Here is a 72,089-nt window from a genome sequence, read left to right as displayed (position 1 = left end):
GCATTCCCATATCTGAGGTTATTGATGTTTCTCCTGGCAATCTTGATTCCAGCTTACAACTCATCCAGCCCAACATTTTTCATGATATGCTCTGTGTATAAGTTAAGTAAGCATGGTGACAATAAACAGCCCTGTTGTACTTCTTCCTCAATCCTGAACCAGTCAATTGCTCCATATAAGGTTCTAACTGTTGCTTCTTGACCGGCATATAGGTTTCTCAGGAGACAGGTAAGATAGTCTGGTATTCCCATTTTTTTAAGAGGTTTCTGCAGTGTGTTATGATCCACCAACAGCTAGTGGAGGTGATGGAATTCCAGTTGAGCTATTTCAAGTCCTAAAAGATGATGCTGTTAAAGTGCTGCACTCAATATGCCAGCAAATTTGGAAAACTCAACAGTGGCCACAGGACTGGAAAAGGTCAGTTTTCATTCCATGTCAAAGAAAGGCAATGCCAAAGAATGTTCAAACTACTTCTAGTAGTTCAACAACTGAACTGAACTGAAGTGAACATAGTCAAAGGCTTAACTGTAGTCAATAAAACAGAGGTAAATATTTTTGTGGATTTCCCTTGCTTTCTCTATGATCCAGCAAATGTTGGCAATTTGATCTTTGGTTCCTCTGCCTTTTCTAAACATAGCTTAGACATTTAGAAGTTCTCAGTTCATGTAATGTTGAAGCTTAGCATACAGGATTTTGAGCATAACCTTACTGGCATGGGAGATGAGTGCAATTGTACAGTAGTTTGAAAATTCTTTAGTATTGCCCTTCTTGGGAATTGGGATGAAGATTGACCTTTTCCAGTCCTGTGGTCACTGGTGGGTTTTTCAAATTTGCTGACATATTGAGTGCAGTATTTTGACAGCATCACCTTTTAGGATTTTAAATAGTTCTGCCACTATATCTGTCACCAAAGCCAACTTTGCAAAGTGTCCTCCATGACTTAAGCTGCCATCCTCACCAAAATCACCCCTGTGATCACCACCAAAGTTTCCAGAACCATTTCAACCTCTTAGCCTGGATGAAGCACTAGTTGTCTCTTGCTTAGGTCTTTTCTTACTTCAGCTGTGGCCATTCATGGTGTGGTAGTGGGTTCCCCTGGTGGCTCAGAGGGTAAAGAATCTAGCCTCTCTTCTTGCCACTGTCTCAGTCAAAATTTCAATCACTTCAATTTTCTCATACTGTTCAAAAGAATCTCATCTGTTGATTTTTCTTTTTATTTCCACTACTAAAATCTTTTGTGCAGCAAAGAAACCAAAAACAAAATAAGATAACCCACGAACTGGAAGAAAATATTTGCAAATGGTGGAAATAACAAGAGATTAAGTTCCAAAATATACAAACTGCACATACAGCTTAACATAAAAAAAAAAAAAAACAACACACAAATAGAAGAATGGGCAAAACATCTAGACATTTCTCCAAAGAAAGCATAGAGATGGCCAACAGGCACGTGAAAAAGCACTCAACATCACTAATTATTGGAGAAATGCAAATCAAAACTCCTAGGAAGTATCAGTTCACATAAGTCAGAAAGGTCATCATCAAAAAAAGTTTACAAATAATAAATACTGGAGACGGTATGGAGAAAAACGAATCCTTCTGCACCGCTGGTGAGAATGTAAATTGGTACAGCCACTATGGAGAACAGTATGAAAGTTCCTTAAAAATCTAAAACTAGAACTACCACTTGCATACTCAGTTGCTTCTGTTGTGTCTGACTCTGCGACCCTATGGACTGTATCCTACCAGGCTCCTCTGTCCATGGGACTCTCTGGGCAAGAATACTGGAGTGGGTTGCTATGCCTTCCTCCAGGGAATCTTACAGACCCAGGAATTGAACCCATATCTCCCGTGTCTCCTGCATTGCAGACAGACTTTACTGCTGAGCCACTGGGGAGCCCCCCAGAACTACCGTATGATCTTGCAATCCCATTACCAGGCATGCATCTGGAGAAAACTCTAATTCGAAAAGGTACATGAACCCTCACACTTACTGTGGCACCATTTACAACAGGCAAGACACAGAAGCAAGCTAAATGTCCACTGACAGACAAATGAATAAAGAAGATGTGGCATATATACACAATGGAATATTAATCAGCCATAAAAAAGAATGAAATACTGCCATTTACAACATGGGTGGATCTAGTGATTATTATACTAAGTGAAGTAAGTCAGATACAGAAAGACAAATATCACATATTGTTTATTATGTGGAATCTAAAAGACAAAAATAATGTGAACTTATTTTCAAAACAGAAACAGACAAATAGACAGAGAAAACAACCTTATGGTTATCAGAGGGGAAGAAGGGGGATAAATTAGGAGTTTGGCTTTAACGTTTAACATATATACACTACTATATATGAAATGTGAAAGTCGCTTAGTCATGTCCACCTCATTGTGACCCCATGGACTATACAGTCCATGGAATTCTCCAGGCCAGAATACTGGAGTGGGTAGCCTTTTCCTTCTCCAGGGCATCTTCCCAACCCAGGAATCAAACCCAGGTCTCAGCACTGCAGGCGGATTCTTTACCAGCTGATTATGAAACAAATAACCAGAAACTGTATAGCACAGGGAATTATACTCAATATTTTGTAATAACCTATAAGGACAAAGAATCTGAAAAACAATTATATATATATAATATACTATATATTCAGTTATATATATATGTTACATATATATATATATCTGAAACTGAATAACTGCTGAATACCTAAAACTAACACAATATTGTAAATCAACTATACTTCAATAAAAATATGATAACCTCTCAGATGATGTTGTTTAGCATTTTTACTGTATAACAAAATCTTTTTCACAGTTAAAATCTAATCACAGTTAATTGGGCTCCATATCTTTGAGAATCTTCTCTTGGTACAGCGCTTGTTGGTTTCATAATTCTTCCACCCACCATGTGTGGCCCTGAATTCATGGCTGCACACACTTCCTCCACAAAGGTGTACAGGACAAGCCCAAAGGATCCAGAGTGCTTGGCATTTACATCTCTCATTACCAGCAGTCCATGAGATCAGAATGGCTTCTCAGACTTTCCTCAGTTGTTTCAAAATTCAAGCCTTGAGTGAAGAGTTCTACAGCTTCTCTGGCTCTTTGGGAGATTCTGACATAGGAGGGCCATTTGGAGGGAGACTTTAAAATGCCTACGTGGCAATGTTCATAGGCAGAGAAGATAACTGCTTCATTTTAAATTCAATTTTTAAAAAATTTAATTAAAAAAATTGAGACCTAGTTTATTTGAACTTTGGAAAGGTTAAGAGGCTCCAAGAATTTGTAATGCATAGTTTCTCCCATCCATTGTTTCCCCTGTCTCAGAATGCAATGTTTCCCATTCTTCTGATATGATGAACTCTTCTGGGATCCAAAGTCACTACAAATGGTGACTGCAGCCATGAAATTAAAAGACGCTTGCTCCTTGGAAGAAAAGTTATGACCAACTTAGACAGCATATTAAAAAGCAGAGACATTACTTTGCCAACAAAGGTCCATCTAGTCAAAGCTATGGTTTTTCCAGTGGTCATGTATGGATGTGAGAGTTGGACTATAAAGAAAGCTGAGTGCAGAAGAATTGATGCTTTTGAACTGTGGTGTTGGAGAAGACTCTTGAGAGTCTCTTGGAATGCAAGGAGATCCAACCAGTCCATCCTAAAGGAGATCAGTTCTGGGTGTTCATTGGAAGGACTGATGTTGAAGCTGAAACTCCAATACTTTGGCCATTGGATGTGAAGAACTGACTAATTTGAAAAGACCCTGATGCTGGGAAAGATTGAAGGCGGGAGGAGAAGGGGACGACAGAGGATGAGATGGTTGGATGGCATCACCAACTCAATGGACATGAGTTTGAGTAAACTCTGGAAGTTGGTAATGGACAGGGACACCTGGCATGCTACAAGCCATCGAGTCGCAAAGAGTCAGACATGATTGAGTGACTGAACTGAACTGAGGCTTTGGGGACTTCCCAGGTGGTGCTAGTGGTAAAGAATCCACCTGTCAATGCAGGTAGATATAATAGACGTGGGTTTGATCCCTGGATTGTGATGATCCCTAGAGGAAGGCATAGCAACCCACTCCAGTATTCTTACCTGGAGAATCCCATGGACAGAGAAGCCTGGCAGTCTACAGTCCATAAGGTTGCAAAAAGTTGGACATGACTAAAAGTAATTTACATTAAAATGTGAACTTCCAGATTCACTCCTGGTTGAAGAAAACTTGGAATCTCAAGAGAAAATTTCACTTCCAATATCTGAAATATACATGCAAAGGTAGATGTTAGATAGCCAGCTGGCTAACTAAATAGGTGGCTAAGATAAAGAGATACATAGATTAAAATTTCCTGATGCCTCTTAAGTATACATATTACTTACTCAAACTAAAGAAACATAGATCACAGGGGTCAACAGTGGATATTCCATTTATGAAAGCTTGCTGATATCTTCTCTGAATAATTCACTATCATTTAATAAAAGCTGAAGACTACTGTGTCTGCTGATGCATAATACAGGCATCATAGCTGTGGATATTAAATATTTAAAGGCATATTTGTAATATGTTTTAAATAAAAATGTGATTTTTAAAATTTTCTCAGTAATAGTATATCTGACCACAGAACATAAAATTCATTAAACAGGCTTCTATCTTTATGCACATGCTACGTTACAATTATAACTAGATCAACAAAGAGCATCTTCAATTTTGAACATTCTCTATGATATAACTGCTTTTCTTTTTGGAATACAACTGGATTTTTTTTAAGGGCAGAGTCTCATTGTTACCGTAATACATGGATGAAAATATATTGCTGGTTTCTTTAATTTTTCTAACAGGGTATGACTTTCTAATTGTCTCTTCTTATCATCATCTAAGAATCTCTTATTTATGTTAATAGTGGGAGCTATTGCTGATAAGCTACTTGTAATAAATGAGTCAAACAAAAAGGCACGAATTCTACAGATGGTGGAATAATTCAGTGGGATAATCTGCATAAGGAGATTCATATTTTCATAGAAAACATTTTAATTTAATGCTGAGCTTTGATCACTAGCTTACTGAACATCCTTAATTTTTTTCATCTAGTTCCCACCTTCTTTTTAATTAAAAATTGCACTGTGATTAGTGATTAATCTTTCCAAGTAGCAACATGATTATATTATGCTATGTTATATGGCCCAGATTTTCCATTGTTGTAATTTTATTCAGATATATAGATTTATGTCACCTGCTCTCTTAGTAAAATACTGTTCAATGTAAAGGAAAGCAAACAATTCAATGTTAGCTTGCATTTTATTCATTTGAAAAGAATGCACAGACTTACTGGTCAGGCATGTAATGGGTTAGAAGTCACTACATTCTAACAGTAAGAAAGCAGATTAACAAACTGAAAATATCAATGCTTTTTAGACCTGTCTGAGACCTGAAGTCATAGGACAAACTGCTGCTCCCCGCCCCAAAACTGGAGAAACAGACAAGAGGACACTGAGATTAACAGCTCACTGGGCAGAAATGCGAAAGCTAAACTCAGTCACTGAATATCTGAGAAAAATATTGTGCTTCCAGCTGATGGAGGGGAAAAGAAGCCACTCTGAACGACAAGATAGCCTTCTGTTCATCTTAAGGAGGCCTGCCCTCAGGAGAAACTATTTTAGCAAACCGTTAACTATGGGGGTTGCAGTGCCTAACCTAACTGGAGGAAGGGAAATACCCAATTCCAGTTATTTCAAGCTTTTCATGTGGGTCAAGGGACTGACCCTACTCCGGTCCTCTCTAGCCATTCTCTCCCATCTCAGGGGGCCGGTGGGGAGGGACTGCAAGGCACTGGTGAGGGTCACGGTCCAGGGGCACAGACTCACTCAAAGACAAAGCCCCAGTCATGTGACGACAGAATACTTCCTCCCTCCCTACACCTCCCCATCACACTACCAATGACATATTTACTGCAGTGCCTTTTACCCAGTACATCATGTCCACCTTTCAACACAAAATTACAAAACACAACAAAATGCAGTGACACCATGTGAAGAGACTAAGCAAACATGGGAATCAGATATGACAGGAAGGCTGGAATTATCATACTAAGAATTTTTTAAGCTAGATTAATAAGTTAAGGGCATTAATGGGAAAAGTAGACAACAGGCAAGAACAGATGGATAATGAAAGTAAAGAGGTGGAAATTCTAATAAAGAATCAACAAGAAATACTAGAAGTCAAAAATGCAGTATCAGAAATGAAGAATGCCTTTGATGGGTTCATTAGCAGATTAGACGTAGCTGAGGGAAGAATCTCCGAGCTTGAATATATGCCAATAGAAACAAGTGAAAATCAAAGAGGAAAAAAAAAGACTGAAACAAATAGGACATAATATCTAGGAATTATGGGACAACCACATGAAAAGGCAAAACATAAATGCAATAGGAATACCAGAAAGAAAAGGAACAGAAGTGCCATCTGAATCAACGATGACTGAGAATTTCCTCAAATTAATGTCAGACACCATATCATAGATTTAGGAAGTTCACAGAACACCAAGTAGGAAAAAAGTCCCATAAAAACCTATATCTGAGCATATCATACTCAAACTTCAGAAAATAAAAAGTAAATAAAAGATCTTGAAAGAAGACAGAGGAATAAAAAACCTCAGAAACCATGCAGGCAAGAAGACAGTGGGGTGAAATATTTAAAGTGTTGAGAGTGAAAATTCACCAAACTAGAATGCTAAACTCTGTGAAATTACTGTTCATAAGTGAAGGAGAAATAAAGACTTGTTGCCAGTAGATCTGTCTTATAAGAAATCTTAAGAGAAGTTCCTCAGAGAGAAGGAAAACGATATAAATCACAAACTCAGGTCAACCAAAAGGAAGGCAAGAGGGAAGGAAAAAGAAAAAGTAAAACAAAAAGTTTCATTTTTCTTCTTATTGATCTAGTAAAGAGCAATTGGTTCAAATAATAGCATAAATAAGAGTATGTGTGTATATATGTAAATATATACACACACATACTCTATGCTTGTATGATTGCTAAGATGCTAAGTTGATTCACTCGTGTCTGACTATTTGTGACCCTATGGACTGTAGGCCACCAGGCTCCTCTGTCCCTGCGATTCTCCAGACAAGAATACTGGATTGGCTTAACATGCCCTGCTCTAGGGGATCTTCTCAACCCAGGGAGCAAACCTGCATCTCTTGAGTCTCCTGCATTGGCAAGCAGATTCTTTACCACTAGCAAAATCTGAGAAGCCCATATATACTCTGCAGGCTTATGTGTCCTTACATACAGGTAGAATAAATGATGGTCATGATACAAGGGATGCCTATCTATGGGTGTGCTCAGCTGTGTGTGACTCTTTGTGACTCTATGAGCTGGAGCCTGCTAGGCTCCTCTGTCCATTAAACTCTCCAGGCAAGAATACTGGAGTGGGTTGCCATTTCCTTCTCCGGGAGATCTTATTGACAGGGATCAAACCCAGTATAATGTTATTATAATGCAGTATAATGAAGAAAAGTGAAAGTCGCTCAGGTATGTCTGACTCTTTGCAACCCCATGGACTATACAATCCATGGAATTCTCCAGGCCAGAATACTGGAGAGGGTAGCCTTTCCCTTCTCCAGGGGATCTTTCTAACCTAGGGATCGAACCCAGGTTTCTCGCATTGCAGGCAAACCAGCTGAGCCACAAGGGAAGCCTTTGATATGGGAAGTCCTTGATAAGGGAAGCCACAAAGGAAGCCCTTGATAATGAAGAAAGAGAGACCTAAAATCAATAATCTAAGTTCTACTATAGGAACCTAGAAAAAAGCAAATTAAATCCAAAGTGTGTAGAGAAAATAAATCACAAAAATCAGAACAGAAATCAATGAAATTGAAAACAGGAAATCAATAGAGAAAATCAATAAAACCAAAAGCTCATTCTTTGAAAAGATCAATTAAATTGATAAGCCTCTCTCCAAGCTAAGAAGAAAGAAGACAAAAATTACTAATATCAAAAATGAAAGCGGGGCCATCACTATAGATCTCATACATATTAAAAAATAATAAAGGGATGCAGTGAATAACTAACCCTATACCTGTAAATTTGATAGCCTAGATGAAATGGACCAAATCCTTGAAAGACAAAATCTGCCAAAACTCACTCAAAAACAAATATATAATCAACATAAGCCTATATTTATTAAAGAAATTGAATCAATAGCAAATAACCTTCCAAAATTGTGAACACCAGGCCTAAATGGGTTCACTGGTAAATTTTACCAAACATTTAAAGAAGAAATTATGTCATTTCTCTACAATCTTTTCCAGAAGATAGAAGCAGAGAGAATACTTCCTAACCTATTCCATGAGGCCAGAATTACTCTAATATCATAACCAGAAAAAGACATTACAAGAAGACTATAGAACAATATCTCTCATGAACAAAGTTCATGCAAAAATCCTCAACAAAACTTTAGCAAATTGAATTAAACAATGTATAAAAAGAAGTATACACCACAACAAAGTCCATAGTGGACTTATCCTAATTATACAAGACTGGTTCTACAGCATTCAAGAATAAGAAAACTCAGTATTGTCCATCTGTCAGTTCTCCCCATCTTGATCTAAAATGTTCAGTGCAAGGTCAATCAAAATCCCAGAAAGTTATTTTTCGGATAAGGACAGGATTTTTATAAAATTACTGGGAAGAAGCAAAAGACCCAGAATAGGCAGTTCAGTATGGGAGAAGAAGAACAAAATCAGAGGACTGACACTACCCATCTTCAAGAAGAATAACGGTCTTAAGATGTACTATAAAGCAGTAGGTCAAGTACTCAGGACAGTAATCAATTCAGTGCTGCCGTGGCAAAAACCAGGCAAAGAGATCTGTCAAATGGGAATTCAAAATGGTACGAATGCTTTAAAGGATGGTGTGGCAGTTTCTTGTGAAATTAAACATATTCTTACCATACCATCCAGCAGTGGTGTTCTTTGGTATTTATCCTAGTGAATTAAAAATTTATGTCCACACAAAAAGCTGCACGATGATGTTCATAGTTTATTCATAGTTGCCAAAACTTGGAAGCAACCAAGATGTCTTTTAGTAGGTGAATGAATAAACAGACTATGATGCATCTGGGCAATGGAATATTATTTAATGCCAAACAGAAATGAGCGATCAAGCCATGAAAAGGCTAGAGGATAGTTAAATGCAGATTATGGAAGGACAAGGTACATAATGTATGATTCCAACTATGTGACATTCTTGACAAGGTAAAACTATGAAGACATTAAAAAATCAGTGGTTGCCAGGGGTTGATGGGGCCCTGTAGGAAGGGATGAATAGGCAGAGCATAGAGGAGTTTTAGGGCAGTAAACTATTATATATGATGTTATTGCCATGATGAATCCATAGCATTATACATATGTCTAGACTAGAATGTACATCAAGAGCGAACCCTACTGTAAACTTTGGACCCTGGAGGCGCACTGATTGTCACAAATGTATTGCTGTGGTCGAGATCAATAGTGGGGTAGTTTATGTACATATGGGAACAGGAAATATATGGTAACTCTCTGTAATTTCCACTAAATTTTGTTGTGAACTTAAAACTTCTTTAAAAAATAAAGTCTATTAAATATTTTTAAAAAACACATCAAAGTTTCTATAGAGCATACATACCTCACTGGTTTGTTTCCATAAAAGAAATATGCAGTGTGCTAAAAATTTGCTTCTTATACATATGTGTATTAATTTACTCAACAATCGCTATTTACTTTGGATGACAATCTTTACACACAATAAATGAAACTCCTCTAACTTAATAGCAACAACATTCACTGAATTCTTCCCCTCACATTGTTTTTCAATGTAGGCTGATGATATAAAATCCAAGGAGAATCCCTAGCCTATAAAATAGATGCTAAGCCGAACAAGGATGACAGAAGTAAAAATCTCAGGTCTCTGCTGCAGTGACAAAAATGCTTAAGGCTCACTCAAATCCTAATACGAAGCAAGACAAATTTCTGAACAGTGTCCTATGGTTCTGATCCGTTTGTTTTGCATGGCCTCCTCTACTTATCTTTGAGGGAATTCCCAACGGCTCAGTGGGTAAAGAATTGACCTGCAAAGCAGGAGACACACGAGACATGGGTTCAATTTCTGGGTCGGGAAGATCCCCTGGAGGAGGGCATGACAACCCACTCCAGTATTCTTACTTGGAAAATCCCATGGACAGAGGAGCCTGGCGGGCTACAGTCCAAAGCATCGCAAGGAGTCAGACATGACTGAGCGACTAAGTGCTGATATAGGTGACTTGTAAGTAAAAGAAACTTACTTCTCACAGTTCTGTATGCTGGGAGGCCAAGATCAGAGGGTCAGCACAGTCAGGTTCTGGGGAGGACCCTCTTTCAGTTTGTAGACTGTTGCCATCTTGCATCCTCACATTGCAGAGCCCCCAGAGGAAGGAATCAAGCCCTCTAGTGTCTTTTTAGGGACACATCTCTCACATGAGAACAACTCATCTAATCCTAATTGCCTTCAAAAGGTCCTACCTTCTAGTATCATTATATCATGGGGTACAGTTTCAACATGTGGATTTGGGGGACATAAACAGCTCATAACAATCAGCAAAATATCACTATCTTGCTTGTTATAGTTATTGTCCAACTGTATACTTAAGATTTGGGAGATCTTATTTCTATTCTGTTTGTTGTCTTTTTTTTTTTTTTTTTGGCATGCAGAACTTAATGAATCAGTGAAAAGCATAAATTATCTCATATTCCTATGTGGGAACTGGGAATTAATAGAGAAATAGATTGAGGAGGATTCGGAAATTAGTTTTCACCATAACAAGAAACAAAGAATACATTAAAGGAAGTGAAATCCTACCACTATACCTAGAAGCAATAAACCCTGACCTGGATCCACAGAGAGCAGCTGCTTATATTTCAAATGAGAAAGCTGTCTTTTGATCTCTGTAGAAGGTATATCTTTTGACCTCAGTAGGATATGTTTCAGCAGGAAGGTTCAGACAGGTAGGTGTTCAGATCTGAATAGCAAGTTATTTATCTTCTGCCAGTTTACAAGATAGAACTATGGTTCTCAAATTTTAATGTGCATTAGAATAATGTGGTGGATTTATTAAAACCAGGTTACTGACCCCCTAGCAGCTCTTGATTCAGTAGGTACAGGGTGGGGCTTGGCTTTCTAGAAAGTTTCCAGGGGATGGTGATGCTGGTGAAGGACCACATATTGAGAACCATGGGTAGAATGTACTTTAAATTTAACATATATATATCCTCACAGTGTACTAATTTGTTATTTGTATACCAACAGATTTCCTCTTTCCCACTCTATATAGGTCGCTCTTTAAGTGTGAATTAGTTTTTGTTTTTTTTAATGGATTTGTCCTATAAGGACAGTAACTCTTGTATAAGAATATATATATATATATATATATATATATATATATATATATATATATATATATACACCAACGGAGGCCTGAATTTGAAGTGAGGAAGTTTGAATCTCAGTTTTTTCACTTTTCTGTCCTTAGTGACTTGAGACAATCAATCACTATCAGAGGCTCACTCTCTTTCTCCATAAAATGAGGATGATACCCATCTCCCAAAGTTGTTATGAGAGTTACATGTGAGGAGGCATGTGAAAGTGTCTTGAAAACAGCAAAGCACTCTGCAAAGTTAACTGTTTGTTATTATTGGTCTTTTATTGATTTGAGATTGACTCCTTATCTCTAAAACTCCTAACATAGAAAAGACTCATCATAGTGGGTGAGTTTTGTCAACTGACCACAGTAAACAGTCCAAGAGTATTTGTAGACGGAGGGATAAACTGAGACAGATTCAGTTCCTTGAAAGATATCTTGCAATATAGAGATAGATTAACTGAGAGAACTCTACTTTTCATTTGCAATGGCAAGCTAAGAAAAATTAATTGAATACAATTGAATAAATATTTATTAAGTACCTACGCTGTATCGAATGCCATGATTAACCATCCCTTCTTCATATTTTAAGTCTTTTAAAATACCAAACACCAAATGAATTAGCCATTTGAGATTCAATTGAATTTTGAAAACAGGCCCAACAAAATGAGAATTTAGCTTACAAAACTCTGCTTTGAATTTGTTCAGTATGAATTATCATACACTGTACTAGCAACATTAAATGTCTAATTCTAACTTGGTGGTCTAAGCAAAGAATGTGTGGGTGTATGTCAGTCACTCAGTCGTGTCTGACTCTTTGCAATCCCATGGACTGTAGCCGGCCAGGCTTCTCTGTCCAGAGAATTCTCCAGGCAAGAATACTGGAGTGGATTGCCGTCCCGTTCTCCAAAGCAAAGAATAAGTGAAACATTAAAATAAAATTGCAGAGCAAAATAAATCTAGCAATACAAATGTATATTAGCTCATTTCTGTATATTTTTAAAATCTATTGTACATGTATGACATATATGGAGTAATGAAAAACATACCTGTTTTATATATACTTATATATACACCAATTTTATTTTTTATATATACATGTATTTGTTGTTGCTGTTCAGTTGCTAAATTGTGTTCAATTCTTTTGTGAAGTTGTGGACTGTAGCCCTCCAGGCTCCTCTGTCCATGGGATTTCCCTGGAAACAGCACTGGAGTGGGTTGCCATTTCCTCCTGCAGGGGATCTTCCTGACCCAGGGATTGAACTTGTGTCTCCAGAATTAGCAGGAGGATTCTTTACCACTGGGCCACCAGAGGAAGCTATATATGTGTATATATATCAGTCAATAGAGGTTATCTTTGAGGGGAAGAATAAAAAGAAAATTTAACATTGTACTTTGTAAATTTATGCATTGTGTATATCTTACAGAAATATGCATATAAACAGGAATTTTTACCGAGAACATTATAAGTAAATAATTTAAATATGTATATTTAAATTATTATGTATTATATATAATAATTTGAACCCCCAGTACACTTACAGGGGGCTCAAGGAAGAAACCTCTGTAAGTATACTGACAGCATATTTTTTTTTTTTTCAATTTCTCCTTTATTTATTTATTTTTTCCCAGTGGGTTTTGTCATACATTGATATGAATCAGCCATGGATTTACATGTGTTCCCCATCCCGATCCCCCCTCCCACCTCCCTCTCCACCCGATTCCTCTGGGTCTTCCCAGTGCACCAGGCCTGAGCACTTGTCTCATGCATCCCACCTGGGCTGGTGATCTGTTTCACCATAGATAATATACACAGCATATTTTATATATATATATATATATATATGAATTCAAGAAATTCAAATTCAAAGCAGAGCTGTGTAGGCTAAAGGCTAAATTCTCATTTTGCTAGACCTGTTTTCAAAATGCAGCTGGGTCTCAAATGGGTAATTCATTTGGTGTTTGGTATTTAAAGTAACTTAAAATATGAAGAAGGGATGGTTAATTGTGGCATTTGATACAGTATTGGTACTTAAAAACTACTTATTCAATTGGGTTCAATATATGTATGTATTATAAGTGTACCAGGATCTCTTGCTTGAGAAGCAGCATTCTCTCACATGATTCCTTATGAAGGAATCATAAGACTCCCGGTCCTGTCTAACACAGAATCCCAATGCAGTTCCATTAACTCACCAGTTCACACAATCAGTTCCTGTGTTCGGTGTCAAAATATACCACCCCCCGAGCCCTGGGCGGCCCTTCGAGCGGTCAGTGGGAGTGATGTCTCTCATCAAGAAAAATTTTCCCTGCAGGTTTCTTTCCTCTCATTTACTTCCCACTGATTCTCAGAGAGGTGATTCCGCAGGAAAAATAAAGTTGCTGCTTAATCAGTTCCCTTGATTTCTTTCTGAAATCTATAAGAAGATAGTGTTGCAATAACACTGTCTTTGGGGTGCCTTTAGAAACTTCCAGCACTTTGCTGACAAGCCTTGTCTGAGCAGACTCCACACTAGGCTCTAGATCTGGGTAAAGAAGTGAAACAGAAAAGGAGGTGGACACTCTGTCTCCATGCCTAGAACATACAACCAGGAGGAAGGAGCGAAACATTTGAGTCTAAGAAGAGAAATCAAAATCGGGTGTAAGGCAGCTTGAAAAGGAGCACAGGAATTAACGAGGGTGAAGAAAAGGAAGAATAATTGGATCCTTTTTTCTTGCAGAAAAGATATATTAAAAGGTTTGAAGGTCAGTGAACATAGCTCTGAAATTTAAATTGTAACATAAAATTGAAAAAAATGCCCAGTGTCTACAGCCATCCTAAGGGATAGGATTTTATCACCCACAGAATACTTAAGTAGAGCCAGCTTCCAGTAGGCTCTCCCCACCTCCCAGCTGACTCAGTTAACGATTATATTCTAGTCACAGTTCCTCTGAATGTCTGTCTCCATTCTAGACCACAAATTGTCCAAAGGCAGAAATCCAGCTCTTTATGTCGGTTTTGCAGTGATGGCTATTATCACCCAGACTTCATAGATATATTGAGTAAATGAATCTGGGTTTTCTTTTTTGAAAATATTCCTGAAGACTACTGAAATGTGTTCAAAGTTCTTTCAGAAAAACCTTACATGCTATTACATCAGACCCTATATTTTTCAGTTGCTATTATTTATAATTCTATATATTCTATTCTCACAATTTCATTCTTTCATTTCTTTTATAAGAAACCCTAATACATCTCTTTTTTTCATTTTTTTCTATGATTTATTTCCAAACTCACCTTCTTATTCTTAAATTGTGCTTCTTAATTGCCAATGCGGTAAAATTTACCAGTCCCTTTACTTTGTTCCTACTTTATTTTAAAACAAACAAACAAAAAAACGAAATTGAAGAAACCTCATCAAGGGAGCAGCTGAGAATGGAACTCTGAAAGAAGATTGCAGCCAACAGGTCTTTTTTTTCTGAGCCAGAGAAAATCACTGTGATTTTGCTTTTCTTTTTGTCACTCCTTTTCTACACATTGACTGTCACTGCAGCAGGTAATAGAAAGGAAGGGGGAAATCATTTTAGGACAAGCCTGGCAGCAAGATTTGGGGCATGGAGGAATTCCAGACCAGCCCATCACCACAGAAGTAACCGGCGGGAGACAAGGAAAGAGCAATTGAGGGCCAGTTCAGGCTAGAAATTAGGCCTAATAAGTAGATGCCATATCGAAGTCCAGTTAATTCAGAATGGAATCTGGGGCAAGAAGACAAAAGCTGTTAGAGTAAATAAATTAATATTATGGAAAATTATGCCACACAGATACAAATTTCCCATCTCAATATCAAACAGCAATTAATCTTTGAGCCTAAATCATACCTCCTTGTGGCATTGTCTCACTTGACAACCCCCAAGTGATGGTAATGTGTGTGTGTGTTGTTTTTTTCCCTGAACTGTTCTAATTTTCAGAAATGCAACTCCTGTCACTTAGCCACCAATTACTATACGTTGCGTTGAGGTTGCTTATCTCAAACCTGTGTTTTTCTCTCGGTATTAGGAATGAAACAGCATCCAGCCATCACCACTAATCTTTCCTACTTTTTTTCTTTAACGAATTGATCCACATGTTTTTGTCTATACTATCCCAGGTCTAACTAAAACATGCAAAAGTATTTAGGAAAGTATGACAGGCATGCCTTACGTCTGCAATGTTCTGAAATATTAACAAATAAATGCCACAATATACTCTTAATTGTCCAATTTTTGCCCTATAGACATATCACCTATGTAATTCAGTCACATTAAAATGTAAGTGAGGCAAGTATAAGAGACTTTTGTGAAATCTAAGAAGGTATGCTCTGACACTCAAAGGATGCAAAATTAAACTGGGATATGAATATGATGTTGCTCTCTTCTGCTGAGTTATAAATTGCTTTTTGAAATGTCTTCACTGATCATCTCATATAATAAATATAAAATTACTGTGATAATAGTTATCATGATATAACCATACAATGATTCCAAAACATTCATATGACTAACACAGTTAGACCATCTCAAATCAAGTTCAAAAGATAAAGCCTCCATTCTCTGGTACCTTGCACACTCTACAAAACTGATAAGAAGTGACACATGTCATTGGTACATGGAAGGTGTTCATAATAAATATGTTGTCGACCAGCCCCAAACACTCTCATATCACTATTTTAATTCCTTCACACTCTTAATACTATCTGAAATTACTGTGCTCTCTTTTGACTGTCTTTTCCTTCCCACTAAACTGTAAGCTCTATATGTGCAAAGGGCATCTCTGTCTTCTTCATTGCCAAATCTCCAACACCCAGAAAAGTAGCAGTTAGTTCAGGTCAGTTCAGTTCAGCTGCTCAGTCGGGTCAGACTCCTTGTGACCCCACAGACTGCAGCACACGAGGCCTCCCTGTCCATGACCAACTCCCGGAGTTTACTCAAACTCATGTCTATTGAGTCGATGATCCATCCAACCATCTCATCCTCTGTCTTCTCCTTCTCCTCTCGTCTTCAATCTTACCCAGCATCAGGGTCTTTTCAAATGAGTCAGCTCTTCGCATCAGGTGGCCAAAGTACTGGAGTTTCAGCTTCAACATCAGTCCTTCCAATAAACATTCAGGGCTGATCTCCTTTAGGATGGACTGGTTGGATCTCCTTGCAGTCCAAGGGACTCTCAAGAGTCTTCTCCAACACCACAGTTCAAAAGCATCAATTCTTTAGCACTCAGCTTTCTTCACAGTCCATCCATCCATGACAACTGGAAAAACCATAGCCTTGACTAGACAGACTTTTGTTGGCAAAGTAATGTCTCTGCTTTTTAATATGCTGTCTGAAAGTGAAAGTGAAGTCGCTCAGTCGTGTCCGACTCTTCACAATCCCATGGACTGTAGCCTACCAGGTTCCTCCGTCAATGGGATTTTCCAGACAAGAATACTGGAGTGGGTTGCCATTTCCTTCTCCAGGAGATCTTCCCAACCCAGGGATTGAACCCGGGTCTCCCACATTGTAGGCAGACGCTTTACCACCTGAGCCAAAATGCTGTATAGGTTGATCATAACTTTTCTTCCAAAGAGTAAACATCTTTTAATTTCATGGCTGCGGTCACCATCTGCAGTGATTTTGGAGCCCAAAACTAAAGTCTGCACTGTTTCCACTGTTTCTTCATCTATTTGCCATGAAGCAATGGGACTGGATGCCATGATCTTAGTTTTCCGAATGTTGAGTTTTAAGCCAACTTTTTCACTCTCCTCTTTCACTTTCATCAAGAGGCTCTTCAGTTCTTCTTCACTCTCTGCCATAAAAGTGGTGTCAGCTGCATATCTGAGGTTATTGATATTTCTCCCAGCAATCTTGATTCTAGCTTGTGCTTCATCCAGCCCAGCGTTTCTCATGATGTACTCTGCATATAAGTTAAATAAGCCTGTATATACGGTACATCATATATACACCTGTATACACGGTGACAATATACAGCCTTGACGTACTCCTTTTCCTATTTGGAACCAGTCTGTTGTTCCATGTCCAGTTCTAACTGTTGCTTCCTGACCTGCATAAACATTTCACAAGAGGCAGGTCAAGTGGTCTTATATTCCCATCTCTTGAAGAATCTTCCACAGTTTATTGTGATCCACACAGTTAAAGGCTTCGGCATAGTCAATAAAGAAAAAATAGATGTTTTTCTGAAATTCTTGCTTTTTTGATGATCCAGCGGATGTTGGCAATTTGACCTCTGGTTCCTCTGCCTTTTCTAAAACTAGCTTGAACATCTGGAAGTGCATGGTTCACATATTGTTGAAGCCTGGCTTGGAGAATTTTGAGCACTACTTTACTAGCGTGTGAGATGAGTGCAATTGTGCGGTAGTTTGAGCATTCTTTGGCATTGCCTTTCTTAGGAACTGGAATGAAAACTGATCTTTTCCAGTCCTGTGGCCACTGCTGAGTTTTCCAAATTGGTTGGCATACTGAGTGCAGCACTTTCACAGCATCATCTTTTAGGATTTGAATTAGCTGAGCTGGAATTCCATCACCTCCACTAGCTTTGTTCATAGTGATGCTTCCTATGGCCCACATGACTTCACATTCCAGGATATCTGGCTCTAAGTGATTGATCACACCATCGTGATTATCTGGGTTATGAAGATCTTTTTTGTACCGTTCTTCAGTGTATTCTTGTAGATGTTCAATAAATGTCTATTAAATTGAAAAAAGTATTGTTGATTCTGACTACACAATATAAAGTTCTATAATACCATAGTCTTAACAGAGCTTGTGAAATTAAAACCTTGGTAGAAGAAATAAGGTAAGCGCCTGATTAACACAGAAAGATACTAAAAGATTTAAAAATAAGTAAGCCATAAACTTGTTTACAAAAACTGGAAATATTTTCCAGAAGAGGATAATACAACTTCTCAAAGATCAACATGAAGATTTCAGCTATTTACCCAGTCTATATAGAATTGTCCTCAGTTTCATGGCTTCTATGGAGAAGGAAATGGCAACACACTTCAGTATTCTTGCCTGGAGAATTGTGTGGACAGAGGAATCCGGTGTGCTACAGTCCATGGGGTCCCAAAGAGTCGGACACACTGAGCGACTAACGCTTTCACATTCACTTTCCAGGTGTGTTATGCCCACCAGCGTTGTTGCTGTTGTTTAGTCGCTCAGTCGTGTCCGACTCTTTGCAATTGCACGGACTGCAGAATGCCAGGCTTCCCTGTCCTTCACCATCTCCCAGAGTTTGCTCAAACTCATGTCCACTGAGTCAGTGATGCCATCCAGTCATCTCATCCTCTGTCGTCCCCTTCTCCTCCTGCCTTCAGTCTTTCCCAGTATCAGGTTCTTTTCTAATGAGTCCACCCTTCGCATCAGGTGGCCAAAGTACTGGAGCTTCAGCTTCAGCATCAGTCCTTCCAATGAATATTCAGGATTGATTTCCTTTAGGATGGACTGGTTGGATCTCCTTGTAGTCCAAGGGACTCTCAAGAGTCTTCTCCAACACCACATCTCGAAAGCATCAATTCTTTGGCACTCAACCTTCTTTATGGTCCAACTCTCACATCCATACATGACTACTGGAAAAACCATAGCTTTGACTAGACAGGCCTTTGTCAGCAAAGTAACGTATATGCTTTTTAATATGCTGTCTAGGTTGGCCATAGCTTTTCTTCCAAGGAGCAAGCTTCTTTTAATTTCATGGCTGTAGTCACCATCTGCAGTGATTTTGGAGCCCAAGAAAATAAATTCTCACTGTTTCCATTGTTTCCCCATATATTTGCCATGAAGGGATGGGACCAGATGCCATGATCTTAGTTTTCTGAATGTTGAGTTTTAAGCCAAGTTTTTCACTCTCCTCTTTCGCTTTCATCAAGAGGCTCTTTAGTTCTTCACTTTCTGCCATAAGGGTGCTGTCATCTGCATATCTGAGGTTACTGATATTTCTCCCAGCAATCTTAATTTCAGCTTGTGCTTCACCCAGCCTAGCATTTTGCATGATGTACTCTGCTTATAAGTTAAATAGCCGGGTGACAATATGCACCCTTGAGGTATTCCTTTCCCAATTTGGAACCAGTCTATTGTCCCATGTCCGTTTCCAACAGTCACTTATTGATCTGCATATAGGTTTCCCAGGAGGCAGGTAAGGTGGCCTGGTGTTCCCATCTTTTTAAGAATTTTCCACAGTTTGTTGTATCCACATAGTCAAAGGCTTTAGCATAGTCAATAAGACAGAAGAAGATATGGTTGTTCAAAATTATCTTTACAATTAGGTTATATAGTTAGCCCTCCACAGGTTTCACATCTTTGGATACAAAGAACTACAGATCAAAAATATTTTTTGAAAAAGAAAGGAAAAAACCCAGAAACTTCTGTAAAGCAAAACTTGAATTTGCCATATGTCAGTAACTATTTCCATAGCATGTACATTGTATTAAGTATTACAAAAGATGATTTAAAGTACAAGAGAGGATGGGCATAGGTTATATGCAAATACTACATTACTTTAATAAGGGACTTGAGCATCTCTTGATTTTGGTATCTGATAGGGTCCTGGAACCAACCTCCAAAAAATACTAAGGAACATAATTCCACTGCTCTCACAATTATCCATAATAGAGTTTTAGCAATCTGCTTTGCCTTTTGAAGTTCATCCTTCTGTGTTATCTCCTTGACTAATACACATCATAGGAGAACCTCACAAAGGACAATATATCACACACTATTCCCTACTGCACATTATGTGTAAGAGTGTAAATCAGGGCAGCCACACTAGAGATCAACAAGGCGCCATCTAGGATAGATGGAGATAATCATGTCCTAAGTCTTCTGGGGCAACCAAGCTGTGCATGAGAAGGCACACAGGAGAAAACTCTTTGCAGCTTCATCAATAAAAGCAAAAAATTAAAAATATGCTCAAGTTTCATTGACTTGAAAATGGATAGATATATTATGATATATTCACACAAAGGAAAATTTCACATCAGTCAAAAATTAATTATAGGTGTATCTGTTCACGTGGATAAATTGCAAAAACACAATTCTGAATGAAAAAAAACAAAGTTAGGTATAATATGCTTCTTCACCAAATGGGGACTTGCTCAAAGGTACATAATCCTACAAATATGTAAAAAAGAAAAAAAAACCACCTCTCAGGTACTGCTATTCACACTAACTTTCTCCTGTGACCCAAGTGACCTTGTTGTTGGCCAAGGGTAGGGGGGTGGGTGGAGGAACTAGATATCATTTTATTGGAGGATTTCTCTTCCTTAAGTAACCTAGAAAGCAAAATATTAACAGAGCGAAAAGGATAGAGAGAGTAAGAAAGAAACAGCAAAAGGTAGAGGGAGGGATTAAGAAAATAAATGTCTCCAACCAGAATCAAGCCCATCACTGAGAAAATGTTAATAATCATTTTCACTAAGAAAAACACAGATGCTTTGAACTTGCAGGTGGTATTAACTAACATCACAGTTAATTGTTCCACCCTGCTCTTTCCTCTGCTTGTTCTGAAGAAGTACTAAAAGATATGAACTAACTCTGAAGAGTTGGTTAACTACCTTTAATGTCTCTGTTAATCCACTAGTTAGATGTGACATTTTATTTGAAAAGGGAAAGAAAGGCTCTTTTTGCAACAAAGGAGTGTTTCTCAAGATTTTCAGTGTTTTAAAATAAATACATAGAATTTGAATAATTTAAGAACTTTGGTGTCAGTCTACAAAAAGCTTAAAAGCACAGGTAAAAATAATTGTGGTTAGCCTGCTCACAGTTTCCTCTTAAGTGGGATTATTAATTATTAAACTACTCTGTACCAAACTAGTTATTTTGAGTTGTTTTGACTCAGTTTTGTAGCCATGTTCTCTGTGGTGATGTTCAGTTCTTTTTAAACTCTACTTTATAATAATCTATCTTTCCTTTCATGAAGTTCAGATTTACCCTAAGGAATTTAGAGGACATTTGCACATACTCAGTTCATTCCGTAATGCAGCAGTCATCCTGTCTCCCGGCTCATTTGCTTATTACAAAGGAACAGATGTAATGGGAAAGGTGATAAGGGTAGGCAGGACAATTGACTCTTTTTAAATTTCATACTTCAAGTGGATGTTAGCACACCTAATTTCTGCATTAAAACAAAGGCATATACTTGTAACATCACCATGACACTTATGCCTGGAAATGACAAGGTAACAAGACAAATGTTTTCTCCAAAAGGAAGTCCTCATTTTAGAAAATGAGAGGACTTTAGAAGTCAATCTTAAAAAAAAAAAAAGAAGAAGTCAATCTTAGTCCAACTCCCACGGAATGAGACTTCTTAGATAGATGATATTCTGGACTGTTTGAACATGTGAAGTATGGCTAGTTTTTCCCTAGTAGAAACACCCGATTCCTTCACTAGAAAAGTCTTATTGCCCTAAAAGTCTTCCTTACATCAAGCTCCAGTCTGTTTCCCTGTAATTCACACCCTTGATTCTCTCTCTGCACTTGGGAACAACCTAGTACAAAACTCCTACTTCCAAGGGCTTGGTGGCCCTCAAAATAATTCATGACAATTTCCTTTTCTTTCTCTAATCTTCCCTACTTTAGGGTATCTATGGTCAACTTCTGTCAACAGTTCCTCCTGGGAGACAATACACAGAACCTCCATTACCCTGACTGCCCACACATCAGACTACAGAACTTCCGTCTAACATTCAGGAGAGCAGTGAAAATTCCGAAACTTTAGAATCAGAGAGAGCTTGCCTGAGATCTCAGCTTCACTGCATTTTTGCTATGTCACTGCGTAGGATGACATTGGCCACTCTAGTCCTCCTTTATTGAACTTCCTTTTCCAATTACCAGTACCTAAACCATCCATCCCCAACTCCAGGAGTTCAGAAGCCGCTTTGTCTGCTAGCCCAGAGTTAGAAGTACCTCAGAATTTACATCCCCTCAGAATGAGCCTCCACAGAGAACTGCTCAGTGAGGGAGTATGAAGACCTGAGTTCCCCAGCCAAAGAGCTGGGTGACCTCCAGGCTAATTTATACTCCAGAACTCCCCAGTACTAACAAGCTAGACACTCTGAGACTTGGCCAAGTTTCTTCCTTACGCTCTTCCTTTTCTTTCCTGCCCTGCGTCCCCCACCTTCTTAATAAACCATTTGCCCCAGAATCCTTATCTCTGGTTATGCTCCAGGGAGAATAGGCTGAAGATGAGAAATTACAGTGATCATTACACCTCACTTTCCATAACTGTAAGTGGGATCAAAATTGCACCTACTTCTAGAATTAATGTAGGGATCAAGTGAGAAATAGCAAATAGCATGACAGTTTCTGGCATGATGTAAATGCTCAGTAAAGGGTAACTATTATTTATCAGATGCTCTGGGCCCAAAATTGAAGGCAAACATTTAAGAAGTTGAAAGTTCAAAATACCAGGGACGTCGTAATTCCACTTAGAAAGCCTAAAGCTAGCTTTCCTTGGGAGGGGACAATGCTGATGCTGCCATGGTATTAGAACCCTCTGCCAAGAGGCTGCAGCACTTGTCCATGGCACCCAGGAACCACTCAGAGACTTGGCCGCATGGCAGCAAGCCAGAAAGCCTGGATTAGCAGCAGTAATATTTTGCTGTCCCCTCTGAAGCAGCTAGAGGAGAGGATGTTCCCAATATGAAACAGACCAAGTCAAAATCTACAATACTTGCCCCAAATATTCATTTCCAACAGCTCTCCTAAAAATTAAATGTGGTATAAACCTACATGCCCCCAAACTAGAGAAAAACAGAGGCTTTCTGGTCTTTGTCTAGCTCATTGGACTGCCTATTTGAGAGGCACAACATCATGCAACCAATTATGAGATGAGATTGATATTCAAGAGTTGCACTCACCCAGCTGCAGAGCTTGGTCAGGCTTATACCACACAGCTGAAGGCAACTGAGCAACGATTTTAATTAATTGGCAATTTTAAGCCTCTCATGCTAAAAGCTACCTTAATGATAAAACAAGAAATGATATGGGAAGGCAATACAGTTTGAAATAGGCAGCCTGAAACAACTGCTAGATTATCAAATCTGAGCTTTTAAGCGTAACCTATCTTTCACTCAGCAGTTATATGTTAAATATTCTCTAGTTATAAAGATCTTATATAAATGGAAATCAACTTAGAATTATGAGTATAATAAGTGCTTTTTGGCTTCTGAAAAAAAATTAACTGGGCACTAACATTGTTTGCTCTTGAGTAAAAGTTAGAACTCTCTTATTTATTTGCATAACTACCATGATTGTTAAAATGGACACAGTGTTTTATGATTTATCAAGTCCCATCAGAGGGTGAGATGGCTGGATGGCATCATCAATGCAATGAACATGAACTTGGACACACTTCAGGAGATGGTGAAGGACAGGGAGGCCTGGCGTGCTGCAGTCCATGAGGTCACAAACAGTCAGACACAACTGGGCAATTGAACACCACCACCAACAACATTATACATTATTATCTCATTTAACCCTCAAAACACAGGTAGAGAAGAATTACTGCTACCATCAACCCAATGTTAAAGGAAAAGGAATTAAGGTTCTAAATGTTTTAAATCCATCAAGGATTTAAAAAAGGGGTGGTGATGTGGACCCATCAACTCAGATCTTCTCATTCCAGATTGCATCGTCTGCTCACCTCACATCAACCTTTCTAACCATTTTGTTGATTTATCTAACCCCAAACAAGACATTCTATTCTACCATGAGCAAAATATCAGGAGAAATAAATTCATTTTGCAATTTCAGTCCAGTTCAATTTCTGCTGCTGCTGCTACTAAGTCGCATCAGTCGTGTCCGACTCTGTGTGATCCCATCGACGGCAGCCCACCAAGCTCCCCCGTCCCTGGGATTCTCCAGGCAAGAACACTGGAGTGGGTTGCCATTTCCTTCTCCAATGCATGAAAGTGAAAAGTGAAAGTGAAGTCGTTCAGTTGTGCCTGACTCTTAGCGATCCCATGGACTGCAGCCTACCAGCCTCCTAAGTCCATGAGATTTTCCAGGCAAGAGTACTGGAGTGGGTTGCCATTGCCTTCTCCATTCAATTCCTACTCAATGGTAAAGAATAACCATCTTTCCTTTAGCCTCCACACAAGTGGAATTCCAATTTTCACCTTACTTCTATCAGACATTAAGGAAATAAGTCATGTCAGCATCATAGTCACATTCTCAATAAGCAAAGCTTCATTTTGGTTTGGTAATATGTTTCCTAAATAAATGAATGAGTTTGCTTGGGAGCATAAGCACTTGCCTACAATACGAGAGACCTGGGTTCAATCTCTAGGTCGGGAAGATCCGCTGGAGAAGGAAATGGCAACCCACTCCAGTACTCTTGCCTGGAAAATCCCATGGATGGAGGAGCCTGGTAGGCCACAGTCCATGGGATCACAGTCGGACACAACTGAGCGACTTTACTCATTCAGGTTATAAAAAAGTTATACATGAACATTGCTTGGGAAATGCTGACAATCTTGCTGAACTTAGAAAAAAGATATACATGAAAATAAGAGCAAGTAAACATGAAACCAAGTAATGCTAAAGACAAGTTTGGTGAGGTTCAATCAACAAAGAGCTACACTGCTAGGGAAGGGTGCAGGGTAACATGTTGATCTCCATCATGTTACCAATCTTGTACTCAGGGCTCCACATGCTTCCATTCATTGTCAGAAGGAGGCTAAACATGCCTGTGAATTTTGATCTCACCCTCCTACTCAGGCACAGCCCTTAATCACAGCCTTTGTTGTAGGGGACCCTGGCTCCTAGATGTCATAGCTCCTGGATGTCCTGGATGAGACAGTTTAAGGTGTCATGACACTGTCTCCAGAGCTCCCCCATAGGCTGAGCCCAAGTGACCCCGATGGGACTTCACTTATCTGGCCCCCTTGTTTGGCCCCTTCTCGTCCTGGCCCCACTTCGCCTCTATCTACCTGCCTTTTTCCTGAACCTTGCTAGCTAAATCGCTTTCACACAAATCTTCTTTTCTGGGTTTACCTTTGAGAAAAATCAGTCTTAGAGAAGTCTGAAACTTCTGTGGGCCTTCAGTATTATGCTTCAGATTTGAGAGGCCTGTTGAAAGCTGCCTCTGAGGGAGAGAGAACATCTTGAGCAAAGGCACAGGGAGGTGGGGGTTTGCACTGTTCACGTAGATGTCACTGGGAGGGAGTGAGGGAGTCACCCTGACAGCTGACTGTGAGTTTTGTATGCTGGAGGCATGATTTGGGGAAAGTAAGACAATAGAGCAGAATCAGATAAGGTACTTTCTGAAGGAAAAACAACAGAAGTTTGAATTTAATGTGATAGAGACTTGGAAGCTATTTTGAGGTCTTAACTAGGAGAAGAACATGTGGAAAGCAGACTTTTCTATTTGTGTTTTTAAAACCATAGTCACAGAACCATCATTTCTGTAGATGCCATTGTGATGGGAAGAAAGAGTCCTCTGGTAAAAAAAAAAAAAAAGTCTGAAAATATTTTATACATCTAGTCCATTGGTGATTACCAAATGACCATAAGCCTATGAAAGATGGGGTCAAGAATTATTTTGGAATTTGTGGACTTTTAAAAAACTTTTTCTAACCTTTTCCAGATTGAAGACTATACTGAATTTTTATCATTTTTTAAAATATTTATTTATTTGGCTGCATTAGGTCTTAGTTGCAGCATGCAGGATCTCTTTCCATCATAGGGGACCTTCAGATGTGGCACCAACTCTGTAGTTGAGGTGCATGGGCTTAGTTGCTCTGGGGCATGTGGGTTATCAGGAACCTAACTTGCATCCCCTGCAATGCAAGGCAGATTCTTAACCACTGGATCACTTAGGAAGTCTCTATACTGACTTTAACGTATAAGCTCTTCAAAGGGTGGCCTGCCTGCTGGTAAGGAAGTCTCTTGTGCTTTATCAAGCATTTCCTAAGCACATTTGCCCCTGGAACACTGTGGGGAAGTGATTTTTATTCATGTAGTATAGAACTGGTTTACCTGTAAACATGAAATCCCATTTGAGGAAATCCCATTTTAGGAAGCTCAGTGAGAAGGATAGAGACTGGATGGAGGACAAGAGCTTTGGTAAAGAAGAGACTGGACCGGTGGCTAGAGAAATGTAAAGGAAAGTGAGAACTGGAGATCATCTAAAAAAGTCATTGTTCTCCATAGCGGCTGTATCAATTTACATTCCCACCAACGGTGTATATGCGAGCTTCTTTAAAAACTGAAAATTGAACAACCATATGACCTAGCAATCCCTCTACTGGGTATATACCCTGAGTAAACCATAATTCAAAAAGACACATGTACCCAGGGTTCATTGCAGCACTATTTACAACAGCCAGGACATGGAAGGAATCTAAATGTCCATCGACAGATGAACAGATAAAAAAGATGTGGTACATATATATACAATGGAATATCACTCAGGCATAAAAAGGAAAGAAATTGGGTCATTTGTAGTGATGTGGACGTAGGGTCTGTCATACAGAGTAAAGTCAGTCAGAAAGAGAAAAGCAAATATCACATATTAACACATATATGTAGAACCTAGAAAAATTTTACACGCATGTGAAGTAGCTTCAAGTGTGCCTTCAGTGTGACTGTCCGAGGCCCTGGGGACTGTAGCCCTCCAGGCTCCTCTGTCCATGGGCTTATCCAGACAAGAATGCTGGGGGTGGGGTGTCATTTCCTACTCCAGGGGATCTTCCCAACCGAGGGATTGAACCCAAGTCTCTTATGTCTCCTGCATTGGCATGCAGGTTCTTTACCACTAGCACCAGGTGGGAAGTCTGAAAAAATGCTACAGATGAACCTATTTGTAGGGCAGGAATAGAGATGCAGATACAGAGAGCAGACTTGTGGACACAATGGGGGAAGGAGAGGGTGGGATACATTGAGAGAGTAACATTGATATATGTACACCACCATGTGTAAATAGATAGCTAGCGGGAAGCTGCTATATAGCACGGGGAGCTCAAGTTGATGCTCTGTCATGACCTAGAGGGGTAGGATGGGGGTATGAGGTGGGAGGGAGACTCAAGAAGGAGGGGCTATGTATACACACACACACACACACACACACACACACACACACACACACACAGACAGATGATTCACTTTGTTGTACCGCAGAAACTAACACTACGTTGTAAATAAATTATATTATAATAAAAATTTTTAGTCATTGTTTATCAGTGGAGAGGTGGAATTAGATGGAAAGACCCCGAATTTTCCAGCCCCAGCATGGTGGAGTGAGTAACATTAAGTGAGAGTTCAGTAGAGCACATTTTCTGACTTCAGTGGCTGATACCTACTGGAAAACAGGAATTTAGACATCTTGAATTGAAAAAAAAATTTAATTAAAATTAAATGATTCAGTCCAACTGGCTATATGATCCAGCATTATTTTAGCAACAGTAGTAGGTAGTTTTATTGAATCTAAACATTAAAACCTGATAAAATAAAATTAAAATTAAATTAGTTTTAAAATATTGTCTATAGTTTTTGTATTAAGCTCACATAACATAAGGATGAAAAGCTTTGATACCATTTTCTGGGTGATATCATTTTCCCATGCTGTGAGCTGAGAAGTGTGAATAAGATTTCCTCTTAATAGCAATGTACACAAGACCAACCACACCAGTTTTTACCAGTCTTTTTGTTTATCATATTTTGTTATTTCAATAAACTTCATTTTCTAAAGAAGTTTCCAAGAGTATTCTCTTAATTTTTATATGTTTCAATTCTTAATTAAGGCATATGCTTAATTCTAAAAGCATAACCAACATCTAAGAAATAAGAGAAAGAATAATTTATATTCAGGATACAGTGGCAAAAGAGAAACAGTGGTTTTCATACACATCTTTGTTACTTCGTGGAAACAAAAGCAAGGGTATTTAAGTAATAAGCCTTTCAAATCCTTGTGGTTCCTGAAATAGAAATGATGAAAACATAAGCTCCACCCTTTTGCTTTTCTAAGATGGTCCTACTGACCATATCTGATGATTTTAACTGAGAAGTCCACCCTAAAATTAATAAGGGAGTAATAAAAACAATTGTTCATTTTTAAAGTCTCATGTCGCTACAGGATGTTATACATAAAACAAGTTCTCATTTTACTTTTAAAATATGACTATACTTTTATTATATATGCAATGTATTTTTCAAAAGATTTATAGGTAAACTTTCTATTATGTTATTACCCAGCCATGGCTTCCTCTATGGATTAAAGAATTAAAATGTTAATGGGAAATTCATGACTCAGGAACTAGAAAGCTTCCTTTTTCCTCTGAATGACTGAGTATATATTTCGTTCTTTTCAATATTGTGACTCAGAAAATTCATTAGATTTACATTAACAAAGTGAGCAGTATATATTAATTTTGCAGTCTAGAAAAAAAGGTAAGAAAACTAACAACTCCCGAGTGTCTCCAATGTCCCAGGTACTTTTCAAGGTGCTTTCATTTAGTCATGTCATAAAACAACTAGAATGTAGATCTCTACATTTGAAAGATGGAAAGCAATAGACTCTCTCTAAAAATAAAACAGAGTAAAATCACTATAAAAAAAATCCTAGTTCAAGGAATACAATCAGTGACAAGTAATGACTGTGTTCCTCACATGAAACTTCAGAATGGATTGAAAATCAAAGTGAAGTCGCTCAGTCCTGACTGACTCTTTGCGACCCCATGGACTGTAGCCCACCAGGCTCCTCCGTCCATGGGATTCTCCAGGCAAGAATACTGGAGTAGGTTGCCATTTCCTTCTCCAGGGGATCTTCCCGACCCAGGGATCGAACCCAAGTCTCCCGCATTGCGGGCAGACGCTTTAACCTCTGAGCCACCAGGAGAAACTGAAAAGAAGTCCCCACAGGATGAGGGACCTCCAGACCTCCTCCTAAGACTAGACCGTTGCCAGTAGATCTGTAAACTTGGAGTTAACTCAAGTCCTTATTTTCCTCCCAGAAACTACTTTATTTTATGCTTGTGTTTCTGAAATCCAAAGGCAAATGAAGGAATTAAGCTAGAAAGTCTCTTAAATACTTGCCTTGGGTTCGCAAACTCCTTTTGCCAACACTTTATGTTAAAGCAGCTTCATTTTAAGAACTGAGTGGGCTTCTCAGGCAGCTCGCAGGTACGATCTCTGGGTTGGAAAGATCCCCGGAAGAAAAGATGGTGAACTGCTCCAGTATTCTTGCCTGGGAAAACTTATGGACAAAGGAGTCTGGCAGGAGACAGCCCACGGGGTTGCAAAGAGTCAGACATGACTGAGCAACAGAGCACATAGCTTCTGGAGCCTGAGAACTGCAACTGCTGAAGCCCCTGCAACCTAGAGCTGGTGCTCTGCAATAAGAGAAACCACACACTGCAACCGGAGAGTAGCCCCTACTCGCCACAGTCGGAGAAAAGCCTGAGCAGAATGAAGACCCAGTACAGACAATACATACATAAGTATAATTCTTAAAAAAAAAAAAAGAATTTTATTAATAAAGGAATTAATACCTATAGAAGAGTTTTCAAGTAGAGAAAATTAGTCAACCATTATAAAAATGTATGGAAATTGGGAGTCAGAATACTTGAATAAAAATATAACAGTTAAAGCAAGTTTAAAAATGAGAATTTAAAAATTTTGTCTAGAATTCTATGAGTCAAAAATCATATGGTTGGGACTTTCCTGGTGGTCCAGTGATTGAGATTTTATCTTCCAGTACAAGAGGTGTAGGTTTGATCCCTGTTTGGAGAGCTAAGATCCCACATGTCTCATGGCCAAAAAGTCAAACAAATAAACAATATTGTAACAAATTCAATCAAGACTTTAAAAATGGTCCACATTAAAAACAAATCTTTAAAACAATCTTAAGACTAAAGAATTAGTTTACACATATTTCTGTTGCTTCCCATCAGATATCAGTATAATAACTAAACAAAAGTCTTTAGGGGAACTTTTTCAGGCAAAATCCCATCACACTACTATGCTTCCAGTCTTGAACACTCATAGTTCTGCTTTGCCTGTTTTTTTTGGCAAATTTGCACTAAAATGGTTAAATTACTTTTAGATTTTACCAGAAAAGATGTCTGCCAAAATGAGTTCAAAATTTCCCATAATGTATGGTTTAGTTTAGCTATTCCATGGACAGAGTAGCCTGGGGTTGCAAACAGTTGGACATGACAGAGTGACTGAGTGAAGGTCAGCTGTCCCAGCTGGGGCTAGTGGTGAAGAACCCACCTGCCAACACAGGAGACATAAGAGATGTGGGTTCAATTCCTAGGTTAGGAAGAGCCCCTGGAAGAGGGCATGGAAACCCAATCCAGTATTCTTGCCTGGAGAATCCCATGGACAGAGGAGCCTGGTGGGCTACAGTCCATGGGGCTGCAGAGAGTTCGACATGCCTGAAGCAACTTAGCATGCATGCACATAGATAGAGCAGGAAGAAAATATTTGTACTTATGTTAGATTTTTTTTCCCTTTCATGATTAGACTTAAATTTCTTTGAACTGCCTCAATCTGTGAATTATTCTTATTCTGTGCAAACATGACCTTATCCTCTATCAAACTGCCTTTTTTGGCCTAATTTTGGTTGCTAAAGTTACCTCTACTTAATTTGATACAATTTTTCAAACAGTAAAAGTTTCTTTATGAAAGAAAATATTTTACAGCAATTTCAGGAAATACATTGAGATTTTTAATGTACACAGCAAAAAAGGCACAACATTCATAATTATTAAATGTTTGTGAAAAAATCATTGAAATAATGATATATTTATTTGAGTGTCACCAATGTCTCACAGTAGATCCTGGAAATCACCTAATATCTATAATCTCATTTAATCCTCATTACAACACCATAAAAAATTTATACTTTGTATTTATTTTTAAGAAAAATATTTTTCTATTAAAATTATACACTCTTCTTAGATTAAAAGAAAATCAGGTGATTCATAATAGTGCAAAGAAAAAAGCAAAATATCTGCAAAAATTTCACATGAGAAAAAAGAAATGTTATTAGTGGTTGCTGAAAAATATTCCAGACATGTCTTTTTGCATATATAAAAACAGAGGGTATTTGCTGTGTATACAACCACATAGATTGATAGATGAATAGACAATATATTTAGAGTGATGATAAATAACAGATAAAAATCCAGCTAATAGGTTGAAAAAAGAATGTGTTTTTCTTTCTTATCTTCCTGTGCATATAGTCAGACAAAGACATCTGTGATAGACGTGGTGAAATTAAAATGTCTAAAGGAACACCAGGAAAAATAAAAGAGTTACTATTCAGTATCCAATATTCAAAACAGGATTTTTAAGAAGACATTAGGCTTGAAAGTCATACATTATGAAAGGGAAGGAGAGCATTTTATACATTTCTTTATTTTCTCTTTAGCATATCAAGAACCAGTCTTTGAAAAGTAACCCATAGAGCTTGTTTATGACTGTTTGTTTATAATTCATTTTTTATTTTTTTAAACTTTTTATTTTATATTGGAGTACAGTTGATTAACAATGTTGTCATACTTTCAGGCATACAGCAAACTGATTCAGTTATACATATACACGTATCTATTCTTTTTTCAAATTATTTTCCCGTTTATGACATTACATACTATTGAGCAGAGTTCCCTGTGCTAGTCAGGAGGTCCTTGTTGGTTATCCATGTTAACTCTCTGATTTCCATACAGAAAGAAGTCCTGGGTGATCATCCTCTAACACAAGTGTAAAGAATGCTTAACTACTTAACAAGTTTGGAATCATAAACAAAATCATAAATTACTGCCACAGTTTTTTTTTCTTGGAAATTGTTCTTATTTTTATTATGTTTCTTTTACCCCATGGTTTTTCCATAACCATGTTGACTTTTACGGTTTCCGTGTTTATATTATGAAGGCAGGTCTTACAACTTACTTTTCTTACTAGTTATCATAGTATCCAATGCTAATAGTAATCCAAATGATAATGTTTGTTCCTTGATTAATAGTGCTTCTGGTCAACTGAGAACTTTCACACTTTTCAAAACTTTTATAAATGTTTTTTCATGAAAAAATTTTACTAATATGATAAATTAAAAAATTAAATTTCTACCTAGTAGAGGAAAAAATCGAGTCATAAATTTGAGTGAATTTCCTCAGGTCAGACCACTAATGGATGGTTAGCCGCTGAGAACAAGGGTCTTCCCTCCTGACTCAATGGTAAAGAATCCACCTGCAATGCAGGAATCCAATGCAATGCAGGAGACCCAGGTTCAATCCCTGGGTCGGGAAGATCTCCTGGAGAAGGAAATGGCAGCCCACTCCAGTATTCTTGCCTGGAGAATTCCACAGACAGAGGAGCCAGGTGAGCTACAGTGCATGGGGTCCCAAGAGTCGGACATGACTTAGAGACTGAAGTATCACCAACCACCAGCACCAGCTGAGCACAAATCACATCAGTTCTCCAAGTTCCCAGCCCAGTTTTACTTTCATTAAACATCCCTTTGAAATTACATCTAGACAAATTTCTTCACTTTAGGATCAATGTAAAAACATATGTCACTTGACAAGAAGATCTATCAGAGTGAGTCTGTTCCTTCCATTGTAAAGGTTAGCTCAGAAGCAAACACATAGAATGACGGTGTCTGATCACATAGCCAAACTAGACTCTGAACCACTTGTTCCTGTTCCTCATTGTTAATTTTTTCTTGGGTAAACTGTGCTCACTCTTTAATTTTCTTCTGGCCAGGCCTTCATGAAATGAAGGACCCTGTGGTCCTTGCCATCCCCCAACCCCATGTCCTCTGCCTGTCTTTTGTCTGTGGAAAACTTTAGTCAAAGAGTAAGTTTAATCAGAGAAGTGAGAACATGCAAAAACCAATGAAAACAGTCAAAGAAGACCAAATAATAATAAGGTACTCATTAAGCATAGTCAAGAACTATATAGATAATATAGTTCTTTCTCACAGGCTATATAGATAATATGCTGAGCCATATTCTGTGAGCCGTCTTATAGATACTGAAACGCCAGGTGGAGAAGTTAACTCCATGATGACCAGACTGTACCCATGGCATCAGATGCCACAGTTCTAAGAACTGGCCTCAAAAAAATGGGAACAAACCAATCCTGGAGCTGAAGATTAACTGTACATAAAACAATCAAGATGACACTGGTCAGACCACCCATCACCAATTTGAAGGTGACTGTCAGAGCTGATTGTGCTGCTTCTGCATGTAGCCAGCCCCCAACTTCTGTTTATAAAAGGTCGTACCCACCGGTTACCAGTGGTGGGGGTGGGGGCGGGAAGTCAGCCTTTGGACAGATGTCTGCCCTCCCTCTGCCCAGCTGCCAGCATCTGAAATAAAGCAAACTTTCCTTTCTACTGACCTGGCCTATTTCATGGCTTTGGGGCAACGAGCAGTGTTACCCACATACTTTTTCGCAACACTCACACTTATATACTGATCTAACCTTGAAATACAAGAACATATTCTGGTTTCTGTGGCTTTGGGATGTCTGTCTCTGCCAAGCTGGACACTGCCATCCTAATTTTGTCCAGTCCAATAACAAAAATTGGACACACACACAAAAAAATTCAGTGTAACTGCATATTTTTTAATGAGTAAGGATGTCCTTTTAAAAACATTCCTTCTGGGCCAAGAATTAAAATGTGAAATAGTTATTATATACTGATGATTGTGTATGTGTGCATCCTCAGTTGTGTCTGACTCTTTACAAACTATAAACTCATAAACAATAGCTCGCCAAGCTCCTCTGTCCATAGAATTTTCTAGGCAAGAACACTGGAGTGGGTTTCCATTTCCTTCTCCAAGGATCTTCCTGACCCAGGGATTGAACGCAGGTCTCCTGCATTACAGGCAGATTCTTTACTGTCTGAGCAACCAGGGAAGCCTCCATACTGAAGATTAGATATGAAGAAATTTAAGGAGTCCATCAGGCCGCATTTTACCAGATATGGACTCACTTCATACTTAAAACAAGGATGTTATTCCTAATGTTTCTGTTCTTTCACTTTATCTCTAAAATTTAAAGAAAAAATTAGGAAATGGAAGATGCTTATATTATTAAATTTAACAATTCAGACTAAAAAGATCAAAAATATGTAAAGTGAAAACGTAGAACTTAAAGTCAAACTTCTAAGAACTTAAGGTCAAATCACTTCAAAATCTGATTTATAGACCTTACTGATGGCTGAAGATTTTTATTCTCGTGTGTAATAGAACTAATCACATTTTAAGAAACAGAACCAGTAGAAAATAATATACAAATACAGAGTCTCAAAGAAAAACTGACACACTTTTTCTCATAACAAAATACTTGAAATATTCCCTGTTGAACAAATGATCATGAAACAGTGGAGGCAACTAAACGGACAAAAAAAGTAAAAGTCCAACAAATAAGAAACGGGGGGTGGGGGGGAACCTGTTACAATGTAGAGTGTGCTCCTTCATTACTGTAGCACATTATCAACTTTAAAGCAGTACTCAGGCTGGTTTTATATAAGCCATTCTTGATCCTGCCTCATGTTTTGTTGTATTTGAAGAAGGCTTTTCTACTTTAAACCTCTAAATATCAGACTGAGGAAGCCTAACTTAAGAGCACTTATTAGAGCATTTCACGCCTATTTTATTACATTTAAACTGCCTTGAAACCATTGGAGTATCTCAGCAAGGTTTCCCCTGAACTTATTACCTTACAAAGGCACATATAGAGGTCTTTCCCAAAAGCTGTATCTTTTTCAAAAGTATCATCTCACATCAGCTTATGAACTAAGATGGCTACTTCAGTTGGTTGGCGACATAAGGGGAAGAGAAGTCTCAAGTATACTGAAAAGTTTTCAACAACTTAGTAACAGTATGATATAGTTTTTTGTAGTGTTTTGTTTTCTCAACCTTTCTGTTTGTTTTCCATTCTCAGGATCTAAAAAAGCTTTAGCCTAATGTCTAAAACTCTCCAGTAGAATTTAGATTTCCTTTTGTGAAACCTGGTGGAAGAAAGAAGAGAGCCTCTTAAAGCATGATAATGGGCTCATCCACTCCAGGTCCTTCTGTTGTGGGAGATGACAGCATTCAGCATCTTCACTCGAATTTTATTCAAACCACTCAAAATAATGGGACATTTTCATTTCTATCGCCACTCTAAAAACTTTAGAGGGCACAGTACCATGTAAGATTTTTGGTTTAATTGACAGAATGAAGCTTGAAGACTTTTTGCTGAGTTTTTATTCTGTTCCGTTGCTCCATAACTTAAGATATCCCGAAGTTAGCTGTTCAGGCACTCTCATAGCAAAAACCATCTTTATAACAAAAGCATCAACACATTTCTACATGTCAGTAAAGTCAAAGCTAGAAGTGATTGTTTATACTGAAGCCCAGGTTTACGTGGAGAAGGAAGCAGAAGCAGATCATTCTGATATTTCTAGTCTTAACTTTGTTTTGAATTACAGTTCAGTGTTTCCAACTGCCTGCTGGTCTCAAAACCCAGTTTTCCTGCAGCCCCCAAACTCAGTAGGTGAAAGATGAGCCGTATAAGTTAAGCAGGGTCCAGCAAGGAGAGCAAAAATCACACTAGGTATTTCCACAGAAAGAATTTAATAAAATGGGCTAAATAGATGGCGAAACAGAGACTGTAAGCAGCTTCTTGTGAAAAACCAAGGGAAGAGGCTTCAGTTGAGTTCACAGAACTTAGCCGTTTATAGGGGAAGCCTGTGGACTCAGACCTGTGAGGAGGGTGCGGTACTAGTATTGGTACCCCAGGAGTAGGTTTGGGGGTGGGCAGAGGAAGGAAAGAGAAAGGGTAAGTATAGAAGGGGCTTCCCTGGTGGCTCAGCAATAAAGAATCTGCCTGCAATGCAGGAGACCCGGATTTAATCCCTGCGTCGGGAAGATCCCCTGGAGAAGGAAATGGCAACTCACTATAGTACTCTTGCGCGGAGAATCCATGAACAGAGGAGCCTGGCGAGGTCGCATAGAGTCGAACATGACTGAAGCGACTAAGCAGCAGAGAAAGGGGAACAGCAGGCTGCTCTCCGCAACTCTGAGGAGTCAAGATGAAGCTGGTTCTTAGAACGTAAAAAAAAAAAAAACAGCTGGAGATTGAAACCAACTGCTACTGCCAGACTGCAGTGATCTCACTGGGGAGACAGACGGTAATGACAAGTACATAGGAAGCCTCAATTCCTATCTCTCCAACTCCTGTCTACCAGTTTCCTTCCAGTTTTCTCACTGGCAAAACCTAGCAGGAAAGCAGCTGGCAAAATAAAAACATTGTTGTCAGAGTTGCAGTCCCAGTCTCACAAAGCAGAGCACATAAAGGTGGACTTTGATCTGGGAGATAATAGCTCTTCTCATCTTATACACAGCTGTCGTCTCTACTCATCCCTCAAGTCTTGGGGAGGAGAGTCTTCCCTGACCTCAGAGGTAGGGCCCTCATTAGTTCTTCCTTCTCTTGTTCTTGTGTGTTTAGATTATCAAGGGCAAAGGATGTAATAATGAGAATCACACACACACACACACACACACACAAAAGGAGAGATGGATAATAAACTTAGGAAAAAGGTGTTCAAATTCAGCATTATTAAGACTCAAATAAACAATAAAGTAAGAAATATTTTTCTATCAGACTGCAAAAAATGGATAAAATAATTCTATATGTGATCAAGGATTTAATAAAAAATTGTTGCTAAAATGCAAACTGGTGGTTTATCATACTATTACAACAGTTTGGTCTCTGAAATTCCAGACAAGAATATAAAGCTGTAAAGCTTCATCATAGTAGATGTGCTTAACAAAGATGCTGCTGAATTAAAGAAAAAGGCAGCTATGGATCCTCCTGAGGTCAGAGGGTGAGTTGAGGAGACATGAGAACTCCAGGCTCTTGGATTTCATTCTAGAAGTCTTGGCACCACACCACTCCAATGAACGTTCCTACTCTTTTTATGTATATAAATCTCTCTGTGAAGATACTTAAATGTTTTATTAGTTTTTAAATATAGAAATGTATAAAGAACAACCCAAAAAACCCTATAATTTTACCATCTAGATAGCTCAGCCAACATTTAAAGATAAATAATATATGTACATATTTAGAAAAATATAAAATTGTTCAGGAAAGTACAAAAAAATGTGAAAAGCTTGCTCTCTCCAATCCAATTTATTTAACAAAATGATTTTTGATTATGATTTTAAAGATATCAAATGTTTTAAAAAGCTTACTCTAGGTATAAAATAGTTGTTCTCATAATTTTTCTGTTCTTGCATGCATGCTCAGTCATGTCCAACTCTTTGTGACCCCATGGACTGTGGGCCGCCAGGCTCCTCTGTGCATGGAATTTTCCAGACAAGAATACTGGAGTGGGTTGCCATTTCCTCCTTCAGGGTAACTTCCCAACTCAGGGATCAAACCTTCATTTTTTTTTTCTTTTCCTTTTTTTAGGGATCAAACCTTCATTTCTTGCATTTCCTGCCTTGGCAGGCAGATTCTTTACCACTGCACTAGCTGAGAAGCCCCTGTTCTGTTCTAGTTCAAGTTTTTTGTTTTCAGGCTACATTACATTCAGTTGTATTCCTGGACACTATAAATCCTCTAAAACCATCATGTTGATATGGAGTCATGATATGGTGACATGATAAAATTGGATAGACCTCCGATAATATATAGTTTAATTTTCTCATTATGGAGATAAAGAGTTTGGAGATGGACAGTTTGTGTCTAGTAACTATCCACTAGCCTAAGTCCAAAGTCAATAACTAATAAAGCCACTAATACAATTCAAATTTTCCATCTTTAGTGAATAACTAAAGTGAATAACCCAAACTCAAGAATCAAATACAAAGTTTAACTAAAAACATATATCTTAAACTTAATGACAGATCATCTATTATTATTTTGCTTCCAGAGAGCACATTTTTTAATAAAATATAATACTTCCTAGTATTTATGCAGTATAATGTTAGAACTAATCAGGCAAAAGAAAAAAAAAACCCACATTTCACCAGATGTTTCGCATGAGTCTGACAACTGTTTTTAAAACACTGCTAACCTTTAAACTTGTATCCTAACATAACTTGTGTTTGTGTACTTCATTACAAATAAAAATGGGAATATTCTCTAAATATTAGACTCAGTGAGAATTTCCTTAGCAATATCCCAACCTCTCATGCCCAAGACTGTTAATGAAAGGAGGTAACAGTTCTTTTATATTAGCAATATTATATCTGCTGCAAACGCTGATGCAGCAGATGCAAACGAGATGCAAACGCGCTGTTCTTCAGATTCCTTTGCCATTGTTAAGGGTATCATTATCCTGACAGAGTGAGAAACTTGAGGGATGGAGCTGAAGGAGGGAAAAAGACAACACAATATTTGAGTAAATTCAAAAAAATACTAAGTAGACAATAAATGCAAAAACTCTCTAAAATGCATCTGTGTTTATGCAAGAAAGGAATTAGAATTAATTACTAAAATAAACACATCCAGTGAAATTAATAAATTCAATCTGTGTTCTCTGGGGTTAATATTTGGTGAAGGAACAGAGGATTTATTAGGCATTTCACGAAAGAAAAAATGCAGATGATCCATTAAAATAGAAGATTAGCTAATAATCAGATTTGCAAAATGGATAGTAATGATAATATCCAATGTGATCAAAACTGGGAAAATGGAGTCTTCCATATATTGTTGCTAGAGGTACAAATTGGTCCAATTTTCTAGAAGGCAATTTGGTTTGTCTATTAACATTTTAAATGTGTATGCCCTTTGATCCATTGAGTCCAATATTAGAATCTATCCCAAGGAATTAATTGAAAAGTGCACCAAAAAATCTAAGTAAAATGATGTTTATGGCATCACTTATAACAACAAACAGCTGGATAATGTCCTAAATGTCTGTCAATACAATATTAGTCATTTATTTAATGAATATACAACCATTAAAAAGAATGAGGGAGACCCATTTGCACAGACGTAGAAAGATGTTAATGATATATAATTAATTAAAAAGAAAGAAAAATAGGAAATAGGCTACCAAAAATATGTTTAGAATGCTGTGTGTGTGTGTACAGATATACACTTAGTTTGACATGGAATACTATTATGTACTATTTTAAGCACTTTTGTGTTCTTAAGTGATTTTACAATGAGCTTCTATTATATTTATAATCAGCAAAGATAAAAGATAATAAAGATATTCTAATTTTGGAAGAACAAAAGGATATGCACATAATTGTTCATTTTTTAAATTGGGTTGTGGATAGTCATTTAGTCAAGTTCCATAAAACACTGATAAATTTTTTCCCTCCTTTTAGTCTATATAATGTTAGCATTAAATTTTGCAAGTTATTGTTGACAGTATGCAATCACAATTAGAATATCCTGACAATATAAACTCCAGAACTCTGATTCAGTGCTAATATTTTGCCTTCATTCACTCATGTATAATACATGCTCCAATGCAATAGGGTAAAATTATTTCCTAGTAACAACAACTAATACTAATGGAAACTTACCACATGCCAGGTAAATAGTCTAAATGCTTTAACTGCATCAACTCTAACCTCATTATAACACTGAATCATAGGTGCTACTGTTATCCTTCTTTTACAAATGAATTATCTGAGGTATCAAAACTTTAAGTAATTGGCCCAATATTGCAGAACTAGTAAGTAGCAGAATCCAGTAAAGAAGCCTGATCTGAGCCCAGCACTAGCACTTTTTTTTTTTTAGAAGACTTAAGATCCCTTGCTTGATTTATGCTTTCAGTAGGGGGAAAAAAGTTACATTTGTAAAGCCATTTTCTGGAAATTATATAAATGAAAAGCCTTCGGAGAATCTTCTCTTTTTTTTTTTTTTTCACTTTTAGCTAAACACCAGCATGAGAGTTAAATGCTGCACATTTTAGAATAAATCAAGCCCTAGAGCAGAAGAGAAATCCTGAAGAAACAAACTTTTCAGCAATGAAGATGAAATGTATATGTGCTACAATGCAATGTGGAGGACCAGAGTAAAAGAGAGAGAGCCTCACACTGGAGTGTGTTGGGGGTGGGGGCGTGCATAGGATTAAGGGAGCTGGGACAGTGTTAAGAAAACAAATGGAGAGGATTTGCTTGACAGGAGGAATGAAGGCTGTAGGAAGGTGGCAATACAGGACACAATTCTTGAAAGACTGATATTATGTATAAGTTTTATTGTTCAATGCTGAATATAAAAACATGCAAACTCATTGTAGAATCTTAGAAAGAACAGAAAATCATAAAAAAAAAAATCACCACATGCAGAAATAATCACATTTTGGGATGCTACCAGCTGGGTACAATTTTAACAGGGCAGTGATCAGAGTGGAGAAAATTTGGGGAGAACAAAAGTAGCAAGGTGGGAAAGACAGGGTTATATTCATGTGTTATTTAAATAACTGGAACAAAAACGAGTGGAAGGTAAATCTGAAACAGTAGAGGATTTAATCATAGAAGACTTTAAATGTGAGAGTGGGGGTGAGCAGTAGGGTGCTGCTGAAGGTTTTAGTGCAAAAGAAGGATATGTTTGAAGCTCGGCTTAGAAAGATTAACCTGGTGGTAGCATGCAGCAAAACTGGAGAAGGCAATGATGGGAGCTGAGAGCACTTAGCAGTTTACTACGGTAATCTGGGGGAAAGTCATGCATGCAACCCTACACTAGAGAAAAACTAACAAACAGAAGAGGGACAAAACAGGAAGGACACATAACTGGAGAGATAGGAAAATCCTGCACATCTTTCTTAAAATTACAATATCTCTGTGTGTAATAATAATTTTTATTATCTTTCATTCTATTTTCCTGGTTTAGAAAGAGTTATAATGCTTTAAGATTGTAGAACATCAATTTTGACAATCCTGTAAGAGCTGATAACTTAATTATTAAATTGTTCCATTTTTGGAACAGAATACACAAGGCAATAGGAATGATTATCTTCACAAGCTAAGAGGCTACATTACAACAAGATCAAGTTTTCACAAAAATGTGGACAAAAGCCCTGATAATTATAATTTTTGCCAAAAATAAAATAAATGGGTAATAAGGATTTATCAAATGTGAATTTTTCATCATTTTAACTGTTGCAAAAACAATAGTTCATACAATATTTATGAACATTATGTGACTATACATTATGTGACTTAGAAATAGTAGACAATTCAGCAAATTATTTATATTTAAATTGAAGGGGCAAATGGTGTTATGATGACAAAAGTTTAGTACCATCCCTTCATGACTGCCTTGATTTTCTTTGCATTTTTAAAGATTGTCTGGTTTTTTTTTTTTCATGACTCATGCTAAATGGTGTTGTAATTCCTGCTGAAGATGAAAGAAACATTTAAAGTTAGAAGAGTTATTTTGCAGGAACTCTGGCTTCTTTTCCCAGATCTGACCTAGGAAATATATGACCTCATACTTCATTTTTCTAATTTCTGATGTAGAAATTGAACTTGAAATTGTAGAAGTTGAAGAAGTCATAGAAATTGAAAAATTGAAGTCCCCATCTGTATGTGTGTTTATATATACAGTCTAGGCATTCCTGAAATGTATACTTAGTATAAACATAAGTGGAAAAAGTTATCCACTAAATTTTGCAGGGTATATTCACAGTGAACACTGCAGGCATGCTTCTAGATCCCCTTACATTCCTTATATCACTGCCTTCTGCTGCCTTAGCCAATGACTGATCAACGAGGGAGGGGAAAGCCCAACTTCCTTGTCTAAGACTGGGGACAGCTCCAAGGCCCAAATTACTTATTAGAGCTCTGCCTAAAGTGACCCTTCATGGCATTTTGCCTGACATGGCACTCTTAGCTTCTTTCTCCTTTCCTGCCTTGCATCCCATAGCTCCTTACCACTTTCTCCCAGGAGCTTAATACACTCTTAGGAGAGACATCAATTTGCCGACAAAAGTCTGTGTAGTAAAAGCTATGGGTTTTCCAATACTCATGTACTGATGTGAGAGCTGGACCATAAAGAAGGCTGAGCACTGAAGAATTGATGCTTTCAAACTGTGGTGTTGGAGAAGACTCTTGAGAGTCCCTTGGACAGCAAGGAGATCAAACTAGTCAATCCTAAAGGAAACCAACCCTGAATATCCATTGGAAAGACTGATGTTGAAACATCAATACTTTGACCACCTAATGCGAAGAGCCAACTCATTGGAAAAGACCTTGATGCTGGGAAAGATTGAGGACCAGAGGGGAAGGGGGTGACAGAGGGTGAGATGGTTAGATGCCATCATTGACTCAGTAGACATGTTTGAGCAAACTCTGGGAGATAGTGAAGGACAGAGAAGCCTGGCATGCTGCCATCCATGGGGTTGTAAAGAGTCAGATACGACTGAACAACTTAGCAACAACATGAATCCACTTCTCAGAGTCTAATACCAGGGAACCCAACCAAAGATGCTCCTAAAGAACACAAGTGAACTAGCATAAAGCTTACTGAAAACACACTTGTCATTTTCTTTTAGAAAACCAGGCCATGGATAGAATAAGAGCAACAAAATGACCACAGAAGTATCTGAAAAACCATAGATTCAGTAAAAGCTTCTAAATGTGCTTTTCCAGAAATATTACCATGTCAAACTTAAAAGGAGAAAACATTCAACATGATTCATCCTTTCCCTAACTAATAGCTGCCATTTACTGAATCCTTACCTATGATGACCATTGTTTTAGCACCTGTACATATCTTATGCCATTTAATCCTCATAACAATTCTATGATGGGGGTGTTTTACTTTTCATAGGGTAAGAATGTGGCTCTAAGATCACACAGCTTATCAAATACCTGAACCAGGATTCAAACCCAGTTGTAATCTGACACTAAATTTCATAATCTATTAATCCTTTGCCTCATTGAATATTTCTTCTGTAACAGCATCCTACAATATCATTGGTGTCTATGTGTGTTGACTTACTATTGACTTTCCTCTGAAAGAGACAGGAAATGATGAGGTAGTATTTATCCAGGGACTTGTTCTTCATCAAAGAACTTACACTGAAGGTTTAAGGAGCAAGATTTATCAAATCTTTTAAGAATGTCAAATCTTGTCTGGTTCTGGTTATGTCATAAAAGTGCCCTTTAAGAGATCATCAACCACTTGCTTGACCAGCTAGTATAAGAAAGAGAGCAATAAACCATTATGCAAGTGCTGAGTCCAGACAGGGCTATTATGCTCAATACCCTCATAGTTACGTTCAAACATCACTACTTAGATGGTTTAGAGATAACTCTGGCAAACCGTTTTTCTGTGGTGGTCATTTCTGACTTCTGAAAGCTGATCAATTTATCAGATTCCTATTAAAACATGCAGTCACAAAGCATATTCAGTTGTAATGTTGTATCTTTTATCTGTAACTGTGAGAAAAATTAAGAATGTCCACCCCAACTATGGCACAAGGAGTTGGAATCATTTTGCTCTTTGTGGTTAGAAACAACAATATATAATTCATACCGATCTTTGACTCTGAAAGCAGCATAACTCAGCTGGATGGCATTGTATGTGTCTGGCCTTACAAAATAAAAATCCCATCTTCGCATCCTGGAAACTCTTCTTTTAACCCTATGGAAGTAGATGCCTTTCATCCGTAGTTCTACATCTGGTGTACCATCCTGAGGATTTTCTGTTACAACTCAAAAATTACTTGGGTGAAGAGACTCAATTTAAGAATAAACGCTAATAAAGTCGAGTGAAAGCATGAATTATTAAAGACTATAAAGTAGAATTTTATTTCTGTAGCAGTTGATTACTTCAGAATCAGAAGTAATTCATTCCCGATTGTCTCTGTAAACATGGAAAGTAATTGGATGTCATCACGGGTTGAATTATGTCCCCCCAAAATATGTTGAGGTCCTAGCCTGTACTTGTAATTGTAACCTTATTTGGAAACAGGGTCTTTGTAAATGACTGAATTATCCATGATATACCTATTTAGAAAGTCTGCAATTCCCATTGCTGTGCTGTGCTGAGCTAAGTCGCTCAGTCATGTCCAACTCCTTGTGACTCCATGGACTGCAGCCCACCAGGCTCCTCTGTCGATGGGATTCTCCAAGCAAGAATACTTGAGTGGGTTGCCATTTCCCAACCCAGGGATGGAACCCACATATCTTACATTTTCTGCATTGGCAGGTGGGTTCTTTACCACTAGTGCAACATAGGAAGCCCCACAATTATCATTATTATTGTTTACTAAGTCCTTAGGCCAGCATTCAAGGCCCTCTATATTTCTGACTCTATGTACTACTTTCAACTTCATTTTCTAATAATATCATATATTATTTATCCATAGTCTAGTCAAGTTGAATCCTCAGAGTTTATTATACACAATGAGAAAAACCCCAACTTGCTGATTCTGTTTCTACCTTTTGGCATGTCAAAAGTGTCCTCTATTCTTTTCATTTATCTTGGACCCATCTTTACTTAGGGAGCAATTAACTTCCCAGAATTCCCATAAGAATTTTCCAGAATGCACAATGTGGGTAATGGTCTGCTACTTTGAAATGTTATACCATTTATGGTGGTGGTTTAGTCGCTAAGTTGTGTATGACTCTTGAGACCCCATGGATTGTAGCCCGCCAGCCTCCTCTGTCCATGGGATTTTCCAGGCAAGAGTACTGGAGTGGGTTGCCATTTCCTTCTCCAGGGGATCTTCCGGACCCCGGAATCAAATCGAGGTCTCTTGAATTGCAGGTGAATTCTTTACCAACTGAGCTATGAAGGAAGCTCTTTATGGCTTTATATTATTTGATTCTCAATCTATCTAAATGTAAGACTTGGAGAAAGAAGATGTACCCAAAAAAGTCCTCATACTCTCTCCAAAAAGTCTGGAAAGAACAAAAGGTTTGGACAATTTGTAGGTAAAGACTTATAAAACCTGCTTAATATATCAGAACACAATTCATCTGATCCATGATATAGGATAAACAGTGCTAAAAATGTAATTTGATGAATTAATTTTTGAAAAAATCTTTAATTCAAACCTTTCTATCACTTGTTCAAGAGTTTTCTAGAGCACATATAGAGTAATATATATCAGAGAGAAAAGTAAGGACCTTGTACTCCTAGTCAAGATTTTCTACCCTTTCAATAACTCAGGTATAGCTTGTCAACCGGAAGAAACAACTAATGTTCTTGTACAAATATGGCACATGTAAGCAGGTAAGTGCTTAATGGGTACCATATTTTCCTGCCCTGCCTGCTTTCTAAATATATAGATCAGCATAAGAGAAAATGTCCAAGAATACATTAAGCTTGAAGAGTGCTTCACATATCCAAATCTACTTTTTTTCTTGGTTCTCAGTGCATTTTCCAGTCTAAGTTGACTTTATCTCCTCGGCACTGGAAAATTCAGTAGCTGAGTGTCCCATTTAAAATATGGACTAAAGCTTTGTTGCTGACAACAGTAACAGCGTATTTCTATAAACCAAGTCTCATTCTCTACAAATGAAGGAATTGACAGCACATTAATCTTTGTAAAGATGCCAATTTATTTCCTTGTGGGGGAAATAGTGTCCCACTTCTGCAGACTATCCTATTCCACTGGTGAGAATCAAATCTCGCTCTTTATATGCAGGGTTTGTAAACCTGGGTTGACAAAGCTGCCAGGAGAAATGAGGGAGTTCCAGTCATCGAGATTGAGAGAATATTAGCTGATTAAACATTCAGCTCATTCTCTTAACTGCTTTCCTCAATTCCTATGTTCATTACTAAGCTTTTGAGATGATCATTGAATTCTCACCAAACTCATTAAACACACCTTATGATTTTTTTCTCACTTTATGCACTGTATACACTTAAGAGAAAATTCACAAATCTAGCACAACATTTTAATATAATTCATACGGTTTTGCTTGGGTCTGTGATAAGCAAATGTTATTCTGTGTGTATCCTTAGGTTCATCTTTTTGAAACTGTTTTATTTCAGAGTTAATTTTTAAAATGCAAAATTAGTTTAACTTTTACACTTTTATCCTGTGCTTTTCACTAATGATATTTATGGAGGAATGAAAGGAATTTTTTTTTTTAGTATTTCATTAATGTTTTATTTTTTTTCATGTACTTTTATTAGTTGGAGGCTAATTACTTTACAATATTGTAGTGGTTTTTGCCATACGTTGACATGAATCAGCCATAGATTTTTTTAAAAAGCTAGCTACGCCAAAAAGCATGAAGACTGAGCAAGCCATAATCTTCCTGATAATAGATAACCTATAATCAATAGAAATGTTACACGAAACTGTTTCCATTTCTCTACATTTATAGATGGTTCGAGACAATGTCTTTTTCATTGTTAATTTTAAGTTGCAAACAAGCAGATGAGAAAAGGCGGGGAGACCATTACTGTCTGAGAGAATTCATGTGTTTCATGTAGGGGTGAAATAAGAACTACATCTTGAGGTTTCTTGGAAAGAAGCCACTTATCTTCCCCAGGGGTCTAGTGGGGTTTCCTAAGCTTTTTCCTGGCAATAGTCAACTGTTGTTTATGGGACCATGCCAAGACGCCACGGGGTTGAGGAACTTTCATTTGGACGAATGGCCTGTCTGGCTCTCTCCTTGGTGCTGGCTTTTTCCAAAGCAGTTGCTTCTCCAAGGCTTTGTTTTAGTAAGTCAGGCTGGAAAAAGGCCACTCTGCATGGTCCTTAATGGATTAACATCCCCAAATTATTTCTTGGCTTTGTTACCTCGCCCTGACCCACCTCAATACAGAGCTTTCCTAAATTGCTGCAGCCTTGCAGCATCTAAATCCTATCTTTCCCTTGGCACTCAGCACATTTTGTGTGGCTTCATAATCCAGCTTGTGTGTGGTTTGGTTTCTACTGGGTTTGTAAGCCATTTTTTGGGTAGGCCCCTGCAAACTGCTTTTTATCTATAGCACCTAGTATGTAGTAAGTCCTTGAAAAATATTATTTTTTGATACTAGCGTTTTCCTGTCCTCTCAGGAAGCAAAACATATCATTTTTAAGTTATAAGATTCTGTCATATCCAGAAAATATTTGAGATCACAGGTCTAGGTGTGTGACCCACCATCTCAAGCATATTAGATTTACCCTTCCCTTCCTTTTTAAATAATTGCATAAAACTTCTGATCCTTCACTTTTTCCTTCAGTGTTTCCTTCACTGTTTCCTCTCTCTCTCTCTCTCTCTCTCTCTCTCTCTCTCTCTCTCTCTCAGATACTAGCGCGCACACACACACAAACTGCCAGGAGCTTCATACACCTATGCTCATCTTTCAGTAGGATTCTAAGAGTAGAGGTTGAGAGCATAGAATGTGAAGCTAAACTGATCAGTTCCTAAACTAGGTCCCATAATTAATATCCATGCAACAGTTAGCAATTTTGTTAGTATGTCTTTGCCTCAGTTTCCTCATCTACAAAATGGAGATGATAATAAAAACTATTCGCATAGTTTGTTGAGTTAATCAAGTAAAACATCTAAAAGAACTTCTGGCTTCAAGTGATCTGTCAATATTGTCCACTTTTATTTTGGAGTGGCTTAGATAAGATGTGACTTCTCCTTCTCTAGATCACCAAATCAGATCCAATTTCCCAAACGTTCAATTTCAACTCATTGAAGAAGAGGTAGTGATAACAGAGGCAAGAATCTAATAAAAAATGCTCGATGCTTTTCTTCTTGATGGAGGGGGTTCAAATCGCCAACATTTAGCTATTTAATAGAAAAGATGCTAGTTATAAAAGAGCAACTGACTTAATTAAATACATTTATTTGAACTGAAGAGAAGTTTATAAATCCTTTATAATTTGGATTGTATATGACTTTGCACAGTCACTTCTCTTGAAAGCTGGTATCTGAAATGTTTTGTCTGAAGAGCTACTGCTGGATACATAAAAATATTAGTGAATCAAAGTAGGATAAGACCAAGGAAAAGATAATCTTTAGGTGCTATAGTTTGGTGCTAAAATGATGCTTTCTGTCACTTCATCCTTGTACTATTTATTGGTTTCCCCCATGAAAAGCTTGCTAATGGGTGAAATAGCAGATCACCAAACACTCAATATTTAACTTGGTTTTGAAAGGACCTAAAGTAATGGAATTAAAAGATACTTGATCCTTGGGAGAAAAGCTATGACAAACCTACACAGTGTATTAAAAAGCAGAGACATTACTTTGACGATAGTACAATCAAAGCTAGGTTTTGCTAGTAGTCATATATGGATGTGAGAGTTGGATCATAAAGAAGGTTGAACACTGAAGAAAAGATGCTTTTGAACTGTGGTGTTGGAGAAGACTCTTGAGAGTCCCTTGGATATCAGGAGATCAAACCTGTCAATCCTAAAGGAAATCAATCATGAATATTCATTGGAAGGACTGATGCTGAACCTGAAGCTCCAATACTTCAGCAACCCGAAGCAAAGAGCTGACTCATTGGAAAAGACCCTGATGCTTGGAAAGACTGAAGGCAGGAGGAGAAGGGGACGACAGAAGATGAGATGGTTGGATGGCATCACTGACTCAACAGACACAAGTTTGAGCAAATGCCAGGAGGTCCTGAAGGACAGGAAAGCCTGGAGTGCTGCAGTCCATGGGTCTCAAAGAGTCAGACACAGAGGAGCAACTGAATAACAAATTCTGTACAATGTTACAAACCTCTGTCTGTAGTTCTTCAGGCACTCTTTATATCAAATCTAATCCCTTGAATCTATTTTTCACTTCCACTGTATAATCATAAGGGATTTGATTTAGGTCATACCTGAATGATCTAGTGGTTTTCCCTACTTTCTTCAATTAAGTCTGAATTTGGCAATAAGGAGTTCATGATCTAAGCCATAGTCAGCTCCCTAGTCAGTTTTTGCTGATCGTATAGAGTTCTCCATCTTTGGCTGCAAAGAATATAATCAATCTGATTTCGGTGTTGACCATCTGGTGATGTCCATGTGTAGAGTCTTCTCTTGTGTTGTTGGAAGAGGGTGTTTGCTATGACCAGTGTGTTCTCTTGGCAAACTCTGTTAGCCTTTGCCCTGCTTCATTCTGTACTCCAAGGCCAAACTTGCCTGTTACTCCAGGTACCTCTTGACTTCATACTTTTGCATTCCAGTCCTCTATGATGAAAAGGACATCTTTTGGGGGGTGTTAGTTCTAGAAGGTCTTATAGGTCTTAATAGAGCCATTCAACCTCAGATTCTTCAGCATTAGTGGTTGGGACATAGACAGGGATTACAGTGGTATTGAATTGCTTGCCTTGGAAACGAACAAAGATCAATTCTGTCACTTTTGGGATTGCACCCAAGTACAGGATTTGGGACTCTTTTGTTGACTATGAGGGCCACTCCATTTCTTCCTTCTCTTGAAGACTTCTTTAAGAATTTTGCAAGGCAGATCTATTGGCAACATGTGCTGCATACTCAGTCATATGCAACCCACAGTCCGTAGCCTGCCAGGCCCCTCTGTCAATTGTCTCAGTTTTTGACTATTGGAGAAAGTTCTTCTTTCTCCTTCACTTTTGAAGGTTAAGGTTAAAAGGACTTCCTTGGTGGCTCAGATGGTAAAGCATCTGCCTACAATACAGGAGACCTGGGTTTGATCCCTGGGTCAGGAAGATTCCCTGGAGAAGGAAATGGCAACCCACTCCAGTACTCTTGCCTGGAAAATGCCATGGATGGAGGAGCCTGGTAGGCTACAGTCCATGGGGTTGCAAAGAGTTGGACACGACTGAGCGACTTCACTCACTTTGAAGGTTAACATGGGGTACAAAATTCTGTGTTGATGTTCTTTTTTTCCCAACACTTTGAATGTTTTGTGCTATTCTCTTCTTGCTTGCATTGTTTCTTCAGATGTAATTCTGATCTTTGCTCCTCTATAGATATTTTTCCTCCTCTGGCTTCTTTCAAGATTTTCTCATTTTTTATTTTCTGAAATGTGAAGGTGAAATGTCTTGGTGTAGGGTTTTGTTGTTGTTATTTTTTAAGCCCTTAATTCTTCTTGGTATTCTCTGAGTTTCCTGGATCTATGATTTGGTGTCTGGAATTAATTTGAGGAAATTCTCAGTTATTATGCCTTCAAATATTATTCTGTTCCTTTCTTTCTTTTCTTGTTACTCCAATACACATATATTAAGCCTTTTGTAAGAGTCTCACAGTTCTTGGATATTCTGTTGCCTTTTTCAGTCTTTTTTCTCTTTGATTTCCAGTATGGGGAGTTACTATGTCAGATCCCCAAGCTCAGAGATTCTTTCCTCAGCCTGTCCAGTCTACTAAGGAATTCATCAAAGGTATTGCTCATTTTCTGTTACACATAGTGTTTCCATTTTTTAGCACTCCTTTTTGATTCTTTCTTAGAATGCCCATCTCTTCACTTACATTACCTATTTATTCTTGCATGTTGTCTATTTTTTTCCATAAAAGCCCTTAGCTTATTTACCATAGCTTAAAAACATTTTAGTATAATAATTCAAACATTCCTGGCACACTTGATCCTGATTCTGATGCTTGTTTAGTCTCTTCAAGCAGTGTTGTTGCTTTTTATCATGCCTTGTAATTTTTTTGATGAAAGATGGACATAGTAAACTGGATGAGACTGTGGTAACTAGGCCCTTAGCAATGTGTGGTAAGGTTTGTGGGAGGGGAAGCATGTTCTGGTCCTATGATAGGTTGGCCTTTTGACAAGCCTGACCCTGGACTGTGAACTTTCCAGTGCTTCTCAGGTTTTTCCCTACTTTAGGTGGGACAGTATGGCTAGAGGGGACTGTAGTAGGCTCTAATAAAACCTCATCAGGTTAGGCTTTGGTAAAATTGTTCTCCTAAGGGCAGCTCTTACTAAAAAGAACAAAATGCTCTGGTGTATTTCAGAGTGGTTCTCTTTCCCCTCCCTCTGCTGGAACATAAGTGGAGTTTTCTCTGTTATTCAATGTGAGGACTTGGTAGACCTCCTATGACTGGGTCCCACTGGAGTTCCTAACCCTCAGATTTGTCCACCTTGAGTCCCCAGTCCTATAGAGGTTTCTGCCTAGGTAAGTCATATTCTGTGTACTCCCCCATTGACCTCTCTCCAACTTGGGGGGCAGAAGTTTGCTCTGTGATCTCCTTTTCAAATGAGTCTAAAAAGATTTGTTGATTTTTCAGTTTGTTCAGCTTTTTTTTCTTTTTGTTAGGATGGAGTGGCGACTTTCAAACTCCTTACACACTGATAGGAAGCCACAGGTCTCAATTCATTACCACTTCAATGGCTAATATCTGAATTTCAAGAAAAGAATTATACACAGATATTTTGCTGGTGATAGCTGTGAAAATAGAAATTTTAGGTAAATTCTGATCTTGAATTACAATAGTTTAATAAATGTTTGAAGAACATATTGAGGGGAGTCTGGGAAATATTTTCTATGTGAGAATATGAGTATATCATAGAAGTAGACATTCAATTAGAAGAGAATAACATTTCTCTGATAATGAGTGATGTTGAGCATCTTTTCATGTGTTTGTTAGCCATCTGCAATGAGGTACCATTACACGCCAGTCAGGATGGCTGCTATTCAAAAGTCTACAAGCAATAACTGTTGGAGAGGGTGTGGAGAAAACGGAACCCTCTTACACTGTTGGTGGGAATGCAAACTAGTACAGCCACTATGGAAAACAGTGTGGAGATTCCTTAAAAAACTGGAAATAGAACTGCCATATGACCCAGCAATCCCACTCCTGGGCATACACAACAAGGAAACCAGATCTGAAAGAGACACGTGCACCCTAATGTTCATCGCAGCACTGTTTATAATAGCCAGGACATGGAAGCAACCTAGATGCCCATCAGCAGACGAATGGATAAGGAAGCTGTGGTACATATACACCATGGAATATTACTCAGCCGTTAAAAAGAATTCATTTGAATCAGTTCTAATGAGATGGATGAAACTGGAGCCCATTATACAGAGTGAAGTAAGCCAGAAAGATAAAGAACATTACAGCATACTAACACATATATATGGAATTTAGAAAGATGGTAATGATAACCCTATATGCAAAACAGAAAAAGAGACACAGATGTACAGAACAGACTTTTAGACTCTGTGGGAGAAGGCGAGGGTGGGATGATCTGAGAGAATAGCACTGAAACAAGTATACTATCAAGGGTGAAACAGATCACCAGCCCAGGTTGGATGCATGAGACAAGTGCTCAGGGCTGGTGCCCTGGGAAGACCCAGAGGGATGGGATGGGGAGGGAGGCGGGAGTGGGGATCGGGATGGGGAACACATGTAAATCCATGGCTGATTCATGTCAATGTATGGCAAAAACCACTACAATATTGTAAAGTAATTAGCCTCCAACTAATAAAAATAAATGGGGAAAAAATAAAGTAAAAAAAGAAAAAAAGAAGAGAAATAACATAAGGTAAATTATGACTTCTGTACTGACTGATGCTGACTAATGACTAACCCTTATTTCTTTTATTTCATGAAATTAATATCTGAGCCTTTTCTCATAATTTTCATGTACATGAAAAAGGACTATTGACACCTTAATTCTAATGTGGAAAATATTCCCATGGGTGCTTGCACTTCTAACCACTGGGAAAGGAATGTGTTATCTTTCATGGCAAAACTGTCTTTTTGTTGCAGTTACTGTGGTTGGTATTGAATCCTTGGGAGCAGGCAGCATGTGGCACAGCTTGACCTCTTAGATCAGGCAGATTAAGAACATTCTATTTTCCACGCAGTCAATGCAGGGCCTATGGTTAATGATTACTTAGAGCATAAATCCCACAGCTGATTTGCTGTCATTTGGAAATGATCAGAGCCCATGTCCAGCAAAATCTGGCAGTGACATTTTTGGCAAGCTCTTTCAATAACAGATGCTTTCAGAGGAGAGAGAGCAAGCCAGGATGAGCGGGTAGGGTTTGGGTGGGGGGAGTGGAATCAGCATATATTTCACATGAGATTTATTTTGCTTATCATTCAACCACACACCTCATTCTTTCAGAGCAGTGGGTTGATACTGGAGTCCTGAGGACGATCATACATTACACGTCACCATGAGGATGGAAAAGCATTGCCCACTTTCTTTTTCCAGGGACACAGTTGTGAATTCTATCACCATAGCATTGTCAGAAGTGCACTGTAATAATTTCAACTACTTCAGGCAATAACGTTTTTAAAATATTCATCAGGATACTTTTTTAGGTCACTAAAAAGGGAAATTGGCAATGCCCATCTTTCTTAAAATAGAGAAGAGGATATAGAGGAGTAGAACTAAGGTGAAGAGATATAAGAGAATATGAATTTCCCCAGAGTAGCAAGTATCTGGTGATTATCTCATCCCTCTGTTCATTGTCTCCGCTGTTACTTTTTCTTTCTTTCTCTTCCCTTATCTCACCTCACATTCAAACTGTACATGCTGGTATGCAATAGACACGATTGTCTATCTACTGGTTAAAGGGGTTGGGCAGAGCTGGGTGGACTAAGCCTTCTAGCCTGCAAGTTTTCTTGGTGGCTTTCATCAAACCCTAGAGACCTATGTGTGTGCTTAGTTGCCCAATCATGTCCAACTGTTCGTGACCCCACTGGCAGGACTGTAGCCCGCCAGGCTCCTCTGTCCATGAGGATTCTTCAGGCAAGAATACTGGAGTGGGTTGCTACACCCTCCTCCAGGGGATCTTCCCAACCCAGGGATCGAACCCAGGTTCCCTGCATTGCAGGTGGGTTCTTTACCATCTGGCCCACCAGGGAAGCCCAGCAACCTATATTATCCTGCATTTGAGATTTGCTCCAAAGACACAATGTATGCAACTAGATAACTGAGCAAAATTTCAAGGGAGTCAGAGTTACCTTTTGAACCTGTTCATTTTTCTTTTTTGAACTCTTGCTTTGCTGCCTGTCAGTTACGCAGATCCCCAAGAGTGGCCTGTCTATAGCTATCCAAATCTACCAACTCTACCAAAGGCTGCTCTTAACCAAGGGCTTATACTCCAAAATTAACCTCTCATATTGATCCAGCTCACCTACGATCAATATTATTACTATTCTCTGAGATCAGCTAATGTCAAGACTGTATTTATTTGAACCTATGATTATATTCATAGGGCTTCTCTGGTGGCTCAGTGGTAAAGAATCCATCTGCCAATGCAGGAGACACAGGTATAATTCCTCAGTCAGGAAGATCCCCTGGAGAAGGAATTGGCAAACCACTCTAGTATTCTTGCCTGGGAAATCCCATGGACAGAGAAGCCTGGCAGGCTACAATCCACGGGGTCCGAAAAGAATCAGACATGACTTAATGACTAAACACCAAATGTATAATCATAGACATCATTACGAATGACTGACAGGCAACTTTTTCTGAAGTATCCACATGTAAAATGAGTACCTATTAGAACAAATTATTCTTAGATTATTATTAGAATTATTATTATTATTCTTAAATTATTATTAGAACAATAATAAAATGCTAGATTAAAAGATGAGGAAAGAGTACATCTATAAGATTTTTGATAAGTTTTCTTCTCTTGTGATAGGTATGAATCAGTATAGTATAGTATAGCTTATGCATGCTCAGTCGTGTCTGACTCTTTACATCCCTATGTACTGTATAGCCCACCAGGCTCCTCTGTCCATGGAATTTTCCAGGCAAGAATACTGGAGTGGGTTGCTATTTCCTTCTCCAGAAGATCTTCCTGACCCAGGGATGGAATGTGCATCTTTTTCCATCTCCTTCATTGACAGGCAGGTTCTTTACCAACCGAGTCAAACAGCTATTAAAATGACCTAAAAATATAAAGATAGATAAGGCAAGACTGATATGGAAAAACTGCCATCACTGACATGCAGCTTTCATCAGACCCAAGTCAGCAGCTCTATGTGTTGCCATTTCCCAGGAAGTGGGAAGAGAAGGAAAAAAATACATAATGTTTTTACTCCCATTCCATTGATCAACCCAGAGTCACAGGAACTCACAAACTGCAAAGGAGGCTAGGAAACATATTCCCTAGCTAAGAAAACATATTCTTATACAAATTATCATGTTTTAAAGACTGTGGCCATTACATTATCAAAGAAAAAAGAGATTGGTTAGTTTTAAATAAAAATAAGCACTACAACACTGTTTTTGTAAAACAAATGGGAAATTTGGTCCAGAAGACACAGTACCATTAGATAGATTTGATGTTAGTTCAACTATATTACTCAGAGAGTTTTGATTCCTACTATGATTGCAAACAGATAAGGTTATTTCTTGAGGTGAGTCAAGAAAAGCTCCACATGAGCATGACCCCATGTACAGTAAAAACAAAGACAGAGAATGTGTTCTCATCAGCTTTGAAGATGACATAAATGTGGTGGGAAAACCAGTTCACAAAATGACAGAATCCTAAGTCCATAAAATCCTGGCAGGCTGAAATTAAAAAAATGGGAATTAATAAATATTGAATGGAAAGTGGCTTTAAGGTCAAAACAACCCTACAAATACAAAATGATTTAGCAATTCATATACTAAAGATATGAGTTTCCTTAACCATAATCCAATAAACATTAGTACTAAGGCACAGCTGCCCAAGAGTCAAAAACATTTTTAAAATGGCAATTAATGATTCTACTGAATTCTGCATCAAATTGAACACATCTATATCACTGTTGAAGAAAGCTAAGTGCCGAAAAATTGATGCTTTTGAACTATGGTGTTGGAGAAGACTCTTGAGAGTCCCTTGGACTGCAAGGAGATCCAACCAGTCCATCCTAAAGGAGATCAGTCCTGGGTGTTCATTGGAAGGACTGATGCTGAAGCTGAAACTCCAGTACTTTGGCCACCTCGTGCGAAGAGTTGACTCATTGGAAAAGACCCTGATGCTGGGAGGGATTGGGGGCAGGAGGAGAAGGGGACGACAGAGGATGAGATGGCTGGATAGCATCACCGACTCAATGGGCATGAGTTTGAGTCAACTCCAGGAGTTGGTGATGGACAGGGAGACCTTGCGTGCTGCGATTCATGGGGTCGCAAAGAGTCGGACATGACTGAGTGACTGAACTGAACTGAACTGATACCACTGTTATTAAGATAAATTCCAAATTTGGAGAGGGCTTCAATAACACAGAGCACATATATGAAAAGACATTTACTTCATATCTGGATGACTGAAAGAACTATGAATGTTTTGAAGAAGACAAGGCTTATGAGAGACAATGAATAGTGACAATCATCAAGTAGTTGAAGAACAATCAAAAGAATATATAATCCTCTGGACCAAACTGGAATATTTGGCTTATACAGAGATAGATTTTCAATTAAGTCTAGGAAAGTTATTTCCAATAATAAAACTTTCAAAATGGTACACCTTTGGGGGAAGCAATATGTCTAGTCTATATTCTTCCATAACATTCAAAGTTTCTACCAATTCAGAGATTCTATAATACGATTACATATTTTTGAGCAAAGTGATTCCTTTAGCTGCACATATGCATAGTTACAAGGGTATATATACTAACATGCCCATAACTAGTCCATTAGGAATAAGATAAATGGCAAGAGTTTACTGTGTAGACAGGGAACTGCATTCAATGTCTTGTAATAACCTATAATGGAAACCTCAGATAGGCAGATGATACCACTCTAATGGCAGGGAGTGAAAAGGAACTAGTGTCTTTTGGTGAGGATGAAAGAGGAGAGTGAAAAAGCTGGCTTAAAACCCAACATTCAAAAAACTAAGATCATGCCATCTGGTCTCATCACTTCAGGCAAATAGAAGGGACAAAGTGGAAGAAGTGACAGATTTTATTTACTTGGGCTCCAAAATCACTGCAGATAGTGACTGCAGTCACGAAATTAAAACACACCTGCTCCTTGGAAGGAAAGCTATGACAAACCTAACAGAATATTAAAAAGCAGAGACATCACTTTGCCGACAAAGGTCTGTAGAGTCAAAGCTATGGTGTTTCCAGTAGTCGTATACAGATGTGAGAGTTGGACCATAAGGAAGGCTGAGCAAGGAAGAATTAATGTTTTCAAACTGTGGTGCTGAAAAAGACTCTTGAGAGTCCCTTGGACTGCAAAGAGATCAAACCAGTCAATCCTAAAGGAAATCAACCCTAAATATTCATTGGAAGAACTGTTGCTGAAGCTGAAACTCCAATACTTAGGCCACCTGATGCAAAGACCTGACTCATTGGAAAAGACCCACATGCTCTGAAAGACGGAAGGTAAAAGGAGAAGGGGTGGCAGATGATGAAATGGTTAAACATCATCACTGATTCAATGGCCATGAATTTGAGCAAACTCCAGGAGATAGCGGAGGGCAGAGGAGCCTGGCATGCTGCAGTAGATGGTGTCACAAAGTGTCACACACAACTTAGCGACTGAACGAAAACAAAATGGGAAAAATATTAAAAAGAATTTACATGTGTGTGTACATATATGGGGTCGCAAACAGTAGGACACAACTGAGCGACTGAACTGAACTGAACTGAATCACATTAAACTTAACCACATAAAATTTAAGCATGTTATTTTCCATGTTGGTTAGTGCTACAGACTATGTATAAGGGAATTCTACTTCTTAAATGTGATCCACGTTCTCATATCACTTCTATCATTTATTCATTATTCAATGAATTATGCCAAACATTACTCTGGGTACTAGGTATGGCTCATGGGAGTTACTTGAGGAATAAACATAAAAATACATCTTTACAACTCAAAAAGACATATACTATTTTAATAAAGAAATATTTATTATCTGAAAATCAGAGAGACCTCACAGAGAAAGTAGCATTTGAGATGAGCTGGGAGAAAGGTAAGATTTTGCAGTTAGAGGCTTCAAGGAGAGTGCAGAGGCATCGCAGGCACATGGCAATGCAATTATACCATCTCATTTCACCCATTAGTTTTGAGTTTCTCAGAGCCAGAGACAGCATCTTACTCACTGTGTTAGCTTGCTAGGGCTACTGTAACAAGGTACTACAAACTGGATGCAAACCAAAGAAATGCATTGTCTCACAGTTCTGGAGACTAGGAGTCCAAACTGGAGTTTTTGTCCAGGTCGTTTTCTATGGAGCATTTAGAGGAGGATCTTTTCTTGCATCTTCCAGCTTGGGGTACCACATGCATTCCTTGGCTTAATGGCAACATAACTTCAATCTCCGCTCTGTCTTCACGTGACCATCCTCTCCCTATAGACTATGTGGTGTCTCTACATTATCTTCCTTCTCTCTATGTCTGTGTGCCTTCACATAGCGTTCAATTCTTTCTGTGTGTCTATGCCATGATTTCCCTACTCTTATAAGGACATCATTTATATTGTTAGGGTCCACCCTAATGACATCATCTTAATGTGATGACTGCTGCAAAGACCCTATTTCCAAATAAGGTCACATTCACAGTTACCCAAGATTAATATTTCAACATATCTTTTGGGGGGACACAATTCAATCTATAACAATCAAATTTACAATGTAAATATCTATCAATGAATCTACTAAATTCTTGGCACCTGGTACACATTGACTAAATAAGATGTTCTTTCTTATATCCTACTGAAATCCTCACATTGTTATTTAAAATTATTGAATTTACTATTGATTCAGGAAAACTGAGAAATAAATGATTACTATCATATGAAAATATTTGACATACTTGAAAGTTGTATTGTCACCCTTAGCCGTGTATTTCTCCAATTAAACTATTCAAGTACTTTTTCCTATAAATCCTAGTTTCTAGCTCTTCAATCATCTTTGTTACTACCCTCTGTATTCCAACATGAACTTATAATTTATCCAATCAGAAATACATTTTGGGCTATTTCAGATGCTCAAAAGATTTACTATGCGATATCATTTTTCCTAAACCCCTGTTTCCTTTTCTTTGTAACATTTTGTCCACATAGTTAGCATGGAGACACTGAATGCTTTATAATAATTTTTGGGTTTGAATTTAATAATTTTTAATGGGGAATTGTCAAAAATATGGCTAGAAAATTCATCTGTAAACTTGATGATTTTTTAATACTTTAAAATGAGAAAAAGTCATATTGAAAATTGCTGAAGTTGACCTGACATGTTTCACCTAACCTCCAAAGATAACTTTTCAGTTGTGTTTTATTAAATTCTGTGAGTCACAGCACTCTCTCTCAGTTCAGGGCTCTCTGCTACCTATGGGTCTTATTTTACATCAGGAGCAGCTGAACTTCACACCTATATTTGCTGCCCTTCTGGATCCTTCTTCCTGAACTTATTAACACCATCCAGCAACTACCTGGAAGATATACTGTCAGAAAAAATAAATGTTTTCTGCAAGGAGCAAAAAGGCTTTCTAGTCCCATATGTCAGCACTGCAGAGCAGGCCTATTGCCAAAAACTAATAGCATTTAAACAATAGTTCATTCAGGTGAGAGTTATGAAAATACTCCTCTTCTGAGATGATTCACCAGATCTTATTATTCAAAAGTGAGAAGAAAATTGGTTGATTTTGCATCTAAAAACTGAACACATTGAAAATGAAGCCAGAGATGATTCCTAGTCCAAGTTTCTCATATAACTTGCTCTTTGACAACGAATTTTCACATGACCTCAGCATCTCCATTTTCTCACATGCAAAATTAAGAGTAAACAATCTTTTACCTACTGATTATGAGGATAAAGAGAAATCACAAGTAGAATCACTCAGACTGTAAGGCACTGAGCATATTTCAGATGTTAATATTCCAACTTAGAATTTTAAAAAAGCTAAAATCTATAAATCAAGAAAATGACAAAAGAGCATCATTGCTGATTAATGGTTATTTACCACCCTGTGTCCGCACTTTGGGAAATTATCTGTTTATGTTCTCTTTGTGTGTGGACTTTCAACCCAGAATATAGTATGAAAATTTCATATTATTATTGCCTTACATTTTTTCTGGTAAACCTTTTCTCCCACAATACTTTGTGGGAGAGAACTATATGCTGTTGAGTTCAAGGTCATAGAAAGTCACATATCCAACCTTCTGGGCTGAGGGGTAATAAACTCAGTACAGCACTTTCTCCTGGTTTGAGACTTAACATCTGTTGCCATCTAGAAATGAAAATGCAGTTTTGTGTATAGAACTCAAACACATGGAACCAGCTAAGACTGTAATAAGGAAAAGTAAAAACAATTGTTAACACTGAACCCTGTTTTAGTACAAAATTATCAATAAAGTTGATGAAGGTCACCTGATTTGAGTAAATGTTTTGACATAGTCTTGACAGACAAACCTAGGCCAAATACAAGACAACAAAAGTATGAGTAGTGAGACTGCATGATTTTTATTTTATTGATATTTTAGCTTCCCTGTGTTTCTTAATTTTCTTATAATGAACACCATTTACCTGTGAAATCTAAATAAATAATTTAATTGATTGATTAATCACTACCTAATCTTGAAAGCCAAACATTAACACCATATCCTTCATGAAGCCTTTGGCAACTCCTAGGTCAACAATAATAGCATTCCTGTTTGAATTAGAGCTATTTGATAACATTTTATTTTTCATACAAACTCAAAAATTGCTTCCACAGATTCAACAACGAATGTTCAGGGTCTGTATTAGGTTTATATTTGTATGCCCTTGTATGTCTAGCACAGTGCCTTGTAATAAATATTTACTGAATTTGTTGAATTGAGAAGGTCATGATGACAAAACATGATAAATCATTGGCACTAACTACAACCATTTGGTCTTATTTGATTACAGAATGAGAAACCTAACATATGAGGTGGGAGAGGTTTTTTAAAAGCATTTGAAAATACACTTTGAAAGAGGTATTAAAATGAATGAACAGCCAGTTGGAGTTTTAGGGTAGAGAAATGAGGTGTGAATTCAGCTCCAGATAAATATGCTTAACTGTCTGACAGAAAATGCTGCCATAAGATATTAGAACTCAGAGAGAAGACAGAGATTCAAAGTATTGAGAAATCAATGTGATGAGTATCCACAGAAAGGTTAAGACTCTCAAACAGCTATTTGAAATTGTTATCAGCAATAGTATTCTGGAGGGAGAAATGTGACTGTTCGATATTCTGAGGTGATAAGTTGTCTTATCTGGGATCTGTGAGGCCAAAGGAAGTGTTCCTAGGAAAAGCGCACCTCTAATGTTTGTTGTTAAACTCTGTACAGTTGGCGCTAGCATTTGAATACTTATTAAAATATACATCTGTGGATAGAAGGTCTTTGTTATTCAGTGATAACCTCGCTGCTTCCTCAGTTAGCCCACAAGATATAAAGAGGGTTACTTTCCGGAATAGAAGTCACTCTTCTGTTCATGCTTCATCACACAGATTACTAACGATTAGGGCACTCCATTCCCTGGCACAGGACATAGACTCCTGTCTTTCGACACTGTACAGTGACTCTGGCCACAAGAGACACAAAACACTTAGGTCATGTTGTTTAGCTCAATACGCTACCTTTGCTTAAGTGATATACACAGTGACACTCTGCTTATATCCTCCTCCAATAAAGAATTTGTAGTCTCAGCTACTGAGAGTGCTGTAAGCAAATAGCCTTCACCTGTCTGCCCCTTCATGCATTGCTTCGGCTGCAGAAAGCCACCTTGGCCAAGTTCACACCTTTCAGAGAGGGGGGCATATTAACTGATAGACTGAAGCAAGATTATAAAGGCCAGACCATTTCACGCTCACTCAGGACAACCATGATGGGTCATTTTAGCTCCAGAGCTCCCAGCTGGGTCAGCTAAAGTCGATGTTGGGTCTGCTCTGTACCTCAGCTTCTCCCTATGTCTAATCACTCTTTAATATTTAATATATACCTTGCACACTAAATGTCATGGCAAGGTTGGCTTTGCAATCTACAACAGAGTGAAACAGACAAACTTAGAAGTGGACTTTTATTAATGATTAATAACCCAAGCAAGGACTCAAAGAAAATAATAATAACAAAATATTACAGCGCATTCTAGGCAATATGACTAGTTTATAGGAATGCCATCAGTAGACAGAGCATGACACCAATGAAGCTGGGAAAAGTAAGCTTCATAATAGAAAGAATATCACAAAATTAAGCTAAAGAAACAGGTGGCAAAGACTATGGCTGACTACCACTGATCCTGGCAGTAGGAAGGCAACACCATATCACAATGGGAACAGTGAAAAGGAGTAAGAGAAAGGTGGATTTCATTTGCTAAACAATGAGAAGTTAGTGAGTCTTTAAAATAGGAGATGAGAATTTTGCTTTAGGAAACTTTAAAGGAGTCAGCATGGAAGACAGATTTGCAATCGCTCAGTAAAGTTGGATAGGCAGAGGATGACATTAGGAAGCTGTTACACCTATCCCACCATAATGGAAGCCAGAGTGTAAAATAAAAAGTTGTGTGTGTGTGTGTGTGTGTGTGTGTGTAGAAAGGGAGAGAGATGGGGCATAATTTCAAAAAGAATTTGGAAGAAGAAATAGCAGAAATAATTGTATTATAAGAGGTTTGCTAGATGTGAATTAAATTGAGTAGCAGTCCTTCCAAAACTTTTCCTACATGTCAAAGATCATTTCATGAATACAGTTTATTGAACACCTAAATCTATCAATATTATACCAAGTACTTTAAGGTATATTTCATTAAGTTACCCACTCCTGTAAGAGAGAATTTCACTTTCTGGTTTGCAAATAAAAAATCTATTTTAAAAGATCACAATTTAGAAAGGTCAGAGAGCTTTCTAATATGACCCAGCTAAAAAATACCAGAACTGAAATTTTAACACAGGCATATTTGAACTAATTGTTACCTCTTATTATTATACTTTTACATATCTAAAGTATGAAAGTTTCAATATTAAGAGTTTCCTTCTTTATTAAGTAATGTGGGGGATGAAATATCAAATCTTCCATCCATGATCACTTACTGATGTCAATATAATAATATTTTTGAAGCAGTCTAACCCTAAGCTTAGAAAGCATCTTTACGAACAAAGCTAGCGGATGTGATGGAATTCCAGTTGAGCTATTTCAAATCCTGAAAGATGATGCTGTGAAAGTGCTGCACTCAATATGCCAGCAAATTTGGAAAACTCAGCAGTGGCCACAGGACTGGAAAAGGTCAGTTTTCATTTCAGTCCCTAAGAAAGGCAATCCAAAAGAATGCTCAAACTACCATACAATTGTACTCATCTCACACACTAGTAAAGGAATGCTCAAAATTCTCCAAGCCAGGCTTCAGCAATACGTGAACCGAGAACTTCCAGATGTTCAAGCTGGTTTTAGAAAAGGCAGAGGAACCAGAGGTCAAATTGTCAATATCGGCTGGATCATCGAAAAAGCAAGAGAGTTCCAGAAAAACATCTATTTCTGCTTTATTGACTACGCCAAAGCCTTCAACTGTGTGGATCACAATAAACTGTGGAAGATTCTTCAAGAGATGGGAATACCAGACCACCTGACCTGCCTCTTGAGAAACCTGTATGCAGGTCAGGAAGCAACAGTTATAACTGGACATGGAACAACAGACTGGTTCCAAATAGGAAAAGGAGTACATCAAGGCCGTATATTGTCACCCTGCTTATTTAACTTATATGCAGAGTACATCATGAGAAACGCTGGGCTGGAAGAAGCACAAGCTGGAATCAAGATTGCTGGGAGAAATATCAATAACCTCAGATATGCAGATGACACCACCCTTATGGCAGAAAGTGAAGAGGAACTAAAAAACCTCTTGATGAAAGTGAAAGAGGAGAGTGAAAAAGTTGGTTTAAATCTTAACATTCAGAAAACTAAGATCATGGCATCTGGTCCCATCACTTCATGGGAAATAGATGAGGAAACAGTGGAAGCAGTGTCAGACGTTATTTTTGGGGGCTCCAAAATCACTGCAGATGGTGACTGCAGCCATGAAATTAAAAGACACTTATTCCTTGGAAGGAGAGTTATAACCAACCTAGAGAGCATATTAAAAAGCAGAGACATTACTTTGCCAACAAAGGTCCGTCTAGTCAGGGCTATGGTTTTTCCAGTGGTCATGTATGGATGTGAGAGTTGGACTGTGAAGAAAGCTGAGCGCCGAAAAATTGATGCTTTTGAACTGTGGTGTTGGAGAAGACTCTTGAGAGTCCCTTGGACTGCCAGGAGTTTCAACCAGTCCATCCTAAAGGAGATCAGTCCTGGGTGTTCATTGGAAGGACTGATGCTGAAGTTGAAACTCCAATACTTTGGCCACGGCATGCGAAGAGTTGACTCATTGGAAAAGACCCTGATGCTGGGAGGGATTGGGGGCAGGAGGAGAAGGGGACGACAGAGGATGAGATGCTGGATGGCATCACTGACTCGATGGCCATGAGTTTGGGTAAACTCCAGGAGTTTGTGATGGACAGGGAGGCCTGGCGTGCTGCGAATCATGGGGTTGCAAAGAGTCGGACACGACTGAGCGACTGAACTGAACTAAACCCTAAGCCATTTTGTCACATGGAACTCTAAGAGTAATATGGTCTAAAACTAAGCCTGCACGGCAACTACAAGTTCCCTCTACTCCTCTTGGCACAATTGATTAACAGATGCTGGCATATTCTTTTGTAAACTCATATCTTCCAGTTTGTTTCTTCAGAGATTCATTACTTTTTTCACTTGGAAGTTTTTGTGCTACTGAAGAAATACAGGCTATTTGCAAGATGTTTTGTCTTATTTTCTCTGGTGTTCAGTCCAGAATTCAGTGAGAAAGAAACTTTGCACCATGTCAGTGATGAAAACAGAACCTAGAAAACATGCATTTTGGAAACTGAAACTGACTTTGGGCCAGTAATAGAGCTGCCTAACGAAGGAACATATAGGTTAGTATTCATATTTTCATATTTTTCATATATTTTCATATTCTTCATATTTTTCATATATTTTCCTGTTCTTCATATTATTTCATATATTCCACATATTTCATATATTTTAATATATTTCATATTCTTCATATATTTCACATATTTTCATATCCTTCATATTTTTCATATATTTTCATATTTTTCATATATTTTCATATTCTTCATATTATTTCATATATTTCATTATTTTCATATATTTCATATTCTTCATATATTCCATATATTTTCATATCTTCATATTCTTCATATATTTCATATTCTTCATATATTCCATATATTTTCATATCTTCATATATTTTCATATTCTTCATATATTTCATATATTATTTCATATATGTCATATATTTTCATATTCTTCATATATTTTCATATTCTTCATATATTTCATATTCTTCATATATTTTCATATTCTTCATATTCTTCATATTTTTCATATATTTTCATATTCTTCATATTTTTCATATATTTTCATATTCTTCATATATTTCATATTTTTCATATTCTTCATATATTTTCATATTCTTCATATTCTTCATATATTTTCATATATTTTCATATTCTTCATATATTTCATATTTTTCATATTCTTCATATATTTTCATAATCTTCATATATTTCATATTTTTCATATATTTTCATATTCTTCATAATTTTCATATTCTTCATAATTTTCATATTCTTCATATTCTTCATATATTTTCATAATCTTCATATATTTCATATTTTTCATATATTTTCATATTCTTCATAATTTTCATATTCTTCATAATTTTCATATATTTTCATATTTTCCATATATTTTCATAATCTTCATATATTTCATATTTTCATATATTTTCATATTCTTCATATTATTTCATATATGTCATATATTTCATATTCTTCATATATTTCATATTCTTCATATTTTTCATATTCTTCATATTCTTCATATTTTTCATATATTTTCATATTCTTCATATTTTTAATATTCTTCATATTATTTCATATATTTGATATATTTCATATTCTTCATATATTTTCATATATTTTCATATTCTTCATATATTTCATATATTTTCATATTTTTCATATATTTCATATTCTTCATATTATTTCATATATGTCATATATTTCATATTCTTCATATATTTCATATTCTTCATATATTTCATATTCTTCATATTATTTCATATATTTCATATATTTTCATATATTTCATATTCTTATTTTTCATATTCATATATTTCATATATTTTCATATTCTTCGTATTTTTCAGATATTTTCATATTCTTCATATATTTCTAGACATAGCTAGTATCAATGGACAGTATCAGTATCATTTGGGTAACTAATATATGCTCATTAGGAACTTTCAGAAGTCTTTAAATTTGTCCTTTGATGATAACATCATAGAAATGTAACAAAAGCTCATTGAGCTTTGGACTTTAAAAACATTTTTTTAGACTTATTTTTTGATGTGGACCATTTTTAAAGTATTGAATTTGTTACAATATTGCTTATGTTTTATGTTTTGGTATCTTGACTGTAAGGCACATGGGATCTCAGCTCCCTGACCAGGGTTCAAACCCACACCCCGTACATTGGAAGGGGGAGTCTTAACCATTGGACAACCAGAGAAGTTCTGAGCTTTTGACTTTAATATCCCTATTTTGAGAGGCCTTCCTGGACCGCCCAATCTAAGGGAACTCCCTTTCTCTAACACATTACTCTCCTTTTTTATTGTCCACTAACATATCATTGTTTGATATTTTCTTGTACATTCAGGTAATTATTTTCTGTCTTCCCCAACTAGAATTAAAGCTCTGTAAAAGTAGAACCTATTTTGGTTTTGTTCACCAGCAGGTCCTCAATATGTGGCATATAATGGGATCTCCATATGAATGCATGGAAAACATCTTTCTAAATGACTCCAAACTTGGATGATATATCAACCTTGGATGGTATTTATTAAGGGTATGTATTATGCCTGACTCTTAGCTAATTCAATAATTATGACTTTTAATCTTCAGAACAACCTTGTGAAGTGAGGATTAATTACACTTTCTAAAGATGAGAAACCAACATTCAGAAATCTTTTCTTTACACTTCAGTTTCCCACATGGTACATTACTACACAAATTGTCACCTGATCGTGTGCTCTTATTGTGGTTTCTAGTTTTTTGCTATTTATGTATTAAGGTATTGCCAATTATACCTTAAACTCCTCAACATAGGGACAGTATCTTCTATTGACTTTATCTTCACATTTGTATTCATCATGGTGATGGACATGATAGAGTTGTAGGTAAGAAGTGAAATAGTTAAGTGGTTACATAAAAAAGATGGAAAATACATCCCTATAACTGGAGCAGAATGTGATCCTTCGTAGAGGGCATGGGACTTCCCCTCAATCTATTCCTAGCTAGGAACTCAAGATCAACTGACATATCTGGACTGACTCAAAGCTAATAATGGGGACCATGCAGTTCTCTGTTTCGGGCTTCCTTGGCAAGGAGGAAAAAAGCATGTACAATTGTACAAGATTCCCACATCTGTATCTCTATGGTTACAGATTAGGAAACTAAGGCACAGAGGAAGAGTAACTTGCCAAAGGTCATACAATTATTTGGTGGCTGATAGAGAATTTTGGCAGTAGATGCTGTAATTGAAATTCTAACACTTAAAAATCAAGGTCTGAGCCAGATCTGAATGCATCCTCCACCTTTAGAATATGTGGATTTTATGAAGCAGTATATTTCTTCCCATTGGAACTTGGTTTACATGTCTGTTTGTAGAGTGTGTGGTTTAAAGCCTCTTAAAGCCATAGGTTTTAACTATATTAATAAAAATAAGGAGCAAATGTTACATGTATTTTAAAAATTATATGATAAGTGTATTTGTCACAAATAGGCATTTTTGAGTAGCCAAAATTCTTAGCACTTAATTTTTTCTAAATAAATTTTAAATTAATAAAGGAGTTCAAACTAGATCTTCTGCTATCTACTCTTACTATTATATTACTTTATATAATATAATATAAAGTTAGTATCAGGGGCTTCCTGGGTGGCTTAGTGGGTAAAGAATCCTCCTACAATGCTAGAGACACAGAAAACTCAGGTTCAATCCCTGTGTCAAGAAGATGCCGTGAAGGAGGGCATGGTAACCCACTCCAGTATTCTTGTCTGAGAATCCTTTGGACAGAGGAGTCTAGCAGGCTTCAGTCCACAGGGTCACAAAGAGTCAGACACGACTGAAGCGACTGAGTACTCATAGTTCCTATCTGTGAAATTTCCTTTCATTAATTAGCTAGCAAAACATAATGAGTTAGACATGCTATTGTGTGTACTTTGGGCAACCTTCAAAAGTGAGATACAGTTATTGTTTTCTGTTATATAGTCCTAGAACACAGTGACATTTAAATAATGCTAGAGATAAATAAAATAGGTGCTGAAGTTTGAATAATACTGTCCTTTAAGATTTTTAACAGCACTGTAGACTATTTCAGGTGATTCTATTGTCCTATAGAGCCATGATATATTTCATTTACATTATAACAGATATAAGTGAAGTGAGTGAAGTCGCTAAGTTGTGTCCGACTCTTTGCGACCGCATGGACTAACGTAGCCCACCAGGCTCCTCCGTCCATAGGATTCTCTAGGCAAGAATACTGGAGTGGGTTGCCTTTTCCTTCTCCAGGGGATCTTCCTAACCCAGGGATTGAACCCAGGTCTCCCGCATTGCAGGCAGACACTTTAACCTCTGAGCCACCAGGGAATATAAGATGTATATAAATGATTAAAAACATACGTGTTTTAAAAACATACATTATCTCTATGAAGTAGTTATAAATTAGATATTACTAAGCATTTCTACTAGATTAGGATTCTTATCCAAGAGAAATTTCCTTACCTTTCCTAAAATAGAGTTTTAGATAGCCAGAGGAAATAAGCAGGAGGAAATGAAGTCTTTGAATTATCTAGTTTGATAAAGATACTTTCACCAAACACCACCTTTTTAACACATAACTTCTTCCTTACTCATAGTTCATTATTCATTATTGATACTTGCAGTTTAATTTTCTTCTTGCTTTCTACTAAAAGAATTTTGCCAATTTCAGAAGTGATTATTAAAAGATCTCATTACAGTTTTTCTAAAAAACATTGAATGTATTAGGAAAATATGTAAGGCTTGATTTAAAAGGAGTGATATGGATTCTACTGGCACAAAAAACATGTTACTTGTATGCAGATTGTTCATTTTAATAACAAAACCTGTAAATAGGCTGGGTAACATATTTGCATACTAACCAAAATATAACCTAAAACCATATAATCATAATCTAATTGTTTTATTATAGAACTAACTTCTTTTAAGTTAGCTACAAAATATTACATTTAAAATTTTTGTGTGTAGAAAAATGTATGCATTTGTAATCACGAGATCTTGTTAAATAGAGCTCTTACTTGGAAAAGCAAATTAAGCAAAATCCATTATTTATTTTAATATTGAAAGAATACTAAAATCTGCTAAAGGCATAAACTGTCAAGTACGTAACTCATTTTAAATTACTGTCCTTTCCCCTTGTTTACATGAAAATGGTACTCCCTGTCTGCAATAATGCAGAACAGTTTTCCCATTTTCAGAATTCTTATTTGAGATTTAACACACATTCCAGAATTGGCATGTACCCTGTTGCTCAACTAAAGCTACATCTTCCAGTTTACAAATAAAGGGAATGTGTGCATACTCAGTCATGTCGAACTCTTTGTAGCCCACCAGGCTCTTCGGTCCATGGGATTCTCCAGGCAAGAATTCTGGAGTGGGCTGCCATTTCCTCCTCCAGGGGATCTTTCCAACCCAGGTATTGAGCCCGTACCTCCTGCATCTCCTGGATTGGCAGGAGGATTCTTCACCACAGAGCCCCAAGGGAAGCCCCAAGGGAATGGAGCATGCTATTAAAAGCCATACTTTAAGAGCAGATTCTTTTAGAATAGCTTTATAGTGTATGTTCCTAAATGTTCAGCATATGTTTTATATGTATATCTTAGGAGTAGATCATTTTATTTGTACATCACAATAGATCTATTGAGCTAAGAAAGCAACATGGTAAATATGACATTCATTTGGATCTGATGAATTATTAAATCTCATCAATTTGTCCAGTATTCAACTTCTCTAAGAATACAGGATGGCCTCATTTCAGAGACACACTTTTAACATATTGATTTTCCATCTAGAAAATTATATCATTTGGTGCTAAAGAGAAGAGACTTTTATTTTAGGAAAACATAATTTTTACCTTTGAAATTATCAGAGGAGGCTTTGCCCAGTTTACAAAGTGATGTTAACAGGAGTGTTGATACAGATAAACAGATCAACTGATCAAGCTACTATGTGGCATATAAAATGGATGACCTCAGATTAACTTAGGATTTGAGATCCTCTTAGAACAATGTGTGCACAACTTTCAATCAATACCACATTATTTTGTACTTTCTGATTGCTCATTATATTGTATATACTCATACTGCTCTCCAGAATGAGCAGGTCTTGCATCTCTCATGGACCCAAAGCCCTCCAAACGAAGGAATCCATTTTTTTCACCTCCAAGTATCTAATTTCATGCTTTAACCACAGTAGAGAATAAATTCTAGCTAACTAAGGTAAATCTATATTACAGACATCTGACATTGCTAAGACATTCTGAATTTAGGCAGAGTTCAAGGATCTTCAAGAAAACTTTTTCATTCAATGTATTTGTAGAAAGCTGACAATTAGGCTTTCAACAACTGTGGATGGATATGATCATCTGAACTTTGTCTTTCATAGGTTAGAAGAATGACATTATTCATTAATGTGTTTGAAAGAGTAAGTTGTAAATGATGCTAATTCAACAAAAATTGATGGAGTGTAGGCTATGTGTCAGGGACAGTGCTGAGATATGAAAGTAGTTTACAGTGTAATGGTGAGCACATCCTACCAAAATCAAATTATTTCAATATAATATGGTGACTCAGTTGAGTTCTCTCCAAAAGTCATAACTTTGGATGAAGGCTTGAATATTAGCAATTTATAAGGACAAATGATCCCAGGTTGGAGAAGGAAATGACAACCCACTCCAGTATTCTTGCCTGGAGAATTCCATGGACAGAGAAGCCTGGCAGTCTATAGTCCATGGGGTCATAAAGAGTTGGACTTGACCGAGCGACTATCAATCACTCGTGATCCCAGGTAAGAAAGGTACAGGATGGAGAGAGTGATTATTCTGGGATTTTCTAAGGAGCCGTATGGAATATATTTCAGAACTGTCAGTCCCAAGGGTTGAAAAGGTGAAGCATTTATCTATCAGCTCAGTCACACATCAAGGGTTCTTCCACTATATTAACTTCAGGAAAATTCAGGTTGCCTGTGCATAAGAGTTGGCACATTCCCACAGTCATCCCATGCTAAGACAAAGAGAAGCCTGGGGCTGTAAATGTCCTGCCCAGTTGTATCTGTACCAACACAGCCAAGGATTACTTGGGTTACATCATTCCTTCTGGAACACAGGCTGAAATACAACATAGAGCTTAGAGAATACTGAAATGCCCAATTCACATGGTAAATGCTAAGATCAAGAGTGATGTAGAAGCAAGGAAAAGGAACCTTATTAATCCAACTTGGGCTTTAGGGAAGACTTCTGAGATAAATATTATGGTCAGATAGAGCAAAATAAAAATGTAAGAAGATGATGCTGATACTTCCAATGAAATCAGATCCTAAGAATCATGATTAAGAATACCAGGCTTTAAGTACCCTAAGCTACAGACTCAGAAGAATCACGACCTGTTGCGATCAGCCACCTCTCCATGGGACACACTGGATGAGAGCCATTTCACAACATCAGCTTCACCCCAACCCTTGTAAGTAAGGTAAAAGCCTTCT

Source organism: Cervus elaphus, chromosome 25 (genome assembly GCF_910594005.1).
Source record: "Cervus elaphus chromosome 25, mCerEla1.1, whole genome shotgun sequence".
Taxonomy (NCBI): domain Eukaryota; kingdom Metazoa; phylum Chordata; class Mammalia; order Artiodactyla; family Cervidae; genus Cervus; species Cervus elaphus.
Note: the sequence above shows the minus strand (reverse complement) of the source record.